The sequence below is a fragment of the Spinacia oleracea genome, chromosome 3 (genome assembly GCF_020520425.1).
Source record: "Spinacia oleracea cultivar Varoflay chromosome 3, BTI_SOV_V1, whole genome shotgun sequence".
Taxonomy (NCBI): Eukaryota; Viridiplantae; Streptophyta; class Magnoliopsida; order Caryophyllales; family Amaranthaceae; genus Spinacia; species Spinacia oleracea.
In genome coordinates, this window is record NC_079489.1 from 121,428,361 (window position 1) to 121,500,449 (window position 72,089).

The following is a 72,089-nucleotide window of genomic DNA, read 5'->3' on the forward strand; positions in this document are numbered from 1 at the left end:
ATGATCTTTTAGCCCTCATACATACTGATGTGTGCGGACCTATGAGTACTTTGGCTAGGGGAAGGTACGTGTATTTCATTACTTTTACTGATGATGTGAGCAGATTTGGATATGTTTACCTCATACGGCATAAGTCGGAATCCTTTGAAAAGTTCAAGGAATTCCAAAATGAAGTACAAAACCAACTTGGAAAGAAAATTAAAGCATTGCGATCCGATCGTGGTGGTGAATATTTATCTCAAGAGTTTGGTGATCATTTGAAAGATTGTGGAATACTTTTGCAATTGACTCCGCCAGGGACACCACAATTGAATGGGGTTTCCGAAAGAAGGAACCGAACTCTATTAGATATGGTTCGGTCCATGATGAGTCTTGCTAACCTTCCTGCCTCATTTTGGGAATTTACGCTTGAAACAGCGGCATTCACACTCAACAGAGCTCCGTCCAAAGAAGTAGAAAAGATGCCATATGAGATGTGGACTGGAAAAGTTCCAAAATTGTCTTTTCTAAGGACATGGGGTTGTGAAGTTTATGTAAAACGTTTACTTTCTGATAAGCTTTCACCCAAGTCCGATAAGTGTCTCTTTGTGGGTTACCCAAAACAGACTAAGGGATACTACTTCTACAACCAAAGCGAAAACAAAGTGTTTGTTGCTCGCGATGGTGTCTTTCTGGAAAAGGAGTTTATTTCCAGAAAAACAAGTGGGAGTAATGTATATCTCGAAGAAATTCGAGATGAGCAACAAATGGATGAGGTTCACACCTCGTCAGAGACGACCCAGCATGAAAATGCTCAGGAGGCGGTGCATTCCATTCATGCGCCTTCTACCGTCCCACTTGGAGATAATCCATGCGAAGTCCCTCAACCTAATGAGGTGGAAACTTCTCCTGTTGTTCCCCAACGTAGGTCTAGTAGGACCGTCATTCCGTCAAAGAGATATATTGATTTCCTTTTGACTGAAAGTTCTGAAATAGAGATTTTAGAACATGAGGAACCTACTAGCTACACAAATGCTTTGACGAGTCAAGACTCCGAGAAATGGCTTGAAGCCATGAGATCCGAAATGGATTCGATGTTTGAAAATCAAGTATGGGACTTGGTTGCTTTGCCTGATGGGGTTAAACCCATAGGTTGCAAATGGATTTTCAAACTGAAAAAGGAAAAAGATGGAAACATTAATGTCTTTAAGGCAAGACTAGTGGCAAAAGGTTTTAGACAAATTCATGGTATCGACTATGATGAAACCTTCTCACCAGTAGCCATGCTGAAATCCATCAGGATAATTCTTGCGATTGCTGCCTTTCATGACTATGAGATCTGGCATATGGACGTCAAAACCGCTTTCTTGAATGGGTTCTTGAAAGAGGATGTGTACATGACACAACCACAAGGTTTTGAAGATCCAAACAGTCCAAGAAAAGTTTGTAAGCTTAAGAAGTCCATTTATTGGCTTAAGCAAGCATCCCGGAGTTGGAACCTCAGATTTGATGAGGCGGTCAAATCTTTTGGCTTCCTTAGAAATGAAGAGGAATCTTGTATATACAAGAAGTTGAGTGGGAGTAGTATTGCTTTCCTGGTCTTGTATGTGTATGACATACTTCTCATAGGAAACGACAAGACCATGCTTGAGTCAGTCAAGGAATGGCTTAAAAGTTGTTTTTCCATGAAAGACCTAGGAGAAGCTGAGTACATCTTGGGAATAAGGATCCATAGAGATAGATCCAAAAGGCTGATTGGACTTAGCCAAGAGACTTATATTGATAAGGTTGCAAGGTTCAAGCTGGAAAACTCCAAAAGAGGTTTCATTCCCATGCAACATGGCATTTCACTTGGCAAGACTCAGTGTCCTTCGACACCTGATGAGGTCAAGCGCATGAGTAATGTCCCTTATGCTTCTGCAGTAGGGTCCATTATGTATGCCATGGTATGCACTCGACCGGATGTTGCATATGCTTTGAGTATGTGCAGCAGATACCAGTCAAACCCAGGAGAGGCGCATTGGATGGCAGCAAAGAATATCCTTATGTACTTAAGAAGGACTAAGGATAATTTCTTGGTCTATGGTGGAGATAATGAGTTGGTTGCCACTGGATACACCGATGCAGCTTCCAAAGTGACAAAGATGATTTCCGATCACAATCTGGTTTCATATTTTGTCTAAATGGAGGGGTTGTGAGCTGGAAGAGTTCTAAGCAGAGTACCATCGCAGATTCTACAACAGAGGCTGAGTATATTGCAGCAAGTGATGCAGCAAAAGAAGCTGTTTGGATCAAAAAGTTCAGTAGTGAACTTGGTGTAGTTCCTAGCATTGAAAATGGCATTGAGTTATATTGTGACAACAATGGTGCCATTTCTCAGTCCAAGGAACCCAGATCGCACCAAAAATCCAAACATGTGCTTAGGAGATTCCATCTTATTCGAGAGATCGTTAAAAGAGGGGATGTGAAAGTAAGCAAGGTTCATACTGAGGATAACGTGGCTGATCCTCTGACTAAACCGCTTGCTCAACCTAAGCATGAGAGTCATACTAGGTCTATGGGGCTTAGGCATATGGGAGAATGGCTTTAGTTTGTTTACTTTATGTTTACAATTGTAAAGACATTTATTATGCTTTGAATGTTTATCAATAAAAGTTCATTCTTATTTAATTGTTTGGTTTAGTATTAAATAAAATGTCCAAATAACTTGTGTTTTCAAATAGGATTATCGAAAACGTTTTGATAATGGAACCCTATAAAGTGAACTGAAATCACAACTTATTAAGTCCCTACTCTGAATCACTAAATAGGACATAAGTGATTTATGAGAAGACTAGCATGTAATTAATTGATAGTGCAGTTCCATGGGCTATGGAGACATAGGGATGTCTAATTGATTATATGGATGTATACTTGATGCATTGAGACTTGACCTAACTAGATTCTAAAAGTAGAATCAAAATTCTATATTTAGTGGATTCCTTAGACATGAGTATGTCTTAATAACCATGAAACAATTAGTTTAACCTTGACTCTGTCAAACGCCGCGCCGTAAAAGGAGGTTATAAAAGCAGTGATCAGGTGGGCTAAGAATTGAGTTGTTCCATCTTCCAGGTTTCCTTCATTGGTATAAACACTGCTGACTTAGTCAATATATCTACCACTACCCAAATGGTATCGTTCCCACTTTTCGACTTGGGTAAACAAGTGACTAAGTCCATTGACATACAATCCCATTTCCAACTTGGAATCTCTAAGGGTTGGACCTTTCCCTGAGGTCTCCTATGCTCAATCTTAACCTTTTTACAAGTCAAGCATCTTGCGACAAATTATGCCACTTCATTCTTCATCCTTGGCCACCAATAGATCTTCTTCAGATCTTTTGTCACCACCCGGGTGAACAGAATACGACGTATTGTGACCTTCTTTCATCAACTTCTCTTTTAGTTCACCACCCTTTTGAGGCACACACCACCGTCCTTTGTACCTCAAACTTCCATCATCGTGGATCTTAAAATCCGTCTCTTTTCCTTGCGAAATCATTTCCTTTATTTGCTCTAGCTTAACATCTCCGGCTTGATTCTCTTTGATCTCATCAAACACTGACGGTTGGATAGTTAATGCATTCATCATTCCTTTTAGACATTCACCATTCACTATTTCTAGGTTCAATCATAGCATGTCCTTGCACAACTTGTTAGCAACTACTAACGCATTCACACTATGACTTGATTTCCTACTCAAGGCATATGCAACTACATTGGCTTTTCCCTCATGGTATTGAATATCCAAGTCTTAATCCTTGATCAGTTCTAACCACCTTCTTTGACGCTTATTCAAATCCTTCTGTGTGAAAATGTACTTCAAACTCTTATGATCTGTGAATATCTTACATTTCACACCATACAGGTAGTGTCTCCATATCTTCAATGCAAACACTATGGCAGCTAGTTCTAAGTCATGGGTAGGGTAATTGGATTCATACGGTTTCAACTATCTTGTTGCATACGCAATCACCTTCCCGTTCTGCATCAAAACACACCCTAGACCATTCTTAGAGGCATCACTGTACACATCATAAGTACCACTTTCATCTAGCAAAGTTAACACCGGCGCCGTTGTCAATCGCGTCTTTAAGGCTTGGAATGCTTCTTCACACTGCTCATTCCACTCAAATTTTTCTTCCTTTTTCATCAAAGTTGTCATTGATTTGGCGATTCTAGAAAAGTCTTGCACAAAGCGTCTATAATAACCCGCTAAACCAAGAAAACTCCGAATATCGGTGACACTCTTAGGTGTAGGCCACTCACTAACAACTTTTATCTTTGCAGGATCCACTGCAACTCCTTCCTTAGACACAAAATGTCCCAAAAATGCAACTTTCTCCAGCCAGAATTCACACTTCGAGAATTTGTCATACAACTGATTGTCTCTCAGGGTACTCAACACTGACCTTAAGTGTTTGGCATGATCTTCCTCACTCTTTGAATACACCAGAATATCATCTATGAAAACCACTACAAACTTGTCCAAGAATGCATGGAATACTCGATTCATTAAGTCCATAAAAATTGCAGGTGCATTGGTTAACCGAAAAGGCATAACAGTGAACTCATAATGATCGTATCTAGTCCTAAATGCATTCTTTGGTATATCGTGCTCCGAGATTCTCAACTAATGATAACCTGATCACAAATCAATCTTTGAAAATATTCCTATTTTTTCTGTTGGTCAAACAGATCATCTATCCTAGGCAAAGGATACTTATTCTTGATTATGACTTTATTGAGCTCCCTGTAGTCTATACAGAGTCTCATACTTATGTCCTTGTTTTCACAAACACAACCAGTGCTTCCATTGTGATGCACATGGTCTAATATAAATTTTCTCCAATAAATCTTCTAATTTACCCTTCATCTTACTCATTTATGCGGGATTCATTCTATACAAGGCTTTCGAAATAGGTGAGGTTCCAGGTACTAAGTCTATGGTAAAGTCAATAGGTCTATTGGGAGGTATTCCCGGGATCTCTTCCGAAAACAAATCTAAAAATCATTCACTAGTCAATGTCCTCAAGTTTATTCTTAATTCCACTGTTGAGGTCTCTCACATTGCATAATAATATCGGATTTCCTTTACTGACTAACTTCACGAGGTCCATTGTCGTGATGATTCCTACATTTTTAGGTTTACCAAAACGACGATAAGATACTACTTTACCTAAGCTAGATCTCAAATGAACCTTCTTCTTTTCGCAGTCAATCTTGGCTTTGAACATGGCCAACCAATCCATCCCTAAGATGACATCCAATTCTCCTAACTCAAACTCAATTAGGTTAGATGGGAAATAGTTTTGGCTATGGTCAATGGTACATTCCTATAAATCTTGGTACATTTCACTATGCTACATGTTGGTATAATTATGGGTACCTCAATGACTCTGGTTCCCAACATCCTTTCTCTTTTTGCCAGTTCCACTTAATTTCAACCTTGTTTTTCCTCACATGTAGTCCATATAGATGAGCAACCTTTCCTCATATATAGGGTATCTAGAGAAGTAAAGGTCTCTCCAGATAGTAACAACTGCTAATCCATTTGACAGTCCATTTTCAAACCTTTGAGCCCTGAGCTCCTTTGTTTCCACCACCTCAAGTGCAAACTTAGATAGCTCAATGAACTTAGAATAATACTTCGTCATAGAAAAACCATCTATCTTCGTCTCAATGAACTCTTGGGCTTTCTGATTTTTCAGGTAAAATGGGTAAAACTTGTTTCTCAAGGCAAATTTGAATGATTCCCACCCAAATCCTGGTGTATCTATCAAGGCTTTCTCACACCTTTGCCACCATAAATCAGCTTCTCCCCTAAGGTAATACACAACACTATTCACCCTAAGGTTCTCTGGACAGTTCTCGGCAACTATCAATTTATCAAACTCTCTAAGCCAGTTCTCCAGTACACTTGGGTCAGACTCCCCTTGGTATAGTGGAGGCTTACTCTGGGCTACTTTCTTGAACATTCCCCAAGCAGGGTCATTGATTGGATTTTGCCTAGTCTCTACTAGTTTCTGAAGTACTACGGCTAGTTGCCCAATAACATTGGCTAGTCCTTGTTCATCCAAGACTCACTTTAATGACTGGGTTTGATATGGACAACGCTAAGATTACATACCAATAACCAAGCAAATTACTTTGCAACAATGCATAAAAATTTCAAACACGATGGGGAAAGTGGCGGCACCTACTGGCCATCCCCTTCACTTGTTCGCACCACATAGCTAAGTGGAAACTAACCATGATGCACTTAGTTAAAAATTAATTCGAGAAATAAAACACATAACCCCTTTGCGTTGATTTCTCGAACTCACTTGAATTAAAACAAGCTTAGAAACTTAGAGAAGAGTATTGAAAGAAAACTAAGTACTTTTATTGCTTCAATGAGAATTCCACATCCTTTAATCAATGAACAACTTGTTCAACTAAAACCATAAATAGTAGCTTGCTACTTTATTGTTTAACATTAACTGGGAGAATTAACTAAGACAACCAATACTCAAATGCTAGCAGCATCACGCCTATAATCTCTTTCTCTGTAATACTCGGGAGTGAAATCTTGATCCTTTGGATCATCCATGTTATCTTCTGGATGATAATATTCATCCATAACCTCGTCATCCTGTTGTGGAACTCTCTTAACCTCATTATTAGCTTTTGGTTCCATTTCAAATCCACTAGACAACTCAATAGTAGGTTCACGAACCACTGGATTTGGATTTTCAACCTCAACAACGTCATTATCATCATTCAATTTCTCATTTTCTTCCATTTCATACTCATCTTCATCATCATCATCATCATCACCATCTCATACTCATCATCATCTATGTCACCTAGACCTAATCCCATAGCAAATATACCATTTCATAGCACCTTTCTGCTAATTCAACGATAGTAGTCATAACCTCAGTATCATACATCCATCTACCATCTACAGTAAAATACTTCTTCCAACTAGGTGTGTAGACACCTACTTTTGTCCCCATTCCCGCAAGGGAAAGGTTCGATGATGAAAGCATAAAAACTCCACATGACAACGCATCTCCTATAAAATAAACGAATCTCGATTCCCCATTTCATTTCACCCGAAACCTGCTATTTATGGAAACCTGCTAAAAATAGTAACTGCCGTAAAAGGTAGCGTCTAAAAGTGGCAAATCATAAAAGATAGAAACTTGTCAGAATTAGGTGTTGCACTCCAACATAAATCCTAAATGAGATAGAAAACCGCGAGAATCCTATTCCTAATAGGATTCGGAAATAGGAGTTACGTATTAATTAAAATCCTAACGAACCTAGAGTTCGTAACGGGCCCAGACCCATTCCGTCATAAAATTGATACGCGCTAAAAGACTCGAATTAATCTCAAACTCTACGGATTTTAGGAATCCGAATCTGACTAAACAAAACTGCCGAGACCCTATTTTCAACGCCTGGCTCTGGGCGCTGAAAATACCTGGGTACGTCTCTTTTCCTAATTCTTTGTGGATTAGAACTCTGCAATTCTATCTTTCCACAAACTCTTCCCTATAAATAGGCCCCTAGTTTCGACGTGAAAGAACACACAACAACACATAATTATATTCTGAGTATTGACTCCAACCCTTAGCCTAAGCCTCTCGCTGCGAAACTGTTCACGCGTTCTGTCGCAATCGATCCATAAATCGAACAGAACGTATCCTGTCCCATAATCGAGATTCGTTAAATATAAAGGAGAAATAGCAAAGTCAAAGTGGTTAGTTTTCTAAGAACCGTGACGCACCTCTCAAGGGTGCGTCGTAATGTGTCCCTTTTCGATGATTTAACTGCTTTCCTCGCCCTTTTTATGAACTGTTAAACTAACCTAATCTGAATGTTCTATCACGCCTAACAAATATAATATTTTTGGGAAATCGGATTATCATGCTAGGTCCCTTAATGCTATTTAAATCAGATAATCACGATCAAATTAGTATTATATGTTGCATATTGCTAAAATCAACTCAGATTAGTTTAATAGTTAACGCATGTCCCTTCAATTATTTATGCTGAGCTAGTAAGGATATCCTGCCTCTGGAGTTATCGACGAGCGAATTACTCCTCTCGGTAGTTACAGTCCCCCGAACCCTCAATCTCTACCTTGCGGGTGTATATTGAGAGATCCCCACACCAGGGATCACAAGGGAACCTACGGCCGTCGTGGTCAAACATAATTGCACTCCCTTTATGTCACGATAACCGGGTTTTGTCAGTTTTTCTCATTGTCGTTAAAAACTGAATGGCGACTCCTATATTACTAGTCAATTGGGTGTATACTCACAGGAAATCCAATTACACTTGATTGAATAAAAAGAATCGTCACACCCACGAGGGACAAGGTCACGCATTAGCCTCGCGCTTTTTCGACCCCTCCACAGTGGCGACTCCACTGGGGATAGTGAAGGAAATACTCGTGCTTGTAGGTAATCAAAATAGCCGAAGGGTGAAACGATCCTACCCCGCGTTTATTTCCCCATCAAGTAGGAACGACCTGAAAATCAGCATACTAATGTGAACGGGCAGAACATCATAACGAATCTTGGCTCCCTCGGGAGTTGGGACTAAGGATACCTTTTTTCGCCAATAGGGGGGTGCATACGCCGCGCATGTTTCCCACTCGGTACTTGTGCAGGTAGTACACCTATCCCGAACCCAATCGCTCGCCCATTAGGTCCCTCTCGCCTGCATGCCCCCTTGGCGTGCACTTGCGGGTTGGCCTCTTGAGCGAAATTCGTCTGTTGAAGGCACTACCTCGACCGGGGCATGTGTTGGATCTACGATAGAAGCGGTACCAAGCCAGGCGCAAATAAACTACCCATAGAAGCCTATCATAAACTACGTGGCATATTTAATTTTCAAATCCATGTTTGTAATGTAGTTATGTGTAGAGAAATATGTGATTGTGTGTGACAAACTATCCTAGAAAACCAACGACCTTAAAAAACTGCCCAAACATTCATAGACTAATTTGCCAAAGAGTTATATCAAAACACGTGTTCCGCAAACCCGAATGATCGCCACAAAATAAGCGACGCTCGGGATGGCCTGTAACGAATCCCACAAACGCTGTTACGCGTAAAGGACGTTATTGGCAAGCACGCAAGTCGAAGTCGCATAAACAGAAGACAGAAAATGAGAACCAGCCAGGGACGCATTTTCAACGCCCCTGGCTGGGCGCCAGAATTTCTCACGCCCCTAGCTGGGCGCTGAAGTTGCTGCTTGGCCTTCTGGTAAGGCGCAGCAGCTTCGATGCCCGCACGAAAGGAAAATACGTAGCACAAAAAATGTTCATCAAAAGAATTGCTACGAGGGCGTAAGAAAAGCACTCGCTTTCAAAAAAGCGACTCGTGAAAAATTAATAACTCTTTGTGTCGTTGTTAGGCCCCCTATAACGGCAATGCTCGGCACCAAAACCGAACATGCTAACAACTATGAATGTCACACAGGCAGGTGTTTCGAAAATCCAAAGAATGACCAAAATCAAAAAAAAACCAAAAAAGTGTACCGACAAAGAAAGAGCGAAAAAAAAAACCAATTTAGAGAGTCGAAGTCTAGACTAAGTAATGCTTGAAACTTTGGGAACCTAAACTTTAGCCTATCTTATGCCTAGGACTGGTCCTGCCACTTGGTGCCGATCAGGGAATCAACGGCTAGTGCGTCTCGAAGATACATCGCCAACACCAGGTTTAGTAACTCCAAGCTCCGTCCGTCGTCCCTCATTTCAAGGATCTCCGCTTCCCCAACCTCGATTCGCACCTCCAAACATGTCCATCGAAGATTTGCGAGACCAGATGGTCCAAATGACCCAACTTATGGGCCAACTGAAAAATGGAAAACGAAGCCTTAGCGGCTGCGCAAGCCAAAAATGACCTCGAAAACGAGAAGAGGATTGAAAAAATGGTCCTACAGCAAACCATGGGGAGCAAATACTTCTCCCTAGAGCCTGAACCTTTTCCTGGCAAATTACCAGAAAAGTTCAGTTCATCTGACTTACCAAAGTTCAAGGCCACGGACAACCCCCGTGATCATCTACTAAGCTTTGTGAATACCATGAACTTGAAAGGCGTGGACAAGTCCATTTACTTACATGCCTTTCCTTTGTCCTTGGAACCTGTGCCGCTCAAATGGTACTATCACCAGGACCCTAAGCTCTTCCCCACTTGGGAAGACTTTGTCAATGTCTTCATCAAGCAATACTCGTCGAACATGGATTTCAAAGTCACCATGCGCGAGCTGGAAGTTCTCTTCCAAAAGAAAAATGAGGGTTTCACAACCTACTTTGCTAGATGGAGGGACCAGGCGGCCCAGCTAATCAATAGGCCTCCCGAAACAGAATTGGTCCAAAAATTCATTGACAACCTGGACCCGGCTTACAGACAACACCTTAGGTACCTGGGACTCGACACTTTCAAAAGAGTTTATGATGTGGGAATAAAGATCGAGGACGACCTCGCCAAAACCATACAGAGCAAACCCACATATAAGACCAACACCTATAATCGGGGTAACACATCCCAAGCCCAAGAAGTCCATGCTGTAGAAGAGGCTCCCGCCCGAAGAAACCCTGTAAGATGGGTCCGAGACCGAAAGTTTGCCCCACTCGGGTCAACTTTGGTACAAGCCTTCGAAAGTCTAACCAATCACGGAAAGTTGAGACCTATAGGCCCCACTCGTGACCCTCCTGTCAAAAACAAATATTGGGTCGAAGGTACTTACTGCAAATTCCATCAAGGAAATGGGCATGACACTGAAAACTGTTGGACTCTAAAACATACGATCCAGGACATGATAGAGGATGAAGTGATACCTCTCCCTAACGTTGGCAAACCCAACAACAACAAGAGCCCACTCGGCTCTTGTCACATCTCTCTCGACCAACCAGAGAATTTCGACCCCACGGTGTATATTACACCTCAAGGTGCACCACTCGATGTGGTCCCTATGGATCGAATCGAGAGGGAAGTGTGCGGTGTGTGGAACGATGATGCTGAAGATATTTACCTATCTCAAGTCTCGGGCCAGGACCTCTTCACTGAAACTTGGCCCGGGTATGCTCTCATTGACACCACCCCTCAGGAGCCCGAGGTCGACAACCTCACCCGATCCGGAAGGATATACCAACCGGATATTCACCCACCTCCTATGGACGACATCCCGGTCAAGCAAACTCCTGAGAACGGGCGGCACGCCACCGTCGCGGAAGTCATTGAGAACCCTCTCCTGAAACAACTAAAAAGAACCAAGGCTGAGATCACCATCTGGGATCTTATGTGTACTTCAAAGGAACATCGCGAAAAGCTTATTCGCTCACTTGACCTCATCTCAGTACCTACAGATATCACACCTGACTCATTGGTTAGCCATGTCATGAGAGATGCCGGAGAAAAGGCCATAGTTTTCACAGATAACGACTTACCCAAAGAGGGGGGTGCTCACAATAAAGCCCTTTACCTAGTGGTTGGATGCAAAGGACAAAACATCCCCCTAGCGCTCGTAGATAATGGTTCGGCGGTTAATGTCTGCCCATTGCGAACCGCCCATTGCTTGGGGCTAGGAAACGATGATTTCCAAACCTCCACGCAAGGGGTACGAGCTTATGATAACTCCCGAAGGCCTGTATTGGGAAAAATCAACCTTACCATACAAACCGGGCCTGTGGCACGCACCACGGAGTTTCAAATTATCGACATCAAGCCCACTTTCAACCTCCTCTTGGGGCGACCCTAGCTCCATGACTTAGGAGGTGTGGCTTCTACCTTGCACCAAATGGTTAAACTTAACCATAACGGGGTAATACTAGAAATCCGCGCCCCTCCTCTCGACGTCAGTTGTACTATGGTTGGAACGGCCGAAACTACAGACGACCTTTATGGGTTTCAAATGGAAGAAACAATCCAGTTCATCGAAGATTATGATCCAGCATTCCTAGACCCGCATGCATCCCGAGTCATCCCTAGAATGCTGTTAGCTCAAGGCTATTTTCCAGGAACCCCATTGGGCATAAGGAAGAAGGAATGCACATTCCATCCTTTTCCCGACAAATCTACTCCCTTTGGCTTAGGTTATGAACCAACGGAGGAAGATATTGCTGACCGCCTATCCAGGCTACGCCTTAACAAAACCAAACAAACCACCCTCCTTCCCCCATATCAAAGGACCCTTAACGGGATGTTCGTTCGGGAAGGAGAAGAACACCCATGCTGTGATTTCCCTGAACCCTTCGTTCAGGATGGCTTGCTAAAACCCGGATTTGAAATTTTCCATGACTGCCACACCTTGGATGAGGCACCCCACCTCACCAAGACTAAAACAGCTGAAATATTGGACAACCAGGCTCTGTGGACATTGTTTAACGAATCGAGGCCTATGGAGGACGAGACTGTGGTGACTACCCTAGCTTTACAAGATGAAGGTTTCAATCCAACCCGGTTAATCTCTCCTGCATCAACACTAGAAGAGGTCGAGAACAGATGGGTGAAGACATATCAGTGGGTCAACGCAAAAGGAATGGAATTCAAGATGAGTTCCGGTGAAGGACCGAAGTTTTATGAGACTAAACCCCAGGCTTGAGCCACATAGAGCACCATTAGTAAAAGCGCCTAGTAGTTCTTTAGATTGATAGAAAAAAATAATAGAGACTTTAGATGGTCCTAAGGCCCTTTAGAATATGGGTCAGTTTTATTTCAGTGTGTTTTCCTTACTTTCCGAATCAATAAAGGCGTAACATTTCTCCTGAAATTTTTATTCTAACACTAAATAAACACCAAATGTACTTGCAAAATAAAAAAAAAAAAAGAAGCGGCCCACTATAGGCCCAACAAACAAAGCCCACTCGATTTTGAAATAGTGCCATGAGAATCAATTCCCGAAACCCACAAAATAAACCACACTATCCCATTCATATCCCCAAAATCTAAAAAGCCAACCAGTGTCAGAACAGATCCATGCAACCTAAAATCAAAGGAAATCAAAAATTTAAAACAATGCAAATGTTACCAAAAAAACAGATTCATAAAACATAGATTCCATCATACCCTTCACTACCAACCTACCTCCAAAGCCTACACAAAGATCTTCATAAATTCCGCACCCTAACTCCATTTTCAAAACTGTTTTGAGTCACCAATAGAAAAAATTAATCTGGACAAAAATGCGTAACGCTAACAGTCAAAAAGGCTCCAAAATAGCCTCAAAATTAACTTTAGCTACAAAGCAAAATATCAAGGCACAAAAAAAACGCAAGAACATGTGAAGCAAAGCGTCAAAAACTGACCGCCCAAGTCATTTTCAGCGCCCAGGGCTGGGCGCCGAAATTTCTGACGCCCCAGCCTGGGCGTTGAAACTCTCTGCCTGCCAAAAGTTTTCTTTTTCGAAAAGTGCTCGTTATTTTATCCGCACACAACGGAAAAATAATGAACACTTGGGGGGTACAGTACGTATCCAAATAGGTTTACCATACAGCTACACAAATTGGTCGAATTTTACGCAACCTATGAAAAAAACGGCAGATGAAAATAATGGCAAATACTTCACTCATTTGACCAATTAAGTAATATGTTTCCACTTCAGGACATATCTACCGAAATCCGGCATACTAGAACTTATTCTAAAGCTAGAACTACGCGCGACCTGATTCTGACAAGATACGTAGGCAATCCTTACCAAGGATTCGGTCCAAATAATAATAAAAAAATATATTCTTTGTGTAAAAAAGTGTTAGACATATAAAAGAGGAGAAACAAAATCGAATGGAAACTAAAAATACGCCTTTATTAAAGTATAATAAGAAGGGAAACAAAGTGCTAGGAATAAAAACAAACACAACTGAAATAAATAAAAGGGCACCTACACCCTAGCAAGAACTACACTACTCTAGTTCTTCCGGATCATCAAATAAAGTCTTGTAGAGAGCAATGTTCGCAGGATCCACCCCACAGTCTTCTGCGCAGCCCCAATATCAATCTCCATAAGAATCGGCTCCTGGACACTAACTTCCAAAGATGTCAAGGCTTCAGAAACATTCTCGATTATAGCCTGCTCAGCCTCGAAGGCACAGGCAATGGTGGAAGAAGGATTACTATCATCAACTGGACTAGCCACTGTTTCTACAGGCGGCTGAGCCTTCCTAACCCATACATTGTTCCGGCGACGATCTCCGCGAGAGCTTGCATTTCTTTTAACAACAGCAGGCCCCTTCATGTTAGACATCTTTTTAGGCCTGACACTGGAACGGGGAAGAACTTCCTTTCGCTTTCGATCAGGACGAGCTTTCACAGTCTTAAAACTATAGGTACGAGGTCTGGCAGAATCAGGACCCTCATACTTAACACGAATACGAGGTATCAAAAGCTCAGCCGGCTCCCCATTACGAGCCTCGGTCCTCACATCTTTGTCATCGGAACTCATCCACAACTTATAGTTTTCAGAAAGACCCACAAACCCATTTGTAGCCACGACCCAACGCGGGAGACCATCATAATACCTAGCCCACGCTAAGACCCGTGTTTGTGAAAAGGCCGCTACCTTAGGTGGTACCGTATCAGAAAAGGGGATAGTCTGCCTTAAACCATATTGACGCATGACTCGGTAAGGGAAAATATAAATGGGACGAGATAGCCCCAACAAAGAAACATAAACCGATACATCAGACCCCCCTGTCATAGTAGTAAACCCCACCATGGTACCACCCACTTAATAGAACAAATGCCATAAGTAAAAAAGGAGGTCCATTCGGCCTCGTCCTCGCCTTGGTGCAAGTATTTTTGGTTACCCAAAGCTATAGGGCGATAATGTTTAGGATCGGCAGGAGCTTCCAAAAGTCTAAGCCGTTCCGCAAGCCAAATCTGCAAAAACAGGTACGATCGAATCAAAAGAATGAAAAGAAAGAAAAAAGGGTTCCTGGGGCGCAGTTTCAATGCCCAGGACCAGGCGCCGATTATTCCAGCGCCCAGCCCTGGGCGCTGAAACTCAGCCCCCGGAAAAAGAAATATATGCAAAAAAAAACATGCATGTGCGCAAGGAAAAGATCGATTACCTGCAGGAATAGGGGACTCCCCTTAAAATATTCAGATTTGGCGCCCTTCTTCAGCTCATCCGCACTCAGTAAAGTCTCAGCAACAACCAACGGCATAATAGAATAGCAACTTTCCATCTGGCTAATCAAGGGGATCAACCTTATGTCACCGAACTCACCATTATTATTCGACAGCAAGTAATGATTCAGCAAGCAAAATACAAGGGCTCGAATGTTCAATTTTTGTTCGGTCATATTCTTACTAGGCCTAAAGTGATGTTTTATAAGTTTCGCCAAGTTAACCTTATCATCTACAACAATTTCAGCAAACATGTTATCATCTAGACCTAGGAAAGCCCTTATGGTTGTTTTACCCTCTTCAATAGTGCCAGGGGTAACAGGAGTAGCATTAGTAGGATAACCAAGGATCGCAGCAAACTCATCAGGCAAAGGACATATTTCATTGCCCCGAAAGGAAAAAACATGATGATCGGAGTCCCAAAAGCTTAGGGCAGCATGCAGAAAATTATAATCAATATTTATTTGTTGTAAACCTAAAAGTGCCTCTAAGTGGTATTCTTTTAACAAAGCTTTTTCTGTGGGAGTAAGGGCTCGTAGCCAACGCCTAACAGTCCGTTGGAGTGAGAAAGTAGGGATCGACATGGCAAAAGCAGTAAATAATTAGAGCACAGCAAAAAGAGAGAAAGAATTTGAGAATGGTGGAAAATAAGGACGTATCTAGCCCCTATCTATAGCTGAACGCACCCAAAAACATCCTGATCCCATTCGGAAACGTGTTTAGAAATCCGAAAATCAAATATTACCAGGAAAGAACTTTCAGCGCCCACCTTTGGGCGCCGAAATTTTTAACGCCTGAGCTTGGGCGCTGAAAATGAAGCCCAAGGCCCAGATTTCACAAAACACGGAATAGGAAAGGACTTAAGACCGTGTTGCTAAAACACGAGGCCCTATTACAAGTAAGATCAAGCCCAAAGCACCTTTAGCTCCCAAATAAGCAAAAAAAATAATAATAATAACATTAAAACTTGGTCGAAACTTAGACTCGTCTCAGAAAACGCTCATGTAAACTTTTCAAAAAAAGCAAGTTAAATATCATGGTCATTCTTCGAAACACCAAAAATATGTGTCGTCAAGTCATTGGTTTTCCAAATAGAAAATGTCTGTCTGTCAAAGGGATAATCCGGGCCAAGCCAAAACCGGATGTCGCCTGAAAACTAAAGTCGCACTCCACGGCTTCACTAAAATAGCACACTACTATAGGAGGTCGCTCGCACATACGAGCGTGACCCCAAACATGATTACAAGACGCAAAAAACAACTGACGAGCCCCAACGCTTGGGGGCTCGCAAAAAGTGGACTCCAACAAGGAGCGCGCAATCAAAATCACATTCCCAGACTGCGCCACGCACCATATCATGTTTGGATATCTCAAAAAATATATTGTCAAACAAAAATATACACAGTGTGGACCCACTTATAGGACACATCTAATTAGGAAATATTACGACCCACCAACAGGTTGTAATCACAAAAGCCCTTCTACATAGGCAAAATAAGAAATTAAAAATGGGCTCGCCCACTCTCAGCGGGCGGGGTCTGCGTCACTAGCCGCGCAGGTCCTCAGTTTTCGAAAGAAATAAAATCTTCAAATAGGCTCGTCATCTTCAGCCGGCGGGGTCTACGGCGCAAACCACGTAGGTCCTTATTTTCAAAAAAAACAAAATAAAATTTCAAAACAGATTCATCCACTTCTATCGGACGGGGCGTCCACCCTCAGCGGACAGGTTCGCCATCTTCAGCCGGCGGGGTCTACGTCACAAACCGCGTAGGTCCTTATTTTCAAAACATCAAAACAGATTCGTCCACTTCTATCGGACGGGGCGTCCACCCTCAGCGGACAGGCTCGCCCACCTTCAGCGGGCGGGGTCTGCGTCACTAACCGCGCAGGTCCTTAGTCGCTGCAGCGATAACCTTTTTCGGTTTTCCCTTTTTCCAAAAATTAAAGGATCGGTTTTCCCTTTTTCAAAAAATTAAAGGATTGGTTTTCCCTTTTTCCAAAAATTAAAGGATTGGTTTTCCGTTTTTCCAAAAAAGAACGATGTGCTGGATTTTCCTTCGTTTTACGTCCTATAAAAACAAGGGGGTTTTCTCGTTTAGCTAGCCCTGAAAATGAGAATCTTTAAAAACGTTTTACCTCATGATTGGGCTTGGCCAGGCCCAATTACACTTTACAGCTTTAATTTCGAAAACATCTGTAGCTACTCCCAATGACAAAGTGAGGGAGTTTTCTACGCACCTTTAGATCCTTCCAATGACAAAGTGAGGAAGTTTCTATACTATCAGTTGACAAATCCCAATGACACGTGAGGAATATGTCGACACTTCAAGTGATGACCCTTAAGTCAAATGTTATCACTCGGGGGCTCGTGAGACCCTCGAAAAACAGGTCACATACACCATGGCTTGTGTGACGCACTCCGTCTAATACTTTGACCATCGTCTTACTCCAAGACTCAGTCAAAGTGGGGGCTAACTGTAGACACCTACTTTTGTCCCCATTCCCGCAAGGGAAAGGTTCGATGATGAAAGCATAAAAACTCCACTTGACAACGCATCTCCTATAAAATAAACGAATCTCGATTCCCCATTTCATTTCACCCGAAACCTGCTATTTATGGAAACCTGCTAAAAATAGTAATTGCCGTAAAAGGTAGCGTCTAAAAGTGGCAAATCATAAAAGATAGAAACTTGTCAGAATTAGGTGTTGCACTCCAACATAAATCCTAAATGAGATAGAAAACCGCGAGAATCCTATTCCTAATAGGATTCGGAAATAGGAGTTACGTATTAATTAAAATCCTAACGAACCTAGAGTTCGTAACGGGCCCAGACCCATTCCGTCATAAAATTGATACGCGCTAAAAGACTCGAATTAATCTCAAACTCTACGGATTTTAGGAATCCGAATCTGACTAAACAAAACTGCCCAGACCCTATTTTCAACGCCTGGCTCTGGCCGCCGAAATCTTCGGCGCCCAGGCCTGGGCGCTGAAAATACCTGGGTACGTCTCTTTTCCTAATTCTTTGTGGATTAGAACTCTGCAATTCTATCTTTCCACAAACTCTTCCCTATAAATAGGCCCCTAGTTTCGACGTGAAAGAACACACAACAACACATAATTATATTCTGAGTATTGACTCCAACCCTTAGCCTAAGCCTCTCGCTGCGAAACTGTTCACGCGTTCTGTCGCAATCGATCCATAAATCGAACAGAACGTATCCTGTCCCATAATCGAGATTCGTTAAATAAAAAGGAGAAATAGCAAAGTCAAAGTGGTTAGTTTTCTGAGAACCGTGACGCACCTCTCAAGGGTGCGTCGTAATGTGTCCCTTTTCGATGATTTAACTGCTTTCCTCGCCCTTTTTATGAACTGTTAAACTAACCTAATCTGAATGTTCTATCACGCCTAACAAATATAATATTTTTGGGAAATCGGATTATCATGCTAGGTCCCTTAATGCTATTTAAATCAGATAATCACAATCAAATTAGTATTATATGTTGCATATTGCTAAAATCAACTCAGATTAGTTTAATAGTTAACGCATGTCCCTTCAATTATTTATGCTGAGCTAGTAAGGATATCCTGCCTCTGGAGTTATCGACGAGCGAATTACTCCTCTCGGTAGTTACAGTCCCCCGAACCCTCAATCTCTACCTTGCGGGTGTATATTGAGAGATCCCCACACCAGGGATCACAAGGGAACCTACGGCCGTCGTGGTCAAACATAATTGCACTCCCTTTATGTCACGATAACCGGGTTTTGTCAGTTTTTCTCATTGTCGTTAAAAACTGAATGGGGACTCCTATATTACTAGTCAATTGGGTGTATACTCACAGGAAATCCAATTACACTTGATTGAATAAAAAGAATCGTCACACCCACGAGGGACAAGGTCACGCATTAGCCTCGCGCTTTTTCGACCCCCTCACAGGTGTATCATTCTCAAAATGCATATCACTGAACTTATGCTTAAGCTCTATATAAGGTATACTATGGGGTAAACAATAGACAATCATCTCAGGCATAACATCCATCTTCCTCAAATGTGGCATATTCTTAAGTATAGCAACATAATTGCAAGCAAATCAATCTTCTTCACATACAAGTGTGGAGTCTCACTATCAAGCTTCTTTAACTATCCTAGATTGGAAAACTTTGAGGGCAACATCTCAAATCCTGAAACACACAACTGAAAGTCTTACTAACGCGTTCCCATAACAGAAATCAACCCCCAAAGAGAAAACAAATTAAGTTCTTGGAGCCATACAATTTCAATGCACAAGTATATGCTTAATCATGAATTATGATGCAATTAATCACATAAAGCAAGATAAAACATGATCAAACCTAAATACAAAATTATACAATCAATACTTAACAGTTAGCATTTAATTAGATGCATACTTAAATTAAAAGCCCTTCTTAATCTACCCTTTCTCACTTGAAAATAAATAACAATTACAAAATTAATTTAATATATAACTTCAAACTTAAACGAAATTATTAAAATTAAAATAAATAATCGAATAATTTAATTAACTCGAATAAACGAATTTCCGAAAATTAAATAAATAAACAAATAATTCATTTCGGAAAAATTAAAAAAAATCGGAAATAAATAATTTTTTTTTTTTGAATAATTCGAATTAAGTGTAAATTAAATAAATAAATTCGAAACTTTCATTAATTTCAAATATCGTAAAATAATTGGTATTTGGCTTTTCAAAACATTGAGTACTCAAAAACAACGTTTTAACTTTAGGAAAATAAATTTCAAAAATCCTAAAGTTCCGCAAAGACCACTTTGAATAGTATGAATTACTATCAAGTAGCTTTTTAAATCGTAGTTTAAGGATTTACCACTTTGCATTATTAATTAATGCAAAGCAGCTCTTAAGCTAGAGATCTGATACCACTTTGTAACATCCTGATGATTCCTTATATTTATAATTCCATTTTCCACTAATATAAAAGAATTACCAAGATATTACAGCCACCGTGAAAACGGCTAAGGCTATTTACTAGAATTACGCAGCAGAATTTAACTAACTTCAAATCAAAATAATAGTTAATGGTATGACTACAAAGTCGGAACCGCTACGGCCCAAAACAAAAAACGTTAGAATCCATTAACTAATGATTAAATAGTTGGTTTAGTCATGACTATAAAATAAATAGAGTTTATAAAATACGGAAGTAGAAAACCTAAACTCTCAACACAATCCCATGATAACTTCTTCCGCAAGTTATCTCTAAAAACCTGTTTATTCAAAATGTACTCCCCAACAATGAAAATTCAATGGTGGATCATCATAGGGTCATTAAGGCAAAGGCCATGACCAAAAGACATGAAGCACGAAGTCAACAAAAGTTGAATACGAACAAGCGAGAACAACATTCTATCCTAACATGCTTCACTCGAATAATAATAATCCACATGCAAAAGCCATTTAATAACAAGTAGACATGAAGACAAGACTCGACACTTGACACGACTCTTGACTCACAGATTAATTAAGAAGTAGCTTCGAATGGGTAAAAGAAAATATCCATAAAAGGAAAGAAAAAGTTGTTGGGATCCCTCCAACCACCAAATTAAATAAAGGTCGGACTCCTACCGACAGTCAAGCCATACCGACGGAATTCCAGGTCATAAAAGCATAAAAATAAAGAAAGAATGAAACAACGTCTTGTATCATTCAAGGAGTACAAGTTTTCCAGCAAGACTCCCCCCATTGTTCATACTCAAGGTATATACGTTCCAAGAGTTTTGAAGCTCATTCAGGTTGCACTTTACGTTAATTAATATTTTATTCACAAGGTGAACTCACGACACGACAACAAGTCATCAAATACAAGCAACCAAACATTGACACTTCGTTTTAACCCTTTAGGACTTGTGATCAAACATATGATTCAAGTGATATTACTCCCATTGTTCCTTCTCAAAATATTGTTGAGATAACCCGACATTGCCAGTAAACAAGCTGGGTGTGCCCATAGCACGAATAGTCCTTAGTTCAATTCACATAAATTTCCCAAACATATTCTACTCGGCGGTAGTATAAATAATGCACTGCGGCATATCCATTAGGCTCAAAGTATGCTAGACATCTCGTACAATAGCATAGCCATAACAAACTTGCATGTGAAACACTCATACATGCATATAAACTTGAACAACATGTTTGACATAATTCAACGATTATAAAAGATCACAACATGATTGTTCACAAAAGCTTCATAAAGCAATAATAACGATCATAGCATGCTTGTTCACACATCAAACATGAATTCTCAACACTTCAATTTCACATGATTCACAATTAATAAACATCACATAATCCTCATGGAAAAGGTGGTCACCCTAGTCATGTACGTACCTTGAATACCTAAGTACGGGGCCACTTTGCAAATCACTACTCGAAGCTAGAAATCACCTCCTATAATTAAAATAAGGAAACTTAATTATTATCCATGTTTACTAAATTTCCAGCAACTTTTATAGACTCTAAAACCTTTGTTTTGATTAGAAATTAATCGTTCATTAGTAAAATAATAGTCTCAATTGGTCAATTAAAGTCCTAATACAAAAACAGTGACTTTTAGCCTTTAAAATCATTAAAAATCAACACTTTAAGGCTTTATATTAAATCTGAAAATTAAGTTTGATTCCCGTAATTTAAATCATCATTAAATTATGTAAATCAATTGCCTATTAAGTTGGGATTAAAACCCTAATAATAAACAATCATAAAAACCATGTTTTGGTAATAAAAATTGACACTTTATTTATTTTATTAAATCTAAACATAATAACTCTTTTAATTAAAATCATCCTCATGAATTCAAATACGAAAAACATCACAATATAGTGTTCATAACCGTTCCCAAAAGTTTAAATAATCAAAATCAATAATAATAATAATATAATTTTGAAATACGGAATTGAAATAGAATAGGTAAGGAAGAAGAGAATTATACCAAACCGGTCTATAGCACGTTACAATCACGAATTTGATGTGATTGGGAGTAAAAGGGCCAAAATATACGAAGTATACGGAACAACACACAACACATGAGTGGCGTGTGTTGTGCGCGAACAACGAAGGCAGTGACCGGGGGACAGGCGCGCGCACGAGCACGGGCGAGAGAGAGAACGAGTACGAGTGTGTGGGATGTGGTTGGGCTAGCGTGCGCGAGCACAGCAACAACACACCGACAACCACAAGCAGCGCAACAACACGCACGAGGTTGTGTTGTGCGACAAGGGTGAGCGAGTGGTGAGAGGCGAGTGGTGTGCGAGCAGTGCACGAGAGGAAGGGCGACAGGGGAAGGCGCGCACGAAGGCACAAGGCAAGGCACGGAGTGTGCGGCGAGGCAAGGCACGAGTGCTCGTGCTTGCTTGCGGGTGAAGGCACACAGAGGAAGGAGAGAGAAAAGAGAGGAGAGGGAGATTTCTGAATTTTTGTGAGGGGATCAAGAGAAGGGAGGGTTATATTTATAGGTTTCTAGTCCTCATGGGCTTAGGGTTTGGGGATTTTAGTTGGGATTGCAATTGGATTTGATTAGAATTAATTACTAGCAAGCCTAGTTGGGTTTACCAACGAAATAGGATTGGGCTCGGAATATACTTAATGTAGTTATGAAATACGACCCAACAATTCCCGAATAAATAAATTCATTTAATTTATATAATAAAAAATCCGGTTTTCGTAAATAATTAATAATTAAAATATTTAAAATAAAATACATTTAAATCACATTAAATGTTATTAAATTTATAAAATCCTTTTTAAATACATTAAAATATATTTATAAATTCCAAAATATACGAGGTATTACACACAAAGAGGGCCTAGCAAGAAAGAGCACAAGGGAGGAGACAGAAAATTATGAAATTAAGTGGGGATCTTTAAAGTGAGGAGTTGTATTTATAGGTTCCTAATCCCTAGTGGGCTTAGGCTTAAGGGTTTGACATTCCGCTTTGCACAATTGGGTTTGCTTTGGAATTTAATGATTAAAATCTCTGTTGGGTTCACCAACTGAATGCATCAGGCTTGAGATTAATTTAAACTATTAAAATACGACCCACTTAAAATTACGGCTTAAAATAATAAATTCATTTAAGACATTCCGGGTTTAATAAAAATAATAACTATTTTATTTAAAGAAAAATACATTTAAATCAATATTAAATGCAATTAAATTTCTAAAATTCAAAAAAAAAAATTATAAAAAAATTAAAATATATTTATAAATTCCGAAAAATACGAGGTATTATAATTGGTGGCAGTGTTGACCAATGGATGTAAATCTTACAGGATTAGCTCTTCGGTATACATGTCTCGAAAAATAATTGTTGAACTGAAGAAACAGTTGTTTGATATTATCCATAAACAACTGAATTTTCCATGGGCTTTGAATATGTTGCTGCAAAATTTGATTAATTAGTAAGTTATTTCCCTTAATGAAAATATGATATTGTATGGTTTGCAAACTCTAGTATAAAGGCAAACCATTTTCTTCTTGTAACAAAGTAGTTGAGTTTTTTTCTCCTTTCTTTTCGGTCCTTTGGTAGTCCAAGTTAATTAAGGTACTCGAACATATCCTATATAATAATTTAAAAAGTCACTGCCTATTGTGAGGCCTCTAAAAGCAATACCAAAATTAGGGAGTTACTGTACACAGAAAAAACTTACCGCAAATGCACTAACTGCCACTCGAAAGAATAAAAAAAAACTTACTCCCTCTAATTGCATATGGAGTATGTTTGTTTCAAAACGTTTCTCTCTCCTCTTGATATTCTTCTTTTAGGATCGACTAGAACAACGATACATGACGAAGACATGAAATTAGTCAACCAGAATGCAGTTTAAGTTAAAATTACGTTACCTTTCTCATAATATAAACAACCCAAAAGAAAACGCAGAGCTTATTTTAATCCCTATATTCATCTCTTACAATTTTTGCCTCCATTACAAGTCAATTTTTTGAGGAATTTCGAAGTTTAAATTACTCAATACTTACCCTGATCTACATTTTCGGAGGTATGAATTTAAGAATCTCTTTTTGTAATTAATCATTTTCAATAAGTTGAACTACTTTGATCAATGCCAATTTTAATTTTCATATGATATTGTTTAACAATTTATGATATTGTTTTATTTGATTCCAAGTTCATTATCTCAATTGATTTTACTCTCTTCTGATAAGAATTTGAGGAGCAGAAGATGGGTAAAAGAGAGAGAGCCGTGATAGGTTAGCGATAAGGGGGTCTTGGGGTTTCCCGGAGCCGGCGTTTCGATTGACCGGAGTAAGGCAAAAAAAAAACGGCTCCATAGAAAAAACGATGAAGTGTTCTACAAAAGAAGATAGATGATGTTGAAACTGATGAGTTTTGGGCAAAAAGTTTCATGTGTTTATTTTATTTGTTTCTTGGGTTTTTTTTCTTATAAATTGGTGTAGGTTTTTTGTTTGTAATGTGACTTAAAAATATGTCGTCATTGATTTTGAGATTGATAAAAGTATACCTTTTTTTTTTATACATTTGAATACTTTATGTGTATTTGCAGATAGTTGGACAGGCAAATGCAATGATGAAACACTGCAATATTGTGGACATATTGGAGGATGTTGTTTGACATTGTCGGTACCGGTGGCAATGGCACGAACACTATAAATATCTCTACATGCGCCTCTATATTGGTTGCCGCTTGTGGTGCCAAAGAATCCGATTAAATATCATAGCGAGAACATCTATCTTTCCCGCCTCCTTGGTCTCTTATACTCTTACGTTCACCGGCCAATGTTGAGCATTAGCCACAATTCTTATGAATATACTATTGTGCACTTACTAGTAGGGGTGTTCATAAATACCCGACCCGCCAACTTGCTGACCAGCTTCAAATAAATCGGGTAGTAATCTGATTTTCCAGGAATTAGCGGGCCGGGTACCCGAACCGGTAAATTAGGCGGGTTACGGGTCGGGTCATGGGCCGCTATATAATTTTTGCGGGTACCCGAATACCTGTTTGTACTTCTTTTCAATCTGCGCAAGCTTGCTAGTTTAGGTCTCAAACAAATGAACCCATTGGGTTTCATTTTCCTCCCAAGGCGGCTACTTTCTCTCTCGCCTCTTGCTTTCTTAACCACACTCTCACTCTGTAAGAGCCTCCACCTCAATTTCTTTCCTGTATTCAACCTCTCTTGAACAAGTTAACATGTTGTGGATCAAAAGCTGATAGTCCGAACAGTTTAAAATCATCGGAAGATGCGGCTTCTAATAGAGGACTCGAGATTTCATATTCGATTTCAACTCAGATGATGAAGATAATTTGAGTTTTGAGGGTTAAATCGATTATTTGGGGCAAAAATAGATCTTGATACGAATTCAGGCGTTTTTGTGTTTGGCATCCAATTGTAATTGAGATATTTTTGCAAATTTGTCGTACAATAATGAATTCGTAGGTAATTGGATTGGTTTGCATGTGATTTGGAGGTGTTTGGAATTATTTATGGAGCACCAGTTAAAACTAATATGTTTTGTCCATTTTGGATGGAGATATCAATGGAGTTTGCATTAAAAACATGATTTAATTTTTTTTCGGGTACCCTGTTATCCGACCCGAATCAATCTGTTTTCGCGGGTCTGGTCGTGGGCTGATATTTTAGCTACCCACAAAAGTGGGTACCCGCTTTTTCAGGTACCTGATAAGCCGGGTACCCGGTAATAAACACCCCTACTTACTAGCATCGTCTAATTTCTTCCGCATTCATAATAAGTCTATTTGTTTTTTAACATTGAGTTGTCTTCATGTCTTCTTTTTTCTTTCTCACTGACTGTATGACCATTATCCTTTTCAATTCCGCTTGCATGGACCCGGTCCACCATTAAGGTTACCATGGACCAGGGTAATTAGGTAATTTGCAGCGCTGAACCGTTTGAAATCACGTGTTCCAAAATAACAGAATGCGCGAAACCCTAAAATTGAAATCTCTCTCCTCCAGCAGCAGCTTCTCTCTCTTACAACAGCTTCTCTCTCCTCCAACAGCTTCTCTCTCTTCGAGCTTCAACAATGGAGGACGATTTAATCGATTTGAATATCGATTTAAATCGCGCAATAGAAGAAAAATTGTATAATTATGACGGTAATATTCGAATCCTAATAACTAACTACGAAGAAAATTATAGTAACTTTCATACTCATTGAGTAATTATTATTATTTTAGAAAACTTTGAGAATCATAGAGAAGTATATGATGTTGAAGATGAAGATGAAGGCACATCTCAGCAAGTTATGGTTGCAAATCAATGTATTGAAGAAGGTATGATATAGTATCTTTTAATATATATATAGTAACTGTTATATTGATATAGTTAACATATTATAATTGCAGTAGTGTAACTAACATAGAAAGAGGAATTATATTTAACGCAGAGTAACTATAACATACAAAGAGAAACTATGTTTAATGTAGAGTAACTATCTCATATAGACAGGACTTATAGTAACTGTAGAGTAACTATAAACTATGGAGACTAACTATATAAAATGAAGAGTAACTATCACATATAAAGAAGAACTATATACTGTAGAGTAACTATCACATATAAACAAGAGTTATATTAAGTGTGAATAACTATAATATATAAACAGTAACTATATAAAATAAAGAGTAACTATCACATATAATGATAACTATATTTAAAATAAAGTAACTATAATTTATGAATGGTAACTATATTAATTATAGAGTAACTTCACATAATGAAATAATATAAATAAGAAATAACTACATTTAATTTATAGTAACTATAACATATAAAGAATAACTGTATTAACTGTAGAGTAACTATAACAATCAATAGATCCTAAGTAAGTATGTTAAATATAGAGTAACTATTACATGTAAAGAGTAACTATATGAACTGTAGAGTAACTATAACAATCAATAGATCTTAAGTAACAATGTTAAATATAGAGTAACTATAACATATAAAAAGTAACTATATAAAATGCAGAGTAACTATCACATATAAAGAAGAACTATATACTGTAGAGTAACTATAACTTATAAAAAGGAGTTATAGTAACTATAATATATAAACATTAACTGTATAAAATGAAGAGTAACTATCCCATATAATGATAACTATATTTATAATAAAGTAACTATAATTTATGAAAGGTAACTATATTAATTATAGAGTAACTTCACATAATGAAATAATATAAATAAGAAATAACTACATTTAATTTATAGTAACTATAACATATAAAGAATAACTGTATTAACTGTAGAGTAATTATAACAATCAATAGATCCTAAGTAAGTATGTTAAATATAGAGTAACTATTACATGTAAAGAGTAACTATATGAACTGTAGAGTAACTATAACAATCAATAGATCTTAAGTAACAATGTTAAATATAGAGTAACTATAACATATAAAAAGTAACTATATAAAATGAAGAGTAACTATCACATATAAAGAAGAACTATATACTGTAGAGTAACTATAACATATAAAAAGGAGTTATATTAACTATGAGTAACTATAATATATAAACAGTAACTGTATAAAATGAAGAGTAACTATCCCATATAATGATAACTATATTTATAATAAAGTAACTATAATTTATGAAAGGTAACTATATTAATTATAGAGTAACTTCACATAACGAAATAATCTATATAAGCAATAAACTACATTTAACTTATAGTAACTATAACATATAAAGAATAACTATATTAACTGTAGAGTAACTATAACAATCAATAGATCCTAAGTAACTATATTAATTATATAGTAACTATAAAATATAACGAGTAACTATATAAATATTAAGAGTAACTATCACATTTAATGATAACTATATTTGTATTTGTACAGGTTCAATAATACATTCAATTGATACAAACCACACCATCTTTGAAAATCCAAATAATGAGCAGGAAGAAAACATTGATAAAGAATTAGATGGCAGTTTAATTGGAGAAGCAAGGAAAACAACCGATGAGATTTATGATCTATATTGCAAACATGCTGCTATTATTGGTTTTAGTGTACGAAAAGGGAAGAATAGATATAAAGAAGGAACCACAATTGTTAATGGAAAATACTTCTACTGCTCTGCTGCTGGAATAAGAGACCCTCCTAAAAACAAAGAACTCAAAAATGAAGATGATCAATCAGATGCAAAAAAGAAAGAAAGGAGAAAGAGGGTTATGATAACAAGAACAAAATGTGAAGCTCAAATATTTGCAAAGAAGAATGAAAATGGAGATTTTGAAATAGAAAAGCATGTAGTGGTACATAATCACCCATTGACAAGAGAAATAAGTAATTATCTCCACCGATCGGAACGACAAATGACAGAACCTAAAAAAGAAGCTATTGAGGCAATGTCAGAATGTGGTCTAAGACCAATGGAGTCTTATAGGTATATGTCAACAGAAATTGGCGGAGACGACTGTGTAGGTCATACGATGATTGATCATCTAAACTACTGCTACAAGTTAAAAATGAAGCAAATTGATGGCAAGGATTCACAAACACTAGTGAACAAACTGTATGACATACAATCAATAGATCCCGAGTTCTTTTTCAGAGTAAGACTCAATGCTGAAGGAAAAGTTGAGTGCCTATTTTGGAGGGATTCTATGATGAGAGAAGATTACAAAATATATGGAGATGTTCTAGTTTTTGATACTACATTCAGAACCAATAAGTACAATCTCATATGTGCTCCATTTGTTGGTATCAATAACCATTGGAAAAACACAATGTTTGCTTGTGCTTTCATTGGGGATGAAACCACAGAATCTTTCGTTTGGGTGTTTGAAACTTTTCTGAAGGCTATGGGAGGAAAGCACCCTATATCAATTTTCACTGATCAAGATGCAGCTATTGCTGCTGGAATAGAACAGGTACCTATTCATATATTATAGTTACTATTTTGACAATATAGTAACTCTTTATAAAATATAGTTACTATTTTAACAATATAGTATCTCTTTATAAAATATAGTTACTATTTTGACAATATAGTAACTCTTAATTCAATATAGTTACTATTCTAAAATTATAGTAACACTTTATAAAGTATAGTTACTATTTTGACAATATAGTAACACTTTATAAAGTATAGTTACTATTTTGAAAATATAGAAACTCTTATTAAAATATAGTTAATATTTTGACAATATAGTAGTTCTTTATAAAGTATAGTAACTCTTTATAAAATATAGTTACTATTTTGTGGAACTATATATATTCATTATTGTTTTTCAGGTTTTTCCTTCTTCAAGACACAGGTTATGCTTGTGGCACTTGAGTAAAAATGCAAACAGTAGGTTTGGTTTATTGAAGTCTGATAAAAACTTCAAAAACGCATTCTACAAGTGTTTAAGTGGGTGTATAACACCAAATGATTTTGAAGAAACTTGGAAATCTATGATCAACACTTTTAAGCTGGAAAAAGATGACTGGTTCAACAGATTGTATGGTCTTAAAGAAAAATGGTGTACAGCTTTAAGTAAAGATTTTTTTTCTGCCGGTATACTTTCTTCACAAAGAAGTGAAAGTACAAACCATGCTGTTGGTTTTAAAGCAAATAAAAGTACAACATTAACAGAGTTCTATAGTATTTTTCAAGCTACAATAAATCGATGGAGAAAAACCGAAGAAAAAGACGACTTTGACTGTACAAGGGGAATACCAACTTCAGAGCTAAGTATGAGTGCTATATTAAAACAGGCAGCAAATGTATACACGATAACACTTTTTCGTGATTTTGAAGAAGAGTTCAAGCTTTCTGTGGCAAGTAGTACAATGTTCAAGGGAAGTGTAGGAAGAACAGTGTTTTTTGAAGTGTGGATAGAAGGAATAACAGGTAAAAAAACTATAAATCTTTATTTATTATTTAGAGTAGATGTTCTTTTGAATAATATTACATTATATGTAAATAATCTAACAGGATCAAGGCAAGAAGTTCAATACAAAATGGAAGATTCAACCGTCACTTGCACATGCAAAAACTTTGAAGAATCTGGATGGTTGTGCTTCCATTGTTTAAGAATATTGCATATACATTCAATCAATACAATTCCAGATCGTTACATAACAACAAGATGGACTAGATATGCAAAGAAACAGATATGGGAAAGGGTTGATACAATAAAAAGGGAGAAAGGTGAAATCAACAATTTTACTGGTTGGAGATTACATATGATCAAAAGGTAATTTTTTCAATATACATTAGTTCATTTTCATATATTTACAATTACAGTTGATATTTTACTTAACACTTAAACTCTATACCACAGATACTATAACTTAATTTTGAAAGGGCATAAGATAGCAAAGGCCAGAAAATTTATCGAGGAGAAGTTTAAAATGGATAATAAAGCAGTTGATGAAATCATAAAAAAGGAAGAAGAAAGGAAGGCAAAAGAAGAAGCTGCAAAGATAGCAGAACAAGAAAAGGCAAAAGCTGAAGCACAACGAGAAACACAAGACGGGGAATCAACTAATTCTGAAATAACAATTGTGCTTGATCCTGATCGTGCTAATACTAAAGGAAAGAGTAAGAAGAGAATAAAGGGTCAATATGACAATTACAAGCAGCCATCAAAGAAAGGAAAAAAGAAACACAAAGAATTTGGATCCAAGACACCCAATATTCAATTATTTATACCTAAAGAACAACTATTTTAGTGATGTTCTTGTTTTATTATCATATACAGTTACTTCAACATTTTTAAACAAATTTATTGAGTGTTTATACTATAGTTCTCCTTTACAATACATAGTTACTATACATTCAGTATAGTAACTCTTTATAAACACACAATTTTTATTTATAGTAACTCGTTATAAAATAGTTACTATTTTGACAATATAGTATCTCTTAATACAATATAGTTACTATTCTGAAAATATAGTAACTCTTTATAACTATACTATATATTGACAAATATATCAATAATAAAATAAACTTACATCAGTGGCTTTAGAGAAAATTTCTTCATCTGTAGGATGAGAATTAGGGATTTCAAACTGAAGAATCCTAGGACGCCGACTTGGAATTCGACGCCCAACATAGGGCTGTTCAGCTCTTCCCCCACTGCTGCCTGCTTCATTTTCTTTCGAAATAGATTTGATTTGGGTCAAATCTATTTGACCATCAACAAAAACAAACTTTTTGGAAATTGGATACTTCCCCTTCTCCAATATACCAGAACCATATAATGCACTCATATTGGCATTTTCAGCATGAATCCGATCGGTTACCATCTTCGATGTCCAATGCTGAATAAGAGGTAATTGATCAGGAATACCACTGGAATTCCTAAACTTAATCCTCTGAAAATACACAAGTTGCAAAAACACAACACAGCCTCCAAATGTCTTTTGATCTTTGCCTTTCAATAAACTATTTTTAAATTTCACTGTTTCCTCACATAATACGTCAAGAACGTATTTACACCAATTGTATTTGGAAATCATTTTAGGATCTTCCAAAGCCTTAGCCAATCTCAAATCTACAGTCCTATTGGCTGTTGGAGTAAAAAATGTAGAGAAAGCAACAAAAACAAATAATTGTTTAAACAGATCACCACCATCTGTCAACAATTTAATCTTGTCCTCAAGCAACCTTATAGGAATTTGAGCATTGACCTCTTCAAAACCGAACTCTTTTCTCCACTTGATCTTCAAATCAAAATCAGGATTAGTGGAATTGCGCCCACGTTTAACCCCTTCAACCTCCAGCTCAGAAAGGGGGAGCATAAACAAATCGTACACATCATAATCAGTGATTTCAAATTGCTTGGAATCACTGATTGTAAACAGAGAACTCACACCATCAAAGCACTTGATGCACCAGTACATCATCTGAGTGTTTTTTCGACTTAATTGAAGGCCTAACAATCCTCCAAACCCTATCTCTTGAACAGCTGCCTTTTGATCAGGAGAGAAGTCTTTAATTAATTTACACAATGATCCTCCTGAACATTGTGTATCAAAATTAAACCTGAAAAAAATGAATAATGAAAGTAAGTCAGCTTTATATATCATATAGTAACTATTTAGAACACATAGTAACTGTTTAAAACATGTAGTAACTATTAGAAACATATAGTTACTATTTAGAAAATATAGTAACTGTTTAAAACATATAGTAACCTTTCAAATAATATAGTACCTATACTACACATACACATAGAACCTATTTATAACATATAGTAATTATTTAGAAGATATAGTAACTGTTTAAAACATAAAGTAACTATTTAGAACATATAGTAACCTTTGATATAGTCAATATTGTAAACATAGTACACATAGAACCTATTTAGAACATATAGTAACTGTTTAAAACATATAGTAACCTTTGGAGTCATATAGTAACTATTGTAAACATAGTACACATAGAACCTATTTAGAACATATTTCAAAACATATAGTAACTATTTAAAACATATAGTAACCTTTGGAATCATATAGTAACTATTTAAAACATGTAGTAACCTTTGGAATCATATAGTAACTGTTTACAACATATAGTAACCTTTGGAATCATATAGTAACTGTTTACAACATATAGTAACTATTTTAAAAAATATAGTAACTATTTAGAACATAGTAACTATTTTGAACATATAGTAACTATTTAGAACAATTAACTAAATTAAACTAACACTTACACGATAGGCAGGCCATCAGCGCCAACTTCTTTCAAAACTTGTGAATGAAGTTGATGAGATTCAGGCTGTGGAACGTCAACCAGAGAAGAATTTTGTAAAACTAGTTGATTAGGTTGTTCTTCTTCAATTGGTTCTTTTTCAGATACAAGCGCAATTGCTTTTGATTTCGGACTGCCAGCCTTTTTGTTCTTCTTTATAGACACAGATTCCTTAGCAACTGAAACAAAACAATTATAAAACAAAATATTACTATATAGTAACCATTACAATCACATAGTAACCAATAAAATCATATAGTAACCTTTCAAATAATATAATAAATACATAAACATAGAGTATCCATTTAAATCAGATAGTAACTATTTATTATACATAGTAACTGTTTAATTTTATAATAACATTTAAGAAAGATAGTAACTATTTATAACACATAGTTACTGTTTTAAAGTTATATTTACTTTCTAAAAACGATAGTAACTATTTATAACACATAGTTCCTATTTTAAATTTTATTTACTTTCTAAAAACACAGTAACTATTTATAACACATATTTACTGTTTTAAAGTTATATGTACTTTCTAAAAAAGATAGTAACTAATTATAACACATAGTTACTATTTTAAAGTTAATTTACTTTCTAAAAAGACAGTAACTATTTTAAAAACATAGTTACTGTTTTAGAAATATAGTAACCTTTTAAAAATATAATTACTCTAAAAAACTACGAACAAACCAGTCACTAATAAAAACACTTAAAAACTTCGTAACATAAAATAAAAAGTAACTATATCTTTGAAACAGTAACTTCAAACAAAAACCACAAACATTTCAATAATTCAAAATCAAACAAAAAATAAGTTCGAATTACTAGAAATTTCTTCAGAAACAGCAAATAAAAGGTAACTATATCTTTAAAACAGTAACTGCATGAAACACTAAACCTAATTTCAGCAAAAACCACAAACATTTCAATAATTCAAAATCAAACAAAAAATAAGTTCGAATTAACAGGAATTTCTTCAGAAACAGCAAATAAAAGGTAACTATATCTTTGAAACAGTAACTGCATAAAACACTAAACCTAATTTCAGCAAAAACCACAAACATTTCAATAATTCAAAATCAAACAAAAAATAAGTTCGAATTACCAGGAATTTCTTCAGAAACAGCATTTGGCCTTCTTCCTCGCCTTCGAGGAGCTTCAACAGCCATTTCAGCGACGGAATTGTCGAATTCAAGTTTCTTCGCTGCCGGTTTCTTCGCTGCCGGATTCTTCGGTGCCGCTTTCTTCACCATTTTTTAGAAAAAAGAAGATTGGAAGAGTAATTTGATGCAAATGGATGAAAATAATCACTGAAATTAAATTTGAAATGGAGAGAGAAATTCAGAGAGAAGTTGGGAAACAGTTTAGAGAGAGAAGTTGAGTGAGAAGTTCAAAAGCCGGGAAAAAGGAAATTAAAAAAAAAAACATATATATAATTAGGAAAGCACGTGACAGTTACAAACAACTTCTCGCACGCAACAACGCAAAGACTATAATACCCTGGTCCATAGCATGGACCAGGTTTACTATAGTGTAAATATATCCTTTTATTCCTATTTATTCTATGATTTTCATTCTGATATTTTAATGGTATGGTTTTTTAATTGCACAGTTAGAACCGATTAAATCATACTCCGTACGAATCAAGTATGAGAAATCGAATATAAGTACTCCATAATATATAGCGATATCATAACTGAATTTTATATTTCTCATACTAATGCCCGGGCACATACTAGTTAATTCAGCGGAAGAAAAGAGGTCTCAGCAAATTTCCGGTAAAGCAAATTTTGAAAAAACAGAAATAGCTTATCCGCTAAACCAACCGAATTAAAAACAGAAAAGGTTTGTCCTCTTGCATCTCCCTCCAGAAACCTCCAATTCTCCAAAACCCTAAAAATAAAAATTCGCCAAATCCCCAAATTTCGCAAACCCAATTTCGAAATTAGGTTTGAAATTTGTCCAATCGTATCAAATTAAACTTCATCGATCTCTTCACGTTCTTCATTTCTAGCAGAATCCAATGGATTTCGACGAGTACGAATACTTGGAGAAGACGGTGGAAGAAAGAGAGGGTCGGTCGAAGAAGGAGAGCAGCGGGGAAAAGAGAGAGAAAGGGTACAGGAAGAGGAAGGATGTTGAATGGGATGATCATCGTGAAGAAGATGATGAAGATGAGAGGAAGAAGTCCAGAAGCGAGGATGCAAATGGAGGTGGAGTTGAGAAAAAGCGGGAGGACAGGGATAGGAAACTAGAGAAAGAAGACAGACACAGGGGTAGGGATAGGGATGGAGAAAGAGAAAGGGGCAAAGATAGGGATAGGGATGGAGAAAGAGAAAGGGGCAAAGATAGGGATAGGGATGGAGAAAGAGAAAGAGAAAGGGGCAAAGATAGGGATAGGGATAGGGATGGAGAAAGAGAAAGGGGAAGGGGCAGAAATGGAGATAGGGAGAGAAGGGACAGGGGTAGAGATAGAGATAGGGAGAGAAGGGACGAAGAGAAGGACAGGGAGAGAGAGAGGAGAGATAAAGAGAGGGAGAGGAGAGGGAGAGAGAAAGAGGACAGAGAGAAGGAAACAGAGAATGTAAAGGAGACAGAAAACGGAAAGGATACAGAGAAGGAGAGTGAGAGTGAGAAGGAGATTGAGAGGAAGAGGCGAAGCAGCAGTCAGTCAAAGCGGCATGATAGCCGAGAGCGAGAGATGAGTCGGGAGAGAGAGAGGCGAAGTAGTAGTCGGTCAAAGCAGCATGATATCAGGGAGCAGGAGATGAGTAGAGAGATAAGAGAAAGAGAGTTCAGAGAAACTGAGTCCAGAGATAGCAGGTAGCTTGCTGTTTGACTATTTTAAAATAATTGCTTTGAACATGTGCATTGTACTGCCGTTCAATATTGTGATAAATTTAAGACTGAATCTCATAAACTTGGGTCTGGCATTGATCTTTTGCAATTTCCTGATAGAAAAAAAATTGATTGACTTGTCAAAACTCGGTGCATTGTGTATATCCGGAGGTTTCATAGTCCATTTAGTTTAAGAAAGTGCTCATGATATGTTTATTCTTTACACAAATTCAGGTTTCATAGTCCATTTTAGTTTAAAGAACAACACATTGCTTGGGGAAATCGAAATGGCTACTGTTTGTTTTGTAACATAAGATTCTCATCTAGGTTGTAACATTCACAGTTTTTGGCATTGGATTTTAAAGAACTATCTGGAAAGGCCTCATTAATTTGACTATACTTTATAATTATTGGGGAATAGCAAAGTATGTGTGCATTTTGGATCAAGGCTCTAAAGGAATCAACATTGAAGTTGACTCATCCTAGGTAGTATCTTTAGGGGCATTAGGATACTGTTGATGTTTACTTTGAGACTGGTCTGAGGGAATGTCGTGATTACCTTCTACATGTTTGTATATTTTTATTTTAAATTTCATGGTGTACAGGAGAATCAAGGAAAAAAAAGAAGCAGTGGAGCCTGAAGTTGACCCAGAGAGGGATCAGAGAACAGTTTTTGCATACCAGGTGTTTTACCTTCAGCTGATTCTTCAATTACTTATGCAGTACTATTGTATGTCATGATTTTCAAGTGGTTTATAATTCTTAAAACATGTTTCATTTGTGTACTGGCTGATTACAGATGCCTCTTAAAGCAGCTGAGAGGGATGTCTATGAATTTTTTTCGAAAGCTGGCAAGGTAAATGGCAATTCTTATTGGCCCGATTCTATATGTGCATAACTATCTTAGTTATTGCATCTTTAACGTGTGCATATCATATTTGTTGGGTTCTTGACTTCTTGGTGCATTTTTTAGAGCATTGGATATTAGCTATCTTTATATTATGCTTTCACACTCAACTCAAATGTATCTAACTTGGATTGGGAGTGTTTATTTTGTGTTTTTTTCATTAGTTCTTCTATTGTATATAATTTTCATTGCGCCGTTATATTATGGAACTCAAATAATACAATATTATTTATAAGCCGGGGCATTGCCCGGGTAATACACTAGTTTACTTATTTATTATTGTTTGTGCACACAATGCTTGCATGACATTTTATATAAATATAATTTCATAAAACAGAGATCATGCGGAGTATGTAGTTGCTTAGATAAGTAGAAATATTCTATATTTTTGGTTTGAAATGATCTTCTTTTTAGAAATACATGAGTTAATTTATTTATCATGTAAACAAATTTAACACCTTAGTAATGATATAATAGATATTTTACCGGGGACACCAAAATGTCCAAGACCTCAGGTGTTCAAGAGATTTGGTACAACCTATCATTAGGAATAACATTAGTTTCAGTCTGTCATACAAGTACTTCTGCACGAGAATTATTCAAGCATGTGTCATGTTGATACATTTGATGCAAGTTGTGGGGTTGACAGTGTCTAAATTAGTCTGATGTTAGTTTGTGGAAGCTAATCTGTCTTTTAAATGGCTATGATTGCATCTTTATGCTTTCCAACTCCCCCACCCATTCTTTCCATGTTTGAGTTCTGCACATATTCATTTGTGAATATCTCCTGCAGGTGAGGGATGTCAGGCTGATCATGGACCGGAATTCAAGGCGTTCAAGAGGGGTTGGGTATGTTTTCATTACTTGCTAGTAATTTTAGGTACACGTGCTTATTAAGAATAGCTAGTAGCTTATGCTGTTTCAAGATGCAAGCTTGACTTTATTCTTAAATGAAATAGCAATGCGATAAAGATATCCATGATGAGGGATGATGGGAATACCTTGCTCTCATGTTTAACAATTCATGCAGCATTATAAAGGTAGATGACATGAACCTGAGCCTACTCTTTGTTTTTCTTCTTCGTCAGTCTCTAAGGGCTGAGATTAATTGGTATAACCTTATTTAATTTTATTCTTATTCTTCATTTCTGATTGGGAGTTGTTTCAATTTAGGTAAGTTTAATTTTGGATACATCATTGTAAAGGTGGATTCGCTGAAGAAAAGCCACTCTAAGATGGTAAGGTCGAGGTCTTGAGGACATAAGAGGCTAGGTGGCCTAGTTGAATCTTAGCTGTTACAATAATCCTTTTACTGTAACACTAGTGTGGAATCTATCATCTAAGCTCTGTTTAAGGCATTTGCAATTGAGCTACCTACATTTGAAAATTTTACACACATTGCGTATTGTTTCAGAAAATTTTCTTGCAAACCTGGTGAAGTGCTATGACCAAGAGAAATGGTTGGGTTGTCTTTGCAGTGCTGTTTCTGTTGTCAGTTCTTGTATTGCTTCTTGTAACTTGTTACTTCTTAACAGTAAGTAAGGGTGGGATGGTAATTAAATTAACTGTGTACTATTGGTTTGGACAAGATCAGCAGAAAGGAAGTTTTTCTATGTAATGCACTCATCAGTCTTAATGTAATACTGGCGTTTAAGAAAGTTGCTGACCCATAGCGCATCTGATTATGCTTTTTGGTTTTTAAACCTTCTTAATCCTAAAAGTGGTATTGAGTTTATGTTATTGTTTGATTTATTTGGGATTTTATCTAACCTTTTCTTGTATATGAGAAATCAGATTCTCGATAAAAGCTCAGCTTCAGCTTTCTCTCACATGGATTTTGTTCACCACAATTTTATCTGAGTTCTTTGTCAGTCCTGTCTGATTTTCTGCATGTTCAATTATTTGGTAAACTTACTGTTAGTACCTGTGATGAAATGCAGGTATGTTGAATTCTATGATGCTATGTCCGTACCAATGGCTATTGCTATGTCTGGCCAGCCATTTCTTGGGCAGCCTGTGATGGTGAAGCCATCTGAGGCTGAAAAGAACCTTGTCCAACCTACAGCTTCTACTGGTACTGCTGTTACGGGACCTTATGGACCGACTGATAGAAAGCTATACGTTGGTAATTTACACTTTAATATGACAGAGCAGCAATTGCGTCAGGTGGATCTCTAGCATTCTTTTGCTGTTTTGTGTTCCTTTTGCCTTTTATGCTTTGATGAATCAAACTTAACCAGGCGGTAATCAGAATGAATGTTTCTCCGCATCATGTGACTGTAATTTAATGCTGAAGAGTGTTGTTTTAAGTTGTAACCTCTACTTTTATTGATAAGCAAGGATCTCGTATGGTAAAGAAATATTATGGTAGGTATTGGAGTGGTAAATTATTCAAGACATGCTTGGTTAGAGGGCAGAGGACAGTATTGTCAAATGATATTGTATATAGCATTGTCACATTTTAATGGCTGGACTTGGTAGGGAGATGACAATGGGCACCTTTGTTTAAGTGCGTAACTCTTTGGGATGTGCTTTGGGATTTTATTTGTTCTGCATTCTGTATTATCCGGTGTTATGATTTAATTGATTAAAAGATAAACAGTGGTACACTTGATGCAGTTTGCTTACATGAAGGAGCAGTTAGAATTTTGGTTGGTGGAGAATATTTTCATGGTTTGATAGAAGAGCATGATGTTTATTGACAGTGCTGGAAGTTGTAGCTTTAATAGATTAAGTTGGGCCTTTACAGGGGATATCTCTTTTGTTTACATAAATTACGTTGGATGATTTCTATCCTGATCAAATCTTTTCTCTATGTTATCCCCCCCCCCCCCCCCCCCCCCAAAAAAAAACACCTGTTTTGTTGTCATTTTACTCTATTGTCCTTACTGGGTTTTTCCTATAATTGTGTGCTGATTTGATTCCTATTCTTTGTTCTTGTGGGCAGATCTTTGAATTACATGGTCCTGTGGAGCTGGTGCAACTTCCCCTTGACCTTGAGACTGGACACTGCAAAGGTTTTGGGTTTGTTCAAGTCAGTGAAAAGTTGTGTTTATATCTTATTTAGCCTCTACCAGTTTATTATTTTGTGTCCAGCTGATTTTTGGTTTATCGACAGTTTGTTCACGTTGAACATGCAAAGGCAGCGCAAGGTTTAAATGGGCAAGTTGAAATTGCTGGAAGATATATTAAGGTAGGTTTTTGTTGTGATTGGATCTTGTAGAATCATTCTTTTGATTTAGACTAGTTACTCTTTGTTCATATTTCTCTTATCTGTATTCTTCTGTAATAGGTCTATCTGTCTGAATGTTGCAGGTTTCATCCGTCACTGAACATGTTAGTGGACAAGATACTGGAACAACTGCAGCTGACTTTGATGATGATGACGGGGGTGGTATGGTGAGTTATGCAGATGTTCTCTCCAATCCAAAAATATTTGAATGTGTTCATCAATGCAATATATGAAGTTATAAGATAGTAGGCATTGCTAAGACTAGTGATTAGGGTGTGCATATTGGCATAACTCTGAATGCTTTTCAACACTTGAAAAGGACGGGAAATTCAGATCCTGAATCTTTCCCCCAAAGCAAAAATATTGTGTTTTGTGGCATACAGTCAAATATCCCAATGGAACTGCTGATATAGCTGTGTATAGCGAAAAAGTTCTTTACTGACAACTGATGAGTACACTTATGAAGCAAAATGGTTTTCATGCTCTTTAAATGGAAATTTGGTGGAGGGATTGTTTGATGTGCTTAATAGGATACATCTCACTGTATATTTTCAAATACCAACTTTTAATAATTTTTATTTGTCGACAATTAGAGTATTATTTGTATAAGTTCTGAAATGACAAGTGTAAAAATAAAATCGTTGCAACTTCGTAAACACAAAGGAAGTAAATAACTTGCTATTTTAAGTGAGAAGGGACAACGAAAGAATGCATGAGCTTACCATCTCTTTCATATGGCTGTAATAATTTTTATTTGTCGACAATTAGGGATATTAATTGTATAAGCTATTGGTAAGTGTGAAAATAAAACTGTTGCAACTTCGTAAACACAAAGGAAGTAAAGAACTTGCTATTTTAAGTGAGAAGGGACAACGAAAGAATGCATGAGCTTACCATCTCTTTCATATGCCTTTGATGCAGGCTTTAAATGCCAGGTCCAGAGCATTGCTAATGCAAAAGCTGGATCGCAGTGGTACAGCTTCAAGGTCAGTAATGTGTTTCTGTCCCGTCTCTGCGTAAGCTTTGTTTATTACCTTGTCCTTGGGGTAATATTTGTTGTCTTGAGTGCAGCATTGCAGGAACTCTAGGTGTATCGGTTCTTAATAGCACAGCTTCTCTCCAGCCGCCGTCCGTGTTCAATGGACATTCTGTCATTCCCACTCCCGCTCTTCCTAGGCAACTCCTTCCTTCCCCAGCTTCTGAAGCTGTAGGCACCCCTAGTGAGTGTCTGCTTTTGAGAAATTTATTTGATCCAGCCACCGAGGTATATTTTATTGCTTTCTTTCCAAATTTTTTTGCCATCTTCCTCCTTCCACTCTTGTATGTTGAATTGCTGGTATAATTGCGTTGCAGACTGATCCAGAGTTTTTCTTGGAAATTAAAGAAGATGTTGAAGAGGAATGCTCAAAGTTTGGTCAAGTGAGACATATCTATGTTGACAAGTATGTGCTCCCCTGTCTGTGACGATAAATGTGATTTTTCTTGTAGTGAAAATTTAGTTGATATGGAAAGAGAAATTGAACTGTGCTTGATTGGTCAATCTCGTGGATGGGGATAGGTGCTGTCACTTATTTGGTAGGATACCTCTTAGAGTGTACTAGGAAAATAGGCTGTGAACCGAACCGAGTCAGTTGATTCAGTGAACTGTAGGTTTAGGTTTGGGGAATCAGACAGTTGTTATTACATGACAGTATCAGAGACACTGTTGTTAAGATGGTTTGTCCAAGAATCTAATGGTCTCAAATTTTGCTGTATACAAAGTTTTAGAAGAACCTAGTGAGATTTTAGAGGCTTTTGATTTAGTTCATTGTAGTAATTGGTCACTTGATTTAGTTGTTTGGAAACCACTGCAGGTAGAATTCGGGAATTACTTTCTTCTTACCCATTTATTGTAATTTAGTTTAAAATTACAATACGTGGTTGTCTCATGTGCTTTTATAACCTAGTGAGATTTTAGAGGCTTTTGATTTAGTTCCTGTGTTGCTTGTTGTATGTGTTCTTTAACCAGCAGATTGGGGTGGGCGGCTTACTTACCCTTTGGTCTGCTTGCTGCCATAGCATATTCTTAGCTGAGGTACTTTTGGACCAAAAAACTGATTTTTTTTGCCATCTGGTTTATAGGCATAGTGCTGGTCATATCTACTTGCGTTTTGACAAGAAGGAAGCTGCAATGAATGCTCAGCGTGGAATGCATTTGAGGTGGTTTGCTCGTAGGTTGATAACAGCCATCTACATGGTAATGCATTCTTAATGTTCACTATCTTGTCTTGTGCTGTGCTGTACTTTTTTAGGATTATCTGATGGATAGTACTCTTTGGTTTATTGCAGCAACCTCAAGATTATGAAGCTAAGTTTGCAGATGTCGTATGGCTTTGATTAATGGAATCTAGTGTTCCTTGGGACTTCCTTCAGAAAGAGATTATGAACTTATGAAGTTAAGTTTGTAGATGCTACTTGAAGAATCACCCAATTGCAGCAACCTCGTGGATTCTGTCCCAAGAGAAATATAATCCGTGTTTTCTTTTTGAAATCTGGTAGTTGGATTTTTAGATAATGTGTGTATTTAACTACAAAAATAACTATGTCGTGTAATTTTATCGTCACTTGGCAATTTAGCATCTGCAAGCTGCCATTAAATTCTTGTCTTAATGCAGCTTTTTATCATGCAATAATCTGATATTGTTAGAGTTCTTTTTTTTTTCTTGTTAAATTTTTTTTTCGAGGTGTATTGGGTTCTAACAAGGAAGTATATGAAGCTAATCTGATATTGTGCATTTTGAATGTAATGCAGAGAAAACAAGTTCAAACAAGTTAAGTTTGGGGCATCAAGTTCCTTTAACCAAGGGACTAAATAGAAGATTAGTCCTTGATACGTCGAGGGGAATTGGCTTAAGCCCGTTAGTTGAGAAATTCATGGTGGACACCCGACCTTGTTCACACAAGGTTTCTTGTGGTCTAACGAAGCCATGGAAAGACTCATTCTTGTACACTTCCATTCCTATGACTTGTACATATTTTTTATGAGGTTAAGCTTTTGTAACTTTTAATGAAACTCATATCCCATAATCTGGTTGGTCCTAATGAGAAGGACTTGATGAGTTCACCGTATGTGTATTGAGAGGTTGAGCAATAGCTCTTAATGATTTCATATCCCAGGATATCGGTGGTCTATGTGATAGACTTGATGAAATCACCTACTTGAGTGTGAAGGTTTGGCCACCTTCTATGGAAAACTTGGGCAAGTTTTTCTAGAGCACTCATGAGCATCCCAAGTATAATGGCCGTTGTTGATTGGCTATCGCAGAACTCATAATAATCTAAGGTATGGTATGTGTTATTGGGTTTTATTTCTTGGTTGGGATAGTTCCAAATATGTTCACTTTCTCAATAAAGGAATTTCCTAATCTTCACTATGTGTTGGTTCAATCGAAAGACACCAACATTTAAGTATCAAACCTTCCATAAAAATGCTCAGAATTCTTTTCTTGTTTTTCAAATGGGTCTTTGCATTTGTGGGGGATTGTTGGAAATAATGCAAAGAAAGAGTTTTACCATATTGTGAAAATGTCCCACATTGGTAGAAATGAAAAGTAGGCTTTTCAAGTGGAGTATTTAAAGAAAAGGGTTTTGTCCCACATGGAAAGAAAACAAACTTTTCCCTTTGTTTAAATATAGGGAAGTAATGTTTATACTTTGAAGTACTTCCCAAGTGGTGTGGGCTAGAAGGGGGCATCCCCACGCGCGCCGCCGCCGCCCGTCCGGCCGGTCCGTGTTCGTGGCACGTGGCACGTGCGCGGTGAGGTGGGGCCTCCTTTTTGGGCCAAGACGTAACTGACGTCCAGCTATTATGAGATCGTTCAGTTACGTAGCTCACTCCATAACCTTAATGACAGAATCGTAACCGCCGCTTGATTCTCGTTTCCGTTTTAATTGCAAATTAAACTTCAGATTTTCGGTTACAAATCTTTTAAATCTCCCATTTGAATACTGATTCTTTGGTTTAATTTCATTAATAAATTCTGATTTTCGGTTACGAATTTTTTATTCCTATATAAATCAGCTCTGGGGATCGGTTGTGATACACCGAAAAATTCATTCTCCTCTTCATCTCTTCTCTGTTTTATTCTGAGCATATTATGAGTTCCTAGTTCGTTTTATTCGAGTGCACGTTAAAACGAATTGTTGTGTAAAATCCTGGGGGGCAATGCCTATTGCGATTGCACCATAGTCGGGGCGAATTTTGCTAATAAGACAGTGTTTTATAACACGTCACCGCTTTACATACATCAAATATTCTGCCCACATTTTATTCTCATTTTCGGATTTTACAGTATTCTTTCCTACAAGAGGCACATTGGACTGCTGCCAAGAATATTTTGAAGTACCTGAAAAGGCAAAAAGATGATTTCCTGGTCTATGGTGGAAATGATGAATTAATTGTTAAAGGCTATACGGACGCAAGTTTCCAAACTGACAAAGATGATTTCAGATCACAATTTGGGTTTGTCTTTTGCCTCAACGGAGGTGCAGTAAGCTGGAAAAGTGCTAAACAGAGCACCATTGCAGATTCTACAACTGAAGCGGAGTACATTGCTGCACATGAAGCAGCAAAGGAAGCTATTTGGCTAAGGAAGTCATAGGTGAACTTGGTGTAGTCCCCTCCATTAAAGGACCAATAACTCTATATTGTGACAATAACGGAGCTATTGCACAGGCAAAGGAGCCTAGACACCACCAGAGAGTCAAGCATGCACTTCGTAGATTTCTCCTTCTACGAGAGTTCGTTGAAAGAAAAGAAGTCGAGATAAGCAAGATTGGAACTGAAGACAATATCTCAGATCCATTAACTAAACCTCTACCGCAAATGAAGCACAACTCGCACATTGCAGCTTTGGGAATCAAGCATATTGGAGAATGGCTTTGATGTCCTTAATAAAAAATTTAAAGTTTTAGAGTTTAATACTTTGTAAAACGTTTTGGTTAACCATTCATATAAATGAATAGAATTCATTTTCCATTTAATTTGTGGTTTATTAAATGATGAGTCCTTTCAATTTGACGATATATTCAAGATAGACTGTCAGGACCAGTCCTGTGATTAAGAAATGTCTATCAAGTGAACTTGAATGTCAAAAGTTGAAAATGGTCCCTGGTCGGAAGTTTTCTATAAAGGTGTATGCATAGAAAACGCTAGATGACTAGAGTGCAAGATGACTAGTAGTTCTGTTTCTTGAACTATGTGGACATGACAATGTCGCAATCGTTTGCATAGATACTTACTTGAGAAGATTAGTATCGGACAGACCTATGAAACTTTACTGTAAGAGATGAAAATCTGTCATAAGTAAATTTCATTACATTAATAGACACTAATCCTCAATACCTGAGTGATTTGAGATTACTTGTTTGAGAACTGGTTACTTTGACGTTGTCAAGCATCGCACCGTAAAAGGAGACTATAACGGCAACGCTCAGGTAATAACCTATTAAAAAAAGTCTAAACTCAAGATCACAATATTGGGATTGTCCTCCCATAAATCGGGATGAGATGCTGAAAGTTGTACACGGCCACTCGGAGAGCTAGAAACTGAATAATGCATGGCCGTGCTCGGATGAATCATAGGCTATGATTATCTTTTTATTTGATAAGTTGAACTCTAAAACCGAGAAATACCTCAGGACATAATAAGGATGAATACTCTTACCTTATGTTCATGAGCAAGCATCAAACGACAAAGGAATTAGGAAATGCACACTTGTCCCTAAGGACAGGTGGGAGACTGAAGGAAATAATGCCATTGGTCCAAGTATGCATTCAATGCTAAGTGTAATAAATGCGGTTCAGTATTAATTGATTAAACAAGTTAATAATTCAGTGAGATCAAGTGAGCTGAATGCCTAGCAGAGGCCGCTTCAGTTCAAGTGGAATTAATAATATTAATCCACAGCTTACTCTTGATTGAACCCGTAGGGTCACACAAATAGTACGTGAACGAATCAAGTATTTAAGTGAATATATTATTTATTAAATACTCTATTTATGAACATTCAGAAACGATGGATCTCGGTTCCAGTGAGAGCTGAAATCCTCAAAAGGCAAAATATAGAATGCTCCGGAAATGATGATATTGCCGGAATCGGAAATATGGATCACAACGGAATATTATCCAAGTTGTAGATGTTGTCGGAAACGGAAACATGGTACGTATCGGAAAATATTATCGGAAATAGAAATATTGTCGGAATCGGAAATATTGCCGGAATCGGAAATATTATCGAAATCGGAAAACAAATCGGAAGCGTGACGTGCCAACGAACGAGCTTGTGAGACACAAGGCCCAGCGCAAGCACCAGGCCTAGCGCCAAGCAAGCCCGCACGCGGAGTAGCGAGCATGGGCCGAGCAACAACGCCCAACGAGATGGGTCGCGTGCTGCTTGCTCCCACGCCCAGCGCGCATGGGCCGAGCAAAGCAACAACGCCCATTCGTGGGCAGCGGACTGCGTGTTGCACGACCAAGCACTCGTGGGCTGCGGTCTATGGGGCTGCGTGCTACACGACCAAAGCCTTGGCCGGTTAGGATTTCTTGCTTGTCAAGTAATCGTGTTTTCCTAATTCTACTGAAATTAGATGTTTTAGTTAAATCTGAAATACTTAGTATTTGATTAAACGTAAAAATTCTAATGTTATTAATTAATTAGAATCCTTATGGATTTAGTTAATCGATTCCTAGTAGAATTCTAACTCCTCTATTCCACACTATAAATTCTAATTTATAATGCAATTCAATAGTATTCCAATACATTAACTTCAAGAGAGAATTTAATATTTGCCTAACATTATTGTGAGTTTCCCGAGTGCACATAAAACCTTAGAGAATATTCTAGTTGGTTGAATCTAAGGTGATCCGAACATGCTGTGGACTATCTACGGAGGGGCGAAATTTGGAGTCCTATACTTGTTCTTGTTCGGTTCGGGAACAGCTAGGGAAGGCACGCATCACATTGTATGTATCCTAATTATGCTAATTGACTATGTGGCAATTAATTTGGATTCCTAGCTTTATGGTTTTTCCGCATGAATTATATTGTTTATATTATTCATAACCCTACAACTCCCTCTTTACTTTGATTAAAATACTTTTCCCATCATCTTTTTTCTATTTGTTTATTACTCCATTTCCCACTTGTTGTTTTTATTATTTTTTATAAGATTCGACTCTCTTTCCTTAATACGTGTGACGATCAATATGTGAGTCCTAATAAAATATGGAAGGAGTATTAGATAGTCAATAAGCATAAATAGGTTTGTTATTTGATCCAAAAAAATATAGACGTATTTCGTAGCAAGAGAAGTGCCAATATCTTTATATTAATAGTTCTTTAGTTTTGTATTCATGAAAGTTTGAAATTATATTTTTTTAAGACTATATAACATAGGCTCACTAGATAAGAATTTTGGGAGGATTTAGAAGAAGTGTACGTGTCCCTAGAAGTGAGAAACTGATCATTGGTGGGGATCTCAACGGACATGTAGGCTCGAGTCGCGATGGATTTGAAAGCATTCATGGTGGTTTTGGGTATGGGGAGCGGAATGAAGCGGGAAATGCTATTTTGGATTTTGCATTGGCATATGACTTGGGTATAATGAACACTTGGTTTGAGAAAAGAGACTCTCACCTATTAACGTATAGGAGTGGAGATAATACGAGTCAGATTGACTTCTTTTTAGTAAGGAATGCTTTGAGACAGTGCTACACCAATTGTAAGGTGATTCCGGGTGAGAGTACAACAACCCAACATCGACTTGTGGTACTTGATTTTCGAGGTAGAAGTTATATAAGGAGGAGAAGACCACTAGTAGAGCCTAGGATCAAGTGGTGGAAACTTCAATGGAAGCAACAACTAAAATTCTTGGAAAAGTTGGCAAGTGAAGGTATTTGGGCCGGGGATATGGATTTGGATATAGACTCATTATGGAAAAGAATGGAGCACACCATAAAGGAAGTGGAGAAAGAGGTCCTAGGGGAATCTAAAGGAATCATGCCACCAAGTAAGGACACATCTTGGTGGAACAAAGTTGTGCAACAAGCTATAAAGAGCAAACGAGAATGCTATAAGGAGTTGGAAAAATGTAGAAGTGATGAGAACTACGAGAAGTACAAGGAGGCTAAAAGCGAAGCAAAGAAGGTCGTAAGAGAGGCTAGAGAAGGTGAATCGGGATCTTTATGCAAGATTGGATACAAAAGAAGGGGAAAAAGACATCTATACACTTGCTTGAATGAGAGATAGAAAGACGCGAGACATCGGGAGGATTAAATGTGTGAAAGATGTTGATCAAAAAGTTTTGGTGGGAGATAAGGAAATCAAGGATAGATGGAGGTTCTACTTTGATAACTTGTTCAACGGGGATCAAGGGTGCGATATTGGGGATACAAATATCCCTCGAGATATGGTTAACCTAGACTTTATGCGAAGAATTCAAAAGAGAGAAGTCGAAATGGCACTGAAAAAGATGGGTCGCAAGAGAGCAGTGGGGCCCGATGGTATACCTATCGAAGTCTGGAGATGTTTGGGAGAGAGAGGGGTTGTATGGTTAACAACTCTTTTCAACAAGATTTGGGGAAGTAATAGGATGCCAGTAGAGTGGAGGAAAAGTACTATCATCCCCTTGTACAAGAATAAGGGTGATGTCCAAGATTGTGCCAACTATCGAGGAATCAAACTAATGAGTCATATTATGAAACTTTGGGAGCAAATTATTGAGCAAAGATTGAGGAGAACTGTGAAAATTTCGGAGAACCAGTTTGGATTTATGCCTGGGAGATCGACTATGGAGGTCATTCATCTTATAAGGCAACTAATGGAGAATTATCGGGATAAGAATAAGGATTTACATATGGTTTTCATTGATTTGGAGAAGGCGTATGATAAGGTACCAAGGGAAATTCTTTGGTGGGCATTAAGTAGGATAGGAATTCCGAGGAAGTATATTAATATCATCAAGGACATGTATGAGGGAGTTAGCACGAGTGTGAGACTAGTGTTGGTAAGACCGAAGAATTCCCCATTACGATTGGAGTGCATCAAGGTTTCACACTTAGCTCGTTTCTTTTTGCTATAGTTATGGACGAATTGACGAGGTCAATCCAAGATGGTATACCCTGGTGTATGATGTTTGCAGATGATATTGTGTTGATTGATGAAACAAAAGGAGTGGAAAGTAAGTTGGAGTTATGGAGACAAACTTTGGAATCTCGGGGTTTTAGGCTGAGTAGAAACAAGACGGAATATATGGAGTGTAAGTTTAGTGGAGTCCAAGATAGAGAGACAGGGGGGATTACCTTAGATGGGAAAATTGTCCAAGGCTCTGAAATGTTCCGTTTTTTGGGATCTATTATCCAAAAGGATGGAGAATTGGATGACGATGTGGCCCATAGAATCAAAGCAGGTTGGTTGAAGTGGAAAGGTGCCACGGGGTTCCTATGTGATTCAGGCATGCCCCAAAGATTTAAGGGAAAATTTTACTGCACGACAATTCAGCCGGCTTTGTTAACGGCACGGAATGCTGGGCAATGAAACATTGTCACGTGCACAAGATAAATGTGGCGGAGATGCGCATGTTACGTTGGATGTGTGGGAACACAAGAATGTAAGGTTATGATTCATATGACAAAACATAAATCATGCGGAAAAACCATAAAGCCAGGAAAGCATATTATTTACACATAATCATTTAGCATAGTTTAGATGCATACACTTTGTTGCATGCCCTCCCTAGCTGCGCCCGAATCGAACAAGAACAAGTCTTTATGACTCCAAGTGTCGTCCCTCCGTAGATAGTCCACAGCACGTCTGGATCTGCCTTAAGCTTGATCAACTAGAATCGCCCTTAAGGTACTTGGAATTTTCGGCAACTTGTAGGCAATTGTGTGACTGATTTTTGCTCTCAAAAATCACTTTGAATCCTTGTATACTCGATCTAAATTATGAGCCCTTAACTCATATTTATAGACCATGGAATAAGTAATCGAATCCTACTAGGATACGAATTAATTAAATTAGAATCCTAGTAGAATTCTTATTTAATTAATTTATCTTTTAGGATTAGGAATTTAATCATTAACCAAATCCTATACTTTTTAGGTTTCGTATGTGAACACAAACTTTACACGAGCATGACCCGCAAGCGTGTAGGCCATGCCCGCGCACAGCCCACACGGCCGCTCGGCCCACGCGAGTTGCAGCCCACTGCGCGCTGCGCGCGCTGCCACGGCCTGGCTTTGCGCTGGGCCTGGCGTGGCCTTGGCTGTTCGTGTGGCGCGTATGGCTTGCTTGTCGATGGCCCGACTTCGTGCTGGGCCTTCGTCTGGCAGGCCTCGTCCGATGCTAATTCGTACGATACGCTTCCGATTAAATTCCCGATTCCGGAATTTATTTCCGATACGAACAATATTTAATATTTTCGATTTCGGAATTAATTTTCGTTTCGAACAAATATTTAATATTTCCATTTCCGGAATTATTTTCTGATTCCGATAATATTTCCGATTCTGACAATATTTCCGTTTCCGGCAATATTTCCGATTCCGGCAATATTTCCATTTCCGATAATATTTTCCGATACGTACCATGTTTCCGTTTCCGGCAACATCTACGAATTGGATAATATTTATATTTCCGATACGATCCATATTTCCGTTTCCGGCAATATCATCGTTTCCGGAGTATTCATTTCTTGCCTGTGGTGTTTCTCGGTTTCAGAGTTCAATTGATCAAATAAACAGATAATCATAGCCTATGATTCATCCGAGCACGGCCATGCATTTTACAGTTTCTAGCTCTCCGAGTGGCCTTGCACAACTTTTAAGCATCTCATCCCGATTTATGGGAGGACAATCCCAATCTTGCGATCTTGAGATTAGACTTCGTTTGATAGGTGATTACCTGAGCGTTGCCTTTATAGCCTCCTTTTACGGTGCGACGGTTGGTCAACGTCAAAGTAACCAGTTCTCAAATAAGTAATCTCAAATCACTCAGGTATTGAGGATTTAGTGTCTAATAATTTTAATGAAATTTACTTATGACAGATTTTCATCTCTTACAGTAAAGTTTCATAGGTATGTCCGATACTAGTCTTCCCAAAGTAAGTATCTATGCAAATGATACGACATTGCCATGTCCACATAGTTCAAGAAACAGAACTACTAGTCATCTTGCATTCTAGTCGTCTAACGTTTTCTATGCGTCCATTTTTATAGAAAACTCCGACCAGGGACCATTTTCAACTTTTGACATTCAAGTTCACTTGATAGACATTTCTTAGTCACAGGACTGGTCCTGACAGTCTATCTTGAATATATCGTCAAATTGAAGGGACTCATCATTTAATACTAAACCAAGATTAAATGGAATATGAAAATACATTTCATATATGATAAATGTTCAACCCCATTGTTTTACAACCATGGGCCTCAAACCCATCTTTAAAACAGTTAATGGAATTCAAAGTTATGCTTGATTTCCAGTGCTACAATGTGAGTGTTGCTTCTCACTTGTTGCATAGGTTTAGTTATCATGATTTGCCAATCTTAATATCCTTTCATCGAATGTTTTTCAAGTTAAGATGATAAGATCTTTTGAGTTTGTTTATTATGTGATCTAGTCTTTCTTACTACAATAGTGGTTCTACGCATTTTGCAATGAAGAACCATTAAGTGAACAAACATGTGATCTACCCAAGTTCAGTGAAGAGCTCTTTAACATAAACAACCCTGTTTTATTGCTTCTTAGGCAATAAGTACTTTTACTTCAACTGTATAGGTTGCTAGTGATGCTTTGGTCGGATTTACTTATCCAAGCAGTTCACAGATATGTGGAAGACTTTCCAGCTGTATCTTAGAACTTAGAAATTAATATTTAATTTCCCACGCAACAACTCATGGTCTCCAATCCATGTTGCCATTTCAAAACACGATGCCCTATAGCTCGTCCTTCCCAATAGTTAACTCCAAAGGGTCTTGCTTGATCCTTTGCTAGTGTTTATGCGTGTAGCATCAATATTTAGCATATCTTTATTTCCTTGAATCAAGAACTATTCCTATGTACCTTTTCAAGTACCATAAGTATTCTTGATCTCAATCTAGTTGATCTTCACTTAGATCAATAGAGATTGGTATATGTTCGTCATGCCTAAAGTCATACGATACGTTTTTGGCGATCCTCATATTATATCATACATGATAAATTCTTTTGCAGAATAATTCTCAATTGAATTCTATTCATGTAACTTTAGCTTGTCTAGTTTCAGTAGATACTAAATACAGCTAAATTCTTTGACATATAATATAGGTTAAGAATCTCACTTAGATCCTTTGATGTTTAACTTAGTAAATGCTTATACATAGTTCAAACATTCATTACTTAGATTTATTCACATGGGTCGAATATCTCCAATGGAGTATTTCGTGTTTGATTTAGTAAATTCCATTACTTAATCCAAAACAATATTATAAGATCTTTGTAAATAGATCTTAATACCAAGTATGTACTAAGTTTCGCCATGGTCCATCATTGATGAATAATTTCAAATCTAAGTCATTAGCATTTGAATGTTATTTCACAATAGAGAGATATGTGTGTGATACACATAGGACCAATTAAGTTTTACGTACTCCCACTAAACTTCTTATATATCTATAAGAATTATGTACATTTTATGAAACTAAAATACTTATTAGCTTCACTAAGATACATTTCCAATTCCCAATTGCTTGCTTGAATATGTACTTAGATTTCATAAGCTAGCTTTCCTTTTCAAGCATTTATTTGGATCCACAAATCCTATGACATACCATGTACATAGTTTATTCCAACATTTGATTGAGGAATTGTTTTGTCATCCAATTGCCATATGTACCAATATGCAATCATTGCTTGATTTATAGATTTGAGCATTACGATTATGCATGAGGTTTCTGAAGGAAATAATGCCCTTGGTCCAAGTATGCATTCTATGTTAAGTCTAATAAATGCGGTTCAGTATTAATTAACAAGTTAATAATTCAGTGAGATCAAGTGAGCTGAATGCCTAGCTAGAGGCCGCTTCAGTTCAAGTGGAATTAATGATATTAATCCACAGCTTACTCTTGACTGAACCCGTAGGGTCACACAAATAGTACGTAAACGGATCAAGTATTTAATGGCATTAAATACTCCATCTATGAATATTCGGAACCGACGGATCTTGGTTTCAGTGGGAGCTAAGATCGTCACAGGCAAGAAATGAATACTCCGGAAACGATGATATTGCCGGAAACGGAAATATGGATCGTATCGGAAATATGAATATTATCCAAGTCGTAGATGTTGCCGGAAACGGAAACATGGTACGTATCGGAAAATATTGTTGGAAATGGAAATATTACCAGAATCGGAAATATTGCCGGAAACGGAAATATTGTCAGAATCGGAAATATTACCGGAATCGGAAAAATTCCGGAAACGGAAATATTAAATATTTGTTCGAAACGGAAATTAATTCCGGAATCGGAAATATTAAATATTGTTCGTATCGGAAATAGATTCCGGAAATGGAAATTTAATCGGAAGCGTATCGTACGAATTAGCATCGGACGAGGCCTGCCGGACGAAGGCCCAGCACGAAGCCAGGCCATCGCCCAGCAAGCACGCACGCCACAGCCCAGCGCGCACAAGGCCGCGCATGCGTGGGCCGCGCTGCGTGGGCTGCTGCTCGCATGCGTGGGCAGCCCTTGTGGCTGCCGTGTGTGTGTGAGTTTGAGCTCATGCGAGATTCCTGAATCTGCAAGAGTCAGTGTATGATTAAATGTCTATTCCTATTGGATAAATTGATTAAGTAGAATTCATGTAGAATTCTAATTCCAATTAATTCGCATCCTACTAGGATTACGATTCCTTTTCCATAACTCTATAAATAAAGGCCTAGGGGTCATAATTTATATACAAGTTTCAAAGTATTCAAAAGTGAGTTTTTTGAGAGAAAATTAAAACCCATCTTGCCCCAAAAGTGCCGAATTTTCTGAGTACCTTAAGGGCGATTCTAGTTGGTCAATCTTAAGGCGGATCCGGACGTGCTGTGGACTTTCTACGGAGGGACGACACTTGGAGTCCTAAAAGACTTGTTCTTGTTCGGTTCGGGCGCAGCTAGGGAAGGCACGCAACAAAGAGTATGCATCTAAACTATGCTAAATGATTATGTGTAAATAATATGTTTCCTGGGTTAATGGTTGTTTCCGCATGATTTATGTAAATGTCATATGTATCATAACCTAAAAGTGGTATCACGAGCCCCTTATTATTTTCATAATCTAAATTGCATGAACATGGTTAAATATTACAAATTTGCAAGAATTAAAAGGGGTGATTAATTTTCGTAATTGTTAATTAATTGCAAATTGCGTTTATTTAATTATATGTACGCAGTTTTTCGGCAGTTTCTTCATTACTCATCCGAATTGAGTGATTTTTGTGTCAATTCCGCATGTAAAAGGCATTCTAAAATTTTGACAAAAATAGTATTTTTCTGCCGAACCCAGAATTCTCAAATTCGAAGCCTAACTATGACTTTTCGAAGGTTTTAGTTTTTCGGATGCAAAATTTCGTAAATTTAAGATGTTAAATTAAATATTTGCGATTCTTGTTGATAAATCTTGAATTTTTGATTGACCTACTGCATATGTTTAACAAGTTTGAATGCCTAGTCTTGTTAATTATGCAATCTAATTTGTAATTATGATTAATTTGTTGAAAATTAGAATAATTTAGAATTAATTTGATTTTCATAATTAATTGTAATTTAATTAGAAACCTATGATTAAAAACCACCATAAAAATTGTAAATTTACGATAAATTTTAAATTTTTATGACCTAGACTTGAATCCATATCAATCGGAAATCAATTGGATAATAAATTTTCGATTTTTCGCCCTAAAATTATGAAATTAATATTATTTATTAATTTGTCATTAATTTTAAATATAAATTTTAAATTTTTATGCGATTCGTTCAAATAACTTGCACGCACGAAGCAATGGACGCTTCGTGTTACCCTTAAGGGGTGTTGTATAATGCGGGCATGCGACGACGAGCAAGGGAGCTCGTCGCCCGTGCGGCACGAATGCAATGAGCAAGGGCGTAGTGCACGAGCGCAAGGCAGCAGCCCTGCCTTGTGTCGTGTGCCACGAGCAATGAACGGATGGGCATGGGCGAGGGGCGAGCCAAGGCAGTCGCGTGTGGGCAGCAAGCGAGCTGCGCCACAGCGCGCGCTGCCTCGCACAACAGCGCGCAACCTCGTGCGCAGCGAGCGCAAGCTCGCGTGCCACGAGCGCTGCGCACAGCATCACTCGCGCGCACAGCGCGCGACGTCGCCCGCCCAGCGAGCGATGTCGCGCACCAGCGAGCGATGGCTCGCGCGCGCGCAGCGAGCGATCTCGCGCCCCAGCGAGCGATGGCTCGCGCGCACCAGCGAGCGATCTCGCGCACCAGCGAGCGATGGCTCGCGCGCGCGCAGCGAGCGATCTCGCGCGCCAGCGAGCGATGGCTCGCGCGCACCAGCGAGCGATGCAGCGCCCCAGCGAGCGATGGCTCGCGCGCACCAGCGAGCGATCTCGCGCACCAGCGAGCGCGGTAACGCGCGCGCGCTGCGAGCGATAGCTCGCGTGCGGTGGGCGCTGTGCGGAGGCTTGCGTATGGGACAGCAGCAGCTATGCAACGAGCGCATGGGCTGCGCGCACATGGCCAGCAATGGCTGTGTGCGTACAGCCCATGGGCGTGCAACGCGTAGGATGTTTGCGTTTCGATTAGATCGTTTTTGAATGTTTAATTTGAAAATTTCAGTTCACGTAATTTTAATTGATTTTAAAATTAATAATTTGAATTAATTTCTTGGATTTTAATTTTGAATATTATAATTATAATAAATGGCATTTATTCTAATTATTTTACTAAAATTAAAATCATAAATTAATTTAAATGTGACTGAAATTAAAATTAAATTTTTGGATTCAATTATAAATTTATATGAGCTTTAAATTTTAATTAAATTTGTATGTTTCCGGTTAGACTAGAAATACAATTTTATGTTTAAAATTAGTAAAGCATATGAATTTATTGGTTTGAGTGGGAGTGCTTTTAGTCATAAACTCTTGATTAGGTCTACAAATCCTTAAGGTTAAAACAACTCGATTAGAATTAATAAGGACTGAATAATTGGTAGATTATTGGTGCCCTTGATTAATTGCTGCAAATGTTTACGTGATGCATAATGTGTTTTACTAACCAGCTATGTGGGCCATTCATGATAATGAATGGGTGAATGGTATATATTGTATATGTACTGTTTTGCAGGTTATGAAGTGACTAGTATGGCCCAAATAGGATAGAAAATATGGTCTGCGTACCATTAATTTGAATGTAATTGGTCTAAAGCACCAAAGTTATTTTTCAATTCAAATATGGTCTGCGTACCATCAAATAGTTGTAATTAGTTATAACTTATCCTATTTGAAGAAAATGGTGCCTCCCACGGAGATTTTCAAGACGGACTTTGAAGTCAAAGCTTCAAGATGAAGTCGGGCCATACTAGATCACAAATATCTTATGCATGTTTTAAGTTATTTATTGCTTTAAATATGTCTTAAAATGCATGAGATCAAAAGCTTGATTATGTTGCATGATTAAGGATTTTAGTTCACTTAAAATCTAACCAACATAGTAAGAGCCTTAAGTTCCAAACTTAAAAATTGAGTTAAAAGGTGCCATGCCAAAATATACACTTGCTTGGATATCCTTTACATCAATCTAGTAATAGTTTTCGCTCAGCGAGGTGTTACTTATTGGTCCTAAAGGGGCAAGGTACACAAATAATTGTGAGTACATGTTAGTTTTGGTGAAACTCAACGATATAAGTAAGGAGTCCTTTTATGTCGTGGCAAATTCGATAGGTTTACCTAATAAGTTCTTAGACGTACCTATCAACCAAGAATAGTTTCTAGACTATTAGCAAAAGGCTTTTGCTTACCTAAGATGTTCTAGGATTAAGTCGACAAACTGTGCTTAGTTCTTCAATGATTTTAGGATCTTGGAATCATTTTATTCACACCTGCCGGAACACATAACTTGAATAAAATGCTTAATAAACATTGAATTATGCATGTATGCTAGAATTTAAGTTTATTAAAGAGAAACTGTGAATGGTTATTTATTTGTTTATTCTTTTCAATTGTAGTTTTAATATGGCAAACAACAATTCATTCAACATTCGATCAATTCTCGAAAAGGAGAAGTTGAACGGGAAAAACTTCCTTGACTGGCAAAGGAACTTGCAAATAGTTCTTATGCAGGAAGAAAAGGAGTATGTCCTAGATGAGGCGATGCCCGAAGCTCCAGGCGACGGGATCACTCAGGCAGCCCTCAATCGTTGGATTGATGCCAACAAGGATGTGAAATGTCTAATGCTCGCCACCATGAGTGCGGATCTGCAGAAAACGTTCATCAACTCAGATGCTTTCACAATCATCAGTGAGTTGAAGAACATGTTCCAAGATCTGGCTCGAGTCGAAAGATTCGAGACTCATAGGCAAATTCTTGAGACCAAGCTTAAGAGAGGCGAGCCCGTAAGTCCACATGTTCTCAAAATGATTGGACTCATTGAGAATATGAGTCGGCTGGATCAGCAATTTTCTCAGGAAATGGCTATAGACACCATCCTCCATTCTCTTCATAGCGGGTATGATCAGTTCAAACTGAACTACAGTATGAATAGTCTGGACAAAACGCTCACTGAGCTTCACGGTATGCTGAAGACCGCTGAAAAGACGCTCAAAAGTGATAAGCAGGATGTGCTTATGGTGCGTGGGGGCAAGTTCAAGAAATCTGGAAAGAAGAGGAATGCTAAGAAAGGTGGCAACAAGGCCAGCCCAACTAAGCATACTGGCGCCAAATCTGCAAAGAGGAAGGTCAGTCAACCCACTTCTGAATCCGAATGCTTCTACTGCAAGAAGAAGGGGCATTGGAAGAGAGATTGCTTGAAGCTAAAGGAAGATCAGAAGAACGGAACAGTCGTTCCATCTTCAGGTATTTTCGTTATAGACTGTATACTTGCTAATTCAACTTCTTGGGTATTAGATACAGGTTGTGGCTCACACTTATGTTCCAATCCACAGGGACTAAGAAGAAGTAGAAAGTTAAGCAAGGGAGAAGTCGACCTACGAGTGGGAAATGGAGCACGGATTGCTGCATTAGCCGTAGGAACTTACTATTTGTCGTTGCCCTCCGGGCTAGTTTTGGAACTGGAAGAATGTTTCCATGTTCCAAGTCTTACTAAAAACATCATTTCAGTTTCTTGCTTAGATGCTAAGGGATTTTCCTTTATAATAAAAGACAATAGTTGTTCGTTTTATTTTAAAGAGATGTTTTATGGATCTGCTAGATTAGTCAATGGACTTTATTTATTAGATCACGACAAACAAGTATATAACATAAATACCAAAAAGGCCAAAAAGGATGATTCAGATCTCACCTATCTGTGGCATTGTCGATTAGGCCATATAAACTTGAAACGCTTAGAAAGACTTCAAAGGGAAGGAATTCTAGAACCATTTGACTTAGAGGATTATGGTAAATGCGAATCATGTTTACTTGGCAAAATGACAAAGCAACCTTTCTCTAAAGTTGGAGAAAGAGCAAATGAACTATTGGGTTTAATCCATACAGATGTATGTGGACCAATGAGTACAAATGCTAGAGGTGGTTTCAGCTACTTTATCACTTTCACTGATGACTTCAGTAGGTATGGTTATGTCTACCTAATGAAGCATAAGTCTGAATCCTTTGACAAATTCAAGGAATTTCAGAGTGAAGTAGAGAATCAATTAGGCAAGAAGATCAAGGCACTGCGGTCTGATAGAGGCGGTGAATATCTGAGCTATGAATTTGATGACCATCTGAAAGAATGTGGAATTCTATCAGAATTGACTCCTCCTGGAACACCACAATGGAACGGTGTGTCAGAACGGAGGAACAGAACCTTGCTAGACATGGTCAGGTCAATGATGGGTCAGGCCGAACTTCCATTAGAATTTTGGGGACATGCACTAAATACAGCTGCACTCACTATAAATAGAGCTCCGTCTAAAGCTGTCGAAAAGACTCCATACGAATTATGGTTTGGAAAGCCTCCAAATGTGTCTTTTCTTAAGATTTGGGGATGTGAAGTATACGTCAAACGATTAATTTCAGACAAACTTCATCCAAAATCTGACAAATGTATCCTTGTGGGCTATCCAAAGGAAACAAAGGGGTATTACTTCTACAATACATCTGAGAACAAAGTGTTTGTTGCTCGAGATGGTGTCTTTTTGGAGAAAGATCACATTTCCAAAATGACAAGTGGGAGAAAAGTAGACCTCGAAGAAATTCGAGTCGAACAACAAACTCTAGAGAATGCTCAAGATGACATTCAGGATGAAACTCAGAGATCTTTAGAAGAATCTGGTGAGAATCATGGTCAATCTAGAAATGTTACCCCGCGTAGATCGCAAAGATATAGATCTCAACCGGAAAGGTACTTAGGTATTTTGACGAACGAGAGCTATGACGTTCTATTACTTGAAAGTGATGAACCTGCGACTTACAAGCAAGCTATGACGAGCCCTAGCTCCAAGCAGTGGCAAGAAGCCATGCAATCTGAATTAGACTCCATGTCTGAAAACCAAGTATGGGATTTGGTCGATTTGCCAGATGGCTACCAAGCCATTGGAAGCAAATGGGTTTTCAAACTGAAAAAGGACAAGGATGGGAAACTTGAAGTTTTCAAAGCTAGATTGGTTGCGAAAGGTTACAGGCAAGTCCACGGTGTGGATTACGATGAAACCTTTTCACCAGTTGCAATGCTAAAGTCTATTCGAATAATATTAGCAATCGCTGCATATTACGATTACGAAATATGGCAGATGGATGTCAAAACTGCTTTCTTAAACGGCGTTTTAACAGAAACTGTGTTTATGACACAGCCTGAAGGTTTTGAGGATCCAAAGAATGCTAAAAAGGTATGCAAGCTAAAGAAGTCAATCTACGGATTGAAGCAGGCATCCAGGAGCTGGAATATACGTTTTGATGAAGCAGTCAGTGACTTTGGTTTCATCAAGAACGCGGACGAATCTTGTGTATACAAGAAGGTCAGTGGGAGCAAAATTGCTTTCCTAGTATTATATGTCGACGACATATTGCTTATCGGAAATGACATTCCTATGTTGAACTCTGTCAAGATTTGGCTTGGGAAATGTTTTTCGATGAAGGATCTAGGAGAAGCACAGTACATATTGGGCATCAAGATTTACAGAGATAGATCTAAAAAGATGATTGGACTTAGTCAAAGCACTTATATCAATAAGGTGCTTGATAGGTTCAAGATGGCGGACTCCAAGCGAGGCTACCTACCCATGTCTCATGGAATGACTCTAAGCAAGACTCAGTGCCCAAAAACACTTGATGAGCGTAGACGAATGAATGGGATTCCATATGCATCATTGATTGGTTCAATAATGTATGCTATGATATGTACACGCCCGGATGTTGCGTACGCACTCAGTGCTACGAGCAGATACCAGTCAGACCCAGGAGAGGCGCATTGGACTGCTGCCAAGAATATTCTGAAGTACCTGAAAAGGCACAAAGATGACTTCCTGGTCTATGGTGGAGATGATGAATTAATTGTTAAAGGCTATACGGACGCAAGTTTCCAAACCGACAAAGATGATTTCAGATCACAGTCTGGGTTTGTCTTCTGCCTCAACGGAGGAGCAGTAAGCTGGAAAAGTGCTAAGCAAAGCACCATTGCGGATTCTACAACTGAAGCGGAGTACATTGCTGCACATGAAGCAGCAAAGGAAGCTATATGGCTAAGGAAGTTCATAGGAGAACTTGGTGTAGTCCCCTCCATTAAAGGACCAATAGCCCTGTATTGTGATAATAACGGAGCTATTGCACAGGCAAAAGAGCCTAGACACCACCAGAGAGTCAAGCATGTACTTCGTAGATTTCACCTTCTACGAGAGTTCGTTGAAAGAAAAGAAGTCGAGATAAGCAAAATTAGAACTGATGACAACATATCAGATCCATTAACTAAACCTCTGCCGCAAGCGAAGCACAACTCGCACACTGCAGCTATGGGAATCAAGCATATTGGAGAATGGCTTTGATGTCTCTGTTTAATGTTTTAAAGTTTTAGAGTTTAAATCTTTGTAAAACATTATTGGTTAATCATTCACAATAAATGAAAGGAATTCATTTTTCCATTTAATTTGTGGTTTATTAAATGATGAGTCCCTTCAACTTGACGATATATTCAAGATAGACTGTCAGGACCAGTCCTGTGACTAAGAAATGTCTATCAAGTGAACTTGAATGTCAAAGGTTGAAAATGGTCCCTAGTCGGAGTTTTCTATAAAATTGGACGCATAGAAAACGTTAGACGATTAGAATGCAAGATGACTAGTAGTTCTGTTTCTTGAACTATGTGGACATGGCAATGTCATAATCATTTGCATAGATACTTACTTTGGGAAGACTAGTATCGGACAAGACCTATGAAACTTTACTGTAAGAGATGAAAGTCTGTCATAAGTAAATTTCATTAAATTATTAGACACTAAATCCTCAATACCTGAGTGATTTGAGATTACTTGTTTGAGAACTGGTTGCTTTGACGTTGACCAACCGTCGCACCGTAAAAGGAGGCTATAAAGGCAACGCTCAGGTAATCACCTATCAAACGAAGTCTAATCTCAAGATCGCAAGATTGGGATTGTCCTCCCATAAATCGGGATGAGATGCTTAAAAGTTGTACAAGGCCACTCGGAGAGCTAGAAACTGTGAAATGCATGGCCGTGCTCGGATGAATCATAGGCTATGATTATCTGTTTATTTGATCAGTTGAACTCTGAAACCGAGGAACACCTCTGGACATAATAAGGATGACAACTCTTACCTTATGTTCAAGAGCAAGCATCGAGCGACAAAGGAATTAGGAAATGCACACTTGTCCCTAAGGACAAGTGGGAGACTGAAGGAAATAATGCCCTTGGTCCAAGTATGCATTCTATGTTAAGTCTAATAAATGCGGTTCAGTATTAATTAACAAGTTAATAATTCAGTGAGATCAAGTGAGCTGAATGCCTAGCTAGAGGCCGCTTCAGTTCAAGTGGAATTAATGATATTAATCCACAGCTTACTCTTGACTGAACCCGTAGGGTCACACAAATAGTACGTAAACGGATCAAGTATTTAATGGCATTAAATACTCCATCTATGAATATTCGGAACCGACGGATCTTGGTTTCAGTGGGAGCTAAGATCGTCACAGGCAAGAAATGAATACTCCGGAAACGATGATATTGCCGGAAACGGAAATATGGATCGTATCGGAAATATGAATATTATCCAAGTCGTAGATGTTGCCGGAAACGGAAACATGGTACGTATCGGAAAATATTGTTGGAAATGGAAATATTACCAGAATCGGAAATATTGCCGGAAACGGAAATATTGTCAGAATCGGAAATATTACCGGAATCGGAAAAATTCCGGAAACGGAAATATTAAATATTTGTTCGAAACGGAAATTAATTCCGGAATCGGAAATATTAAATATTGTTCGTATCGGAAATAGATTCCGGAAATGGAAATTTAATCGGAAGCGTATCGTACGAATTAGCATCGGACGAGGCCTGCCGGACGAAGGCCCAGCACGAAGCCAGGCCATCGCCCAGCAAGCACGCACGCCACAGCCCAGCGCGCACAAGGCCGCGCATGCGTGGGCCGCGCTGCGTGGGCTGCTGCTCGCATGCGTGGGCAGCCCTTGTGGCTGCCGTGTGTGTGTGAGTTTGAGCTCATGCGAGATTCCTGAATCTGCAAGAGTCAGTGTATGATTAAATGTCTATTCCTATTGGATAAATTGATTAAGTAGAATTCATGTAGAATTCTAATTCCAATTAATTCGCATCCTACTAGGATTACGATTCCTTTTCCATAACTCTATAAATAAAGGCCTAGGGGTCATAATTTATATACAAGTTTCAAAGTATTCAAAAGTGAGTTTTTTGAGAGAAAATTAAAACCCATCTTGCCCCAAAAGTGCCGAATTTTCTGAGTACCTTAAGGGCGATTCTAGTTGGTCAATCTTAAGGCGGATCCGGACGTGCTGTGGACTTTCTACGGAGGGACGACACTTGGAGTCCTAAAAGACTTGTTCTTGTTCGGTTCGGGCGCAGCTAGGGAAGGCACGCAACAAAGAGTATGCATCTAAACTATGCTAAATGATTATGTGTAAATAATATGTTTCCTGGGTTAATGGTTGTTTCCGCATGATTTATGTAAATGTCATATGTATCATAACCTAAAAGTTTCAACACAATCCATGCCGTGAATTTGCTTGTAACCTTTAGCAACTAATCTAGCTTTGTGTGTGAACACAATTTCATGTTTGATGGTTTTTATCAAACTTGCAACCAATAGTGTGAAACTATTCTTGCAAATCAACAAAATTTCAATTTTGTCATCAAAACATTGGTTATGTTTTATGGCCTCTAACCATTTAAAACATTTGAGTCTATATATGGCCTCTAACCATTTTAGGGAATCTGGGTTTCGTCATAGCTTTCTTACAAGTCACAAACTCATTAATCTACATGATAATAGTTTGACTGCAAGTTGTAGGTTTCTTAATTATCTAATAGAAGAATCGCATAGCTTCAGTGACCTGAACTCTGTGAGGGGGTCGAAAAAGCACGAGGCTAATGCGTGACCTTGTCCCTCGTGGGTGTGACGATTCTTTTTATTCAATCAAGTGTAATTGGATTTCCTGTGAGTATACACCCAATTGACTAGTAATATAGGAGTCGCCATTCAGTTTTTAACGACAATGAGAAAAACTGACAAAACCCGGTTATCGTGACATAAAGGGAGTGCAATTTTGTTTGACCACGACGGCCGTAGGTTCCCTTGTGATCCCTGGTGTGGGGATCTCTCAATATACACCCGCAAGGTAGAGATTGAGGGTTGGGGGGACTGTAACTACCGAGAGGAGTAATTCGCTCGTCGATAACTCCAGAGGCAGGATATCCTTACTAGCTCAGCATAAATAATTGAAGGGACATGCGTTAACTATTAAACTAATCTGAGTTGATTTTAGCAATATGCAACATATAATACTAATTCGATCGTGATTATCTGATTTAAGTAGCATTAAGGGACCTAGCATGATAATCCGATTTCCCAAAAATATTATATTTGTTAGGCGTGATAGAACAATCAGATTAGGTTAGTTTAACAGTTCATAAAAAGGGCGAGGAAAGCAGTTAAATCATCGAACAGGGACACATTACGACGCACCCTTGAGAGGTGCGTCACGGTTCTCAGAAAACTAACCACTTTGACTTTGCTATTTCTCCTTTTTATTTAACGAATCTCAATTATGGGACAGGATACGTTATGTTCGATTTATGGATCGATTGCGACAGAACGCGTGAACAGTTTCGCAGCGAGAGGCTTAGGCTAAGGGTTGGAGTCAATACTCTGAATATAATTGTGTGTTGTTGTGTGTCCTTTCACGTCGAATTTAGGGGCCTATTTATAGGGAAGAGTTCGTGGAAAGATAAAATTGCAGAGTTCTAATCCACAAAGAATTAGGAAAAAACACGTACCCAGGTATTTTCAGCGCCCAGGGCTGGGCGTCAAAGATTTCGGCGCCCAGCTCTGGGCGTTGAAAATATGATCCAGGCAATTTCAGCGCCCAGGGCTGGGCGTTGAAATTGCTGTTTGGGCCGTTTCTTTGTCAGATTCGGATTCCTGAAATCCGTAGAGTTTGAGATTAATTCGAGTCTTTTAGCGCGTATCAATTTTATGACGGAATGCGTCTGGGCCCGTTATGAACTCTAGGCTCGTTAGGGTTTTAATTAATACGTAACTCTTATTTCCGAATCCTATTAGGAAACGGATTCTCGCAGTTTTCTATCTCATTTAGGATTTATGTTGGAGTGCAACACCTAATTCTGACAGGTTTCTATCTTTTATGATTTGCTACTTTTAGAAGCTACCTTTTACGGCAGTTACTATTTTTAGCAGGTTTCCATAAATAGCAGGTTTCGGGTGAAATAAAAAGGGGAATCGAGATTCGTTTATTTTGTAGGAGATGCGTTGTCAAGTGGAGTTTTTACGTCTTCATCATCGAACCTTTCCCTTTCGAGAATGGGGACAAAAGTAGGTGTCTACAGTTAGCCCCCACTTTGATGGAGTCTTGGAGTAAGACGATGGTCAAAGTATTAGACGGAGTGCGTCACACAAGCCATGGTGTATGTGACCTGTTTTGCGAGGGTCTCACGAGCCCCCGAGTGATAACATTTGACTTAAGGGTCATCACTTGAAGTGTCGACATATCCCTCACGTGTCATTGGGATTTGTCAACTGATAGTATAGAAACTTCCTCACTTTGTCATTGGAAGGATCTAAAGGTGCGTAGAAACTCCCTCACTTTGTCATTGGGAGTAGCTACAGATGTTTTCGAAATTAAAGCTGTAAAGTGTAATTGGGCCTGGCCAAGCCCAATCACGAGGTAAAACGTTTTTAAAGATTCTCATTTTCAGGGCTAGCTAAACGAGAAAACCCCCTTGTTTTTATAGGACGTAAAACGAAGGAAAATCCAGCACATCGTTCTTTTTTGGAAAAACGGAAAACCAGTCCTTTAATTTTTGGAAAAAGGGAAAACCGAAAAAGGTTATCGCTGCAGCGACTAAGGACCTGCGCGGTTAGTGACGCAGACCCCGCCCGCTGAAGGTGGGCGAGCCTGTCCGCTGAGGGTGGACGCCCCGTCCGATAGAAGTGGACGAATCTGTTTTGATGTTTTGAAAATAAGGACCTACGCGGTTTGTGACGTAGACCCCGCCGGCTGAAGATGGCGAACCTGTCTGCTAAGGGTGGACACCCCGTCCGATAGAAGTGGACGAATCTATTTTGAAATTTATTTGCTTTTTTGAAAATAAGGACCTACGTGGTTTGCGCCGTAGACCCCGCCGGCTGAAGATGGCGAGCCTATCCGCTAAGGGTGGAAACCCCGTCCGATAGAAGTGGACGAGTCTGTTTTGAAATTCGTTTGTTTTTTTTTTGAAAATAAGGACCTGCGCGGTTTGTGACGTAGACCCCGCCGGCTGAAGATGGCGAGCCTATTTTGAATTTGAAGACTTTATTTTTCGAAAACTGAGGACCTGCACGGCTAGTGACGCAGACCCCGCACGCTGAAGGTGGGCGAGCCCTGTCCGCTAAGGGTGGACGCCCCGCTCGCTGGAGGTGAGCGAACCTGAATTCGTCTTTTCGATTTGGGATTTGCGTGTCGCGATCTTGCCCGATTGAGGTGGGCAAATCCCTATTTCTTTGGTTCTTTGTGATTTCTTTTGAGAATTTCTTTTTATTCATTCTTGTAGGAGCGAATTCTTTCGAGGGATGCTCGGATTTAGTTGTAACCTGAATGTGGGTTGGCAACGTGCTTAGACGGACCATTGTCTTGTGGTCATCTTCCTTCATGGTTTTGAGCTAGTCCTTACGGCTCTATTTTGCCACTACCTGGGTCCTTGATTAGGGGACAATGTATAAGTATCAACGGCGACCTTTGTCTTGAGGTCGTAAACCGGTTTTATTTTTTGAGACATCCAAACACGGGACTTCGTATAGCGTAGTCTGGGAATATTGTTTTAACTTTGCATACTCTCTTTTTTGAGATATATTTTTTCTTTCGAGCCACCAAGTACTTGTGCTTGGCGGTCAGTTCTTGTCAAAGAGGTTCTTTGGGGATACGCATTTTGTAATGTCCTTGTGTTTGGGATCGTGCTCGTAAGTGCGAGCGATCTTCGTAGTGGTGTGCTACTCTTGACAAAGTCGTGAGGTACAACTTTCAGTGAAGAAATCGACGATTTTAAAACCGAATGAGTATGGCAGGGCCCTATAGCAGTCAGGGCTTCTTTCGGGTCTGGGATCATTTTCGGCGCCCAGGCCTGGGCGTTAATGATTTCGGCGCCCAGCGCTGGGCGCTAAAAATAATTTCACAGTTGGCCTCTTGGAAGTTCTATGTATTCTCTTCTCTTTTGTTTTTTCTTTATTTTTAGAACGTGATGATTTTCTTGAGAAGCCGTAGCCGATTGGTGGACTACGGTGCTTGTCGTTCTGGGGCGATTATTTTAAGGAACTATTGCTCTTAAGGCGTACAGTTATTGCAATCGTTGAGCGAGTCTATTTGGCCCGAGGAACATACCTTGAGGCGTAAGACTTTGATCGCTCTTGTATACATATTTTTCCTTTTGAACGCGTTCGTGAATGTTCGATACTTAGAATGATGATATGTATGTGCGAACGAGCGTTCATAGAATGGCCGTTGTGTGCGGTCCATTAATCAGTTTGCTTGAATTATTTTTTTTTGAGCAACGACTGATTTTGAATAGTTTGCTTAGAAGCTTGATAGGGTTCAGGCCCATTCATGAAGTGGGCTCAAACATCGTGCCCTTTCGATTGTTCAAACATTTGCTTCGAGATTTTTTTTTATTTTGCTATGGTTGTTTCGTAGCTTGGAGCTCCCAAGTATGCATGTTGGGATGCTTCCTTTTGGCGTACGATTTTTGTAGGTTCTTTCGAGAAAGATGCCTTGGGGTTCCGCTCGTGTAGGTGCGAGCTATCCCTTCCGTGGTAGGTAATATTTTGCTACCTTTAATCCTTAATGTAGAAGTCGTGTGGCTTGCATTTTGAATTTGGGCGATAATTAGTCTTTGCCTCTTTTCGCTCTCCCTTTTCTCTTTCTATTTTTTTCTTTTTGCTTGGGATTTCTCCCCAACATAAATCCTTCGAATTTCTCATTTGGGCTAAAAGGTAGATTGTTGTGGTCTTTGAGTCATGAGGCGAGACTGAGTGAGCCTCGTTTGGTAGGCCTATAGTGGACCTTTAATTTTAGTAGGCCTAGGGTGGACCTTTAAATTGTCTTACTTTGCAAGCGTATTTAGTCGTTTCTTAAAATATGCAAATAGCGTAGATTCAAAATGTTGTTTTTACCTTATTGAATTTTAACGAAAGAATTACATCGAAAGTAATTTTTTGTTTCTTTGAGATTCCAGTTTCTGGGATTTAATTGGAAGTTGTGATTTAGACTCAAACTTTCATTAATCTTTCTGATTATAACCCGTGTATGAATACAAGGAGGTGGCCTAGACTCAAAATAATGACGTGGCGTAAGCCTATAATACTTGACCAAGCAACTCTCAGACTTAGGCTAATTGGACCATAACTTTCGTTGGTTGACACTTTAGATTTTAACCCTTGGGTGTTCATTTGTCATGCGCCATTTTGTTTAATGTTGGAAAGGTAGTTAATTGGGGAGATCAAATTTTTATTTTTGCAAGACTAGAATCATTAGTGAGGCTTCTCTCTTAGTGTGTATTGCTTTACCCCAATGGTAGCCCTATTGGTATGCCGATTTGGGTATTTTCATGGTTGGTCATGTTGCATTCATGGAAAATCTTTTAGTACGTACTTAATAGTATTTCAGGGAGTGAGTGACTCGATAGGACTATGATAGTCGTGACCCAATGTGATTATAAGCCTTGGGGCCATTAATTTTTTCTTTGCCAATGGTATTAACACCTTAGGTTCACTTTGGGGGTTGTGCGACTATGGGGGAATGATTTCCAGAATGTGACCATTTCCATTTTGCAAATACTATAATATATTCTTTTTTATTGGTGAGAGAGAGTATTGAGGCCGTGGATTCCTAGCAAGGGATGACAATTACATATGGGTGCTCATTGATTTAAATGTTAGGAAGGGAGACTCAAATATGGTTTAACCTTTTAACTTGCAGAACGACACCAAGCATTAGGACCGATTCTATGGATAAGACAACTAAGACTTAGGATTTGGATTGTATTTTGGCATAGCCTAGTCTAGACTCGGATTTATTTGAACATTTATTTTTTTTGAAGACTTTATTCGAACATTTATTTTTTTGAATACTTCGCCCATGTGACATTCAAGGTTTAATTAGCATGCTCGGCTTTGGTGCCGAACATCGTCGTCGTAGGAGGCCTAACAACGACACAAAGAGTTATTTATTTTTTCCAAGTCGTTTTTAGAATCGAGTGCTTTTTCATACGCCCTCGTAGCAATTGTTTTTACGAAAAGTTTTTTTTTTTGCTACGTATTTTCTTCATGCGTGGGCACCGAGGCTGCTGTGCCTGACCAACAGGTCAGGCAGCAACTTCAGCGCCCATCGAGGGGCGTGAGAAATTCTGGCGCCCAGTCAGGGGCGTTGAAAATTCGTCTCTGGCTGGTTCTCGTTTTCTGTTTTCTGTTTATGCGACTTCGATTTGCGTGCTTGCCTAATAACGTCCTTTACGCGTAACCGCGTTTGTGGGATTCGTTACAGGCCATCCCGAGCGTCGCTTATTTTTGTGGCGATCATTCGGGTTTGCGGAACACGTGTTTCGGTATAACTTTTTGGCAAATTAGTCTATGAATGTTTGGGCAATTTTTAAGGTCATTGGTTTTCTAGGATTATTTGTCTAGCATTATTCGTATGCACAATCATAACATAGTCACATAGTTCGCTACACATAACTACAATACAAACATGGATTTGAAAATTAAATATGTCACGTAGTTTATGATAGGCTTCTATGGGTAGTATTTGCGCCTGGCTTGGTACCGCTTCTATCGTAGATCCAACACATGCCCCGGTCGAGGTAGTGTCTTCAGCAGACGAATTTCGCTCAAGAGGCCAACCCGCAAATGCAAGCCAAGGGGGCATGCAGGCGAGAGGGACCTAATGGGCGAGCGATTGGGTTCGGGATGGGTGTACTACCTGTACAAGTACCGAGTGGGCAACATGCGCGGCGTATGCACCCCCTATTGGCGAAAAAAGGTATCCTTAGTCCCAACTCCCGAGGGAGCCGAGATTCGTTATGCGGTTCTGCCCGTTCACATTAATATGCTGATTTTCAGGTTGTCCCCACTTGATGGGGAAATAAACGCGGGGTAGGATCGTTTCACCCTTCGGCTATTTTGATTACCTACAAGCACGAGTATTTCCTTCACTATCCCCAGTGGAGTCGCCACTGTGAGGGGGTCGAAAAAGCACGAGGCTAATGCGTGACCTTGTCCCTCGTGGGTGTGACGATTCTTTTTATTCAATCAAGTGTAATTGTATTTCCTGTGAGTATACACCCAATTGACTAGTAATATAGGAGTCGCCATTCAGTTTTTAACGACAATGAGAAAAACTGACAAAACCCGGTTATCGTGACATAAAGGGAGTGCAATTATGTTTGACCACGACGGCCGTAGGTTCCCTTGTGATCCCTGGTGTGGGGATCTCTCAATATACACCCGCAAGGTAGAGATTGAGGGTTCGGGGGACTGTAACTACCGAGAGGAGTACTTCGCTCGTCGATAACTCCAGAGGCAGGATATCCTTACTAGCTCAGCATAAATAATTGAAGGGACATGCGTTAACTATTAAACTAATCTGAGTTGATTTTAGCAATATGCAACATATAATACTAATTCGATCGTGATTATCTGATTTAAGTAGCATTAAGGGACCTAGCATGATAATCCGATTTCCCAAAAATATTATATTTGTTAGGCGTGATAGAACAACCAGATTAGGTTAGTTTAACAGTTCATAAAAAGGGCGAGGAAAGCAGTTAAATCATCGAAAAGGGACACATTACGACGCACCCTTGAGAGGTGCGTCACGGTTCTCAGAAAACTAACCACTTTGACTTTGCTATTTCTCCTTTTTATTTAACGAATCTCAATTATGGGACAGGATACGTTATGTTCGATTTATGGATCGATTGCGACAGAATGCGTGAACAGTTTCGCAGCGAGAGGCTTAGGCTAAGGGTTGGAGTCAATACTCTGAATATAATTGTGTGTTTTTGTGTGTCCTTTCACGTCGAATTTAGGGGCCTATTTATAGGGAAGAGTTCGTGGAAAGATAAAATTGCAGAGTTCTAATTCACAAAGAATTAGGAAAAAACACGTACCCAGGTATTTTCAGCGCCCAGGGCTGGGCGTCAAAGATTTCGGCGCCCAGCTCTGGGCGTTGAAAATATGATCCAGGCAATTTCAGCGCCCAGGGATGGGCGTCAAAGATTTCGGCGCCCAGCTCTGGGCGTTGAAAATATGATCCAGGCAATTTCAGCGCCCAAGGCTGGGCGTTGAAATTGCTGTTTGGGCCGTATCTTTGTCAGATTCGGATTCCTGAAATCCGTAGAGTTTGAGATGAATTCGAGTCTTTTAGTGCGTATCAATTTTATGACGGAATGCGTCTTGGCCCGTTACGAACTCTAGGCTCGTTAGGATTTTAATTAATACGTAACTGTTATTTCCGAATCCTATTAGGAATAGGATTCTCGCAGTTTTCTATCTCATTTAGGATTTATGTTGGAGTGCAACACCTAATTCTGACAGGTTTCTATCTTTTATGATTTGCCACTTTTAGAAGCTACCTTTTACGGCAGTTACTATTTTTAGCAGGTTTCCATAAATAGCAGGTTTCGGGTGAAATGAAAAGGGGAATCGAGATTCTTTTATTTTATAGGAGATGCGTTGCCAAGTGGAGTTTTTACGTCTTCATCATCGAACCTTTCCCTTTCGGGAATGGGGACAAAAGTAGGTGTCTACAAACTCCATGATTTTTCACTATCTAATAGAAGAATCTCATAGTTTCAGTGACTTGAACTCTATGCCTACTACTTAGGTATAGAACATCAAACAAATAGAATATCAGTAGCCACTTGAAAGTCCTTTGAATATTCTGTTCTCCTTGAAGCACTTGTAAAGTCTTCTAAGAGATGTCTATTCTTTAAAGCCACTTCTAAAGTCCTTAAAGAATACGTGTTCGGATTTTCTAAAGAACTTCGAAAAGCCTCCGGAATGTCCGTTTATGTTTGTTGTTCGCCTCGAAGACTTTCGAGGTCTATTTTCTCCCACTTGTCATTTTGGAAACGAATCTCCAAAAGGACATTATTTCGAGCAAACAAACATTATGTTCTTAAAAATTCGTGGTAGAAACAATACCCTTGTGTCTCATTTGAATAAATCACAATGAAACGTATATCTA

General features: G+C 38.5%; 3 protein-coding genes across 4 annotated transcripts; 2 read left to right on the forward strand and 1 right to left on the reverse strand.

Moving 5' to 3' along the window:
* Positions 1-26,232: 26,232 nt before the first annotated feature.
* On the forward strand, positions 26,233-30,882 carry LOC130470029 (protein FAR1-RELATED SEQUENCE 5-like). Its single transcript, XM_056839589.1, has 6 exons — positions 26,233-26,305; positions 26,387-26,482; positions 28,057-29,093; positions 29,458-30,058; positions 30,143-30,404; positions 30,492-30,882. Exons 1-6 carry the CDS (start codon positions 26,233-26,235, stop codon positions 30,880-30,882), a joined length of 2,460 nt encoding a protein of 819 aa, XP_056695567.1.
* A 264-nt stretch (positions 30,883-31,146) lies between these two features.
* On the reverse strand, positions 31,147-34,537 carry LOC130470030 (uncharacterized). The gene is made up of 3 exons (XM_056839590.1): positions 34,023-34,537; positions 32,874-33,090; positions 31,147-32,200 (listed from the first exon to the last, which is right to left on the reverse strand). The coding sequence occupies exons 1-3, from the start codon at positions 34,168-34,170 to the stop codon at positions 31,147-31,149; spliced, it is 1,419 nt and encodes a 472-aa protein (XP_056695568.1). The 5' UTR covers positions 34,171-34,537.
* A 121-nt stretch (positions 34,538-34,658) lies between these two features.
* LOC110793429 (uncharacterized) lies at positions 34,659-42,566 on the forward strand. Of its 2 annotated transcripts, XM_056840725.1 has the most exons (14): positions 34,659-35,193; positions 35,230-35,740; positions 36,361-36,439; positions 36,555-36,611; positions 37,456-37,511; positions 38,603-38,828; positions 39,610-39,696; positions 39,781-39,855; positions 39,978-40,061; positions 40,816-40,880; positions 40,966-41,158; positions 41,248-41,336; positions 42,016-42,130; positions 42,223-42,566. In XM_056840725.1, exons 1-14 carry the CDS (start codon positions 34,941-34,943, stop codon positions 42,268-42,270), a joined length of 1,938 nt encoding a protein of 645 aa, XP_056696703.1. In that variant the 5' UTR covers positions 34,659-34,940; the 3' UTR covers positions 42,271-42,566. The 2 variants fall into 2 exon arrangements, with proteins under 2 accessions (XP_056696703.1, XP_021853991.2); XM_021998299.2 differs by having other exon boundaries at positions 34,659-35,740.
* The last annotated feature ends 29,523 nt before the right edge of the window (positions 42,567-72,089 follow it).

What these genes read in the sequence shown, in the direction of transcription:
- LOC110793429 (XM_021998299.2), top strand. Translation starts at nt 34,941, where the DNA reads ATGGATTTCGACGAGTACGAATACTTGGAGAAGACGGTGGAAGAAAGA. An exon ending in TTTTTTCGAAAGCTGGCAAG is followed by an intron (nt 36,612 to 37,455) that starts GTAAATGGCAAT and finishes TATCTCCTGCAG; the next exon opens with GTGAGGGATGTCAGGCTGAT. An exon ending in TGATAACAGCCATCTACATG is followed by an intron (nt 42,131 to 42,222) that starts GTAATGCATTCT and finishes GGTTTATTGCAG; the next exon opens with CAACCTCAAGATTATGAAGC.
- LOC130470030 (XM_056839590.1), bottom strand. Translation starts at nt 34,170, where the DNA reads ATGGTGAAGAAAGCGGCACCGAAGAATCCGGCAGCGAAGAAACCGGCA. An exon ending in TGTTTCTGAAGAAATTCCTG is followed by an intron (nt 33,091 to 34,022) that starts GTAATTCGAACT and finishes GTTTTGTTTCAG; the next exon opens with TTGCTAAGGAATCTGTGTCT. An exon ending in GCTGATGGCCTGCCTATCGT is followed by an intron (nt 32,201 to 32,873) that starts GTAAGTGTTAGT and finishes CATTTTTTTCAG; the next exon opens with GTTTAATTTTGATACACAAT.
- LOC130470029 (XM_056839589.1), top strand. Translation starts at nt 26,233, where the DNA reads ATGGAGGACGATTTAATCGATTTGAATATCGATTTAAATCGCGCAATA. An exon ending in AAAATTGTATAATTATGACG is followed by an intron (nt 26,306 to 26,386) that starts GTAATATTCGAA and finishes TTATTATTTTAG; the next exon opens with AAAACTTTGAGAATCATAGA. An exon ending in AAATCAATGTATTGAAGAAG is followed by an intron (nt 26,483 to 28,056) that starts GTATGATATAGT and finishes GTATTTGTACAG; the next exon opens with GTTCAATAATACATTCAATT.